At 37.1% G+C, this 72,089-nt stretch overlaps 1 pseudogene; it reads left to right on the top strand.

The window, feature by feature from the left end:
* Positions 1–29,052: 29,052 nt before the first annotated feature.
* LOC143690684 (COX assembly mitochondrial protein 2 homolog pseudogene) lies at positions 29,053–69,854 on the top strand (annotated as a pseudogene).
* Positions 69,855–72,089: the final 2,235 nt, after the last annotated feature.

The following is a 72,089-nucleotide window of genomic DNA, read 5'->3' as shown; positions in this document are numbered from 1 at the left end:
ATTATTTGCAACTTAGACTTTTTATTCTTGGAAAACATATTATTTTGTGATTGGAAGAACAAATGATATATATGCTTCATGGTGCTTGACAGAGTCTCATAATCATTGATTATAAAAAGAACAGACAATCCCAGAATCATTTGATTTTTCTTGTCCATGCTTATTCACATCAAAGTGAAGCCATGAATATCTTTCAGATATTCCAATCCCACTTTCCCTTTCAAGAATTCTCAGTGATGGGCGGGCCACGGTGGCTCAGCAGGTAAGAGTGCTTGCCTGCCATGCCTGAGGACCTGGGTTCGATTCCCGGTGCCTGCCCATGTTAATTAAAAAAAAAAAAAAAAAAGGATTCTCAGTGACATAAATCTCCAAAGTAGAAATTTTCCTTAAAAGAATTTAACTAATAAAATGATAGCATAATAATTATTAAAAATTTTAGGCTTTAACACAGGAATAATTTTCTTCACTATTCTGCTTTCTACCTTTTTAAATGGTGATGAGGATCATTAAGGCCATTTGTAAGCAAAATTTTATAGCTCATATTAACATGTTAGTGAAGAAAAATTTACCCTTTGATCTCCTGCACTCTTTTCTGTTTCTCTGGCCCAGTAAGTTTCATTTTAGCAAAGGAAAAGTGAGAGGAGAGATGTCGGCTGACAGAACTTTTGAAACATCAGGGAATGATGAAAGGACTTTGCCTCCAATTGCACTGACTTTTCAAATTAGACCAGAGGTAAAATTTATGTGCTTTGAGTTTGTGGTTTTATAAAGCAGTTGTACAGTTTAAGTCAAATATTTGTTGGCATTCTGTTATATGCTATTGCTTTTTATTAAAGGATGTCTGTTTAGAGAGAAAGAGAAATATGAATGAAAAGATAAATGCACTGATGCTTGTAATATTTAATTTATTGTTTATCCTACTTTCTTGTCCCAGACTCTGGGTTATCTTTACTTATGAGTTTTACTTTAAACATACTTATTTTATTTTTCTAAATCTTGATTTGTAATGTAAATATCAATCCCAAATTAACAAAGGAGATTTTTCTTCAGTTTTATTGTGAGATTTTTATGGCCTGGATTCTTAGTTTATCAAAGAAGAAAATAAGAAATTCAAAGAGCTCATTTCTTTTTTTTTTTTTTTAACTTTTTTTATTAATTAAAAAATTAACAAACAAAACATTTAGAAATCATTCCATTCTACATATATAATCAGTAATTATTAATATCATCACATAGTTGCATATTCATCATTAGTACATTTGCATCGATTTAGAAAAAGAAATAAAAAGACAACAGAAAAAGAAAGAAAATGATGATAGAGAAACAAATATATACGTACCATACTCCTTACCCCTTGCTTTCATTTACCACTATTTCAAACTGAATTTATTTTAACATTTGTTCCCCCTATTATTTATTTTTATTCCATATGTTCTACTCTTCTGTTGATATAGTAGCTAAAAGGAGCATCAGACATAAGGTTTTCACATTCACAGAGTCTTATTATGAAAGCTATATCATTGTTCAATCATCATCAAGAAACATGGCTACTGGAACACAGCACTACGTTTTCAGGCATTTCCCTCCAGCCTCTCCACTACATCTTGAACAACAAGGTGAATCTACTTAATGCGTAAGAATAACCTCCAGGATAACCTCTCGACTCTGTTTGGAATCTCTCAGCCATTGACACTGTCTCATTTTACTCTTCCCCCTTTTGGTCGAGAAGTTTCTCTCAGTCTCTTGATGTTAATTCTCAGCTCATTCTAGGGTTTTTCTCAGTCCTTTGATGCTGAATCTCAGCTCATTCCAGGATCTTTGTCCCACGTTGCCAGGAAGGTCCACACCCCTGGGAGTCATGTCCCACGCAGAGAGGGAGAGAGTGGTAAGACTGCTCATCATATTGGCTGGAGAGAGCGGCCAAGAGCTCATTTCTTAATGTTTAGCTATGTAAGAAGCTAAGTAAATCTAGTAGTGAGAGCCAGTAGTTTCAAATGGTCAAAGATTCTCAGCCTATACTTGATATTTTTATAGACATGGCTATTTCCCTCTCTTACCAAATTCAAGAATTAACCTGCTAGCATCATTCTAATCTCATGCCAAGTGATAAAGTACAGATGAAAGACTGATTTGGGTCTTGTCTGGGTCAGACCATCAAACAGCAGAAAATCTCCCATGCATCCCCATTAATCACAGCTCTTACTTAATACAATCCTAACCATATACATCTTATTTACATTCTCATGCATATAAAAATCTGAAGTTATAGATTTTGGGATGGTTTTCATCAAAATCCCCCCTACTTTGGGGAGCTCTAGACAGGTCAGCCCATTTATGATGTCATATCAACTATATCTTAGCAAAGGAGGGAATATTTCATTGTGAGACTTGTATGACATTTAATAGCTGTTTTCCCCATGTCAGCATCTAATTTCTGCATTATTATCCTTGATAGTTCTCTTTCTATTCTTTTTTTTTTTTTAAAGATTACCATCTTTGCATGGCATATCTCATCTAATACAGGAACACACGTGATTTGCCAGCACAGAGAGGCTGCGTTTCATTCAGCCACAATTTGTCGGAGGGAAGGGCAAGTCTGTGACCCATCCAGTCAGAGCTGACTTTCTGGTTGTTCCTTTCAATTCTTATTTTTCCTCTTTTATCCAATTCATTTGACTTCCCTCGTCTCCTATTCTCTACCTTCTTTGTCACCAATTTTTTCCTTTCTTTTATCTGGCTCTTTGCATCAGAAGCAGTCTCTCAGTTAAGGAATGCCTAACTCCTCTCAGAAGTAGATGTTGAAATGAAGGCTAAATTGGAGACTTCAGCCAGTTGAAATAATCTCATTGCTCATTTTCATCTGAGCTGGAGCTCTGGAATCCCGTTGGAACTGAAATTCAGCCATTTATTAAGTATTTATGGAGAAATACTATATGCCAGGCTTGCGTTCTGGCAAGGAAGCCAGATTAACTTGAGAACAAGCAAGTGTGTAAATGTTTAATGTAATTGGAGGTAGTGAAAGCTGGGAAGAACCATCAAGCAGGAGTATTTATCAGAGAGGAGAGTGTGTACAGGCAAAGTTATCTGAGGATGTGGCATTTGAGCAAAGGCTGAATGAATTGGGAGGGAGTCTTTCACTTACCCGGAGGAACAGTGTTCCAGGTGAGGGAACAGCAGGGGCAAAGCCTCTGAGTACAGGTGTGCTGAGAGTGCATGAGGAAGCACAAGGAGGCTATTGTATGTTTGGAGGGCTGTGAAGAAGAATGGGGAAGGAAATCAGGTTGCAGAAGTAGTGGGGGGCCAGATCCTATCTACAAAGAACACAGTAGTCAAGGAAAGCAAAGCAGACTTAGATAAATAAAAACAAAGAAACAGTGTTTATGAATTGCAGTACATCATCCAGGGCAAAATAATATATAGTAAACAAGAACACCGTTGGATATTTGAAAAGGAAAGGACCACATGGCTTGGTCATAAGTGAGGAAGGCTTTCTGGTCTTGAGCTGTTCTCATTCGCTCATTTACTCAACTCATATTTGTTGAGTGCTGTGTTGGTGGTGGCAGTGGAGATACAGTGACGAGCAAAGCAAACTAATGCATTTCTCCATGAACTTACAATCTAGTTAGGGAGACAGAGGTAGAACAACAAATTAAACTAATAATTGAAAATTGGATTGCATGTACAATGTAGCACAGGGTGCTGGAAGACAGTAAGATAGGGACCTCAGGTAAACTGGGGATGGGGTGGGGTGGGGAAGTGACTAATGAGGAAGTAGGTTTCATAGGAGCTGGCCAGGCAGAGGGTATGAGGATCTTTCTGGTGAGAGGAAGCAGTCTGTAGGAGGCCCCCAGTGGAATGGGCCCAGCCTCACGGATGAACTGAAATGCAGCCAGAGTGGATGGAGGGAGTCTTGTGGGGTGGTAGCATGGAGAGATGTTTCTCAAAATGGGGCTGCAGCTAGATGTACCAGGACTTTGGATTTTGAATTTTATCCAAAATACTGGGAAGCAACTAAAGTCTTAAGCAGGGGAATAACATGATCAGATTAATGGTTTCAGATATCTATGTTCCAAATGAGAGGAGAAAGTTTTAGGAGAGGACAAAAGAGGGAGGCAGCGGAGCAGTTAAAGCACTATTGCAGGAATCTAGGCAAGAATGATGCTGGTTTAGGCAAGGATGATGTCAGAGGAGATCAAGAGGGAAGGTATATTTTGAAGTATATTTATTAGATAGACCTTAGGTGTATGCATAATTTTGATTTATCGATGTTGTGAAAAAATCAAAGTACAAAGAAGACAAAATCCCCAGCTTTGCAAATTCTAAAATTCTAACAATGCTTCATCCAAAACCCAGGCAGTCTCCCCATAAATCTTGCATGTGGGCAATAATTGTCTTTTACTTTTGAAATATCCTTGGGAGTCTGATTTTCTGCATTCATTCAAATGGTAACAAAATAATGAATTTATTTATACAGCAAATAGAGCATTGATTGTATGCTAGGCAAAGTTATAGGTGCTGGGGACAAGGCAGGGAGTAAAGAAGTGGTCAGGTTTCTTTTCTCATGGAGCTGGTACTCTGGTAAACATTCATTCCTGTGTATACTTTTGAGAATTACATATTTTTGGCCAAAAGAGATTAAATGAGAGTGATATGTTTCTGATAGATCTCAGTTTGATATAAGAAAGTGCAGGATAATAATTTCTGAATTTTTATGACAAGATCGTGAAAGTTTCTGTTAAAAATGTTTAAAGTAGGGGGATGCGAGAGTAGTTCAGTGGTAGAATTTTCACCTGCCATGCGGCAGGCCTGGGTTTGATTCCCAGACCATGCACTTTCCAAAAACAAGAAAACAAACAAACAAAAGCCAACCAAACAAAAATTCAACAAATAGTTCTGCAATAATGGGATGGTCACATAGAAAAAGAATGAAATGTGACCCCCGCCATACAGCATACAAAAAAAAAATATTTTTTAAATGCTTAAATAAATTAATAGGCAAACAACTAACCAGGAAATTGTTTTCCACCAAACCAAATGATTTTATTAGAATGAATAAGTTATTACTACATAAAGATCTTGCATAAGCAAAGCAGAATTCCTCCAATAGAAAAAAATATACTAAAGACATAACAAATATTGTTAAATAGTACAAATGGCTTCCAGATACAAAAATTGACCTCTAGTAATAATAAAAGCAACTTAGACAAACTCAACCAGATATTATTTGTTCCTCCAAAATTAGCAAAGAGTCCTTCTTTTTGAATCTTTAAGTTCAGTGGTGGGTGGGTCTGCTGAGACAGGCAATCTCTGTGGATGAATGAGTGTGAACTAACGCAAGTTTTCTGGAAAGCAGTTTGCAGCATGCACGATAAAGCTTAAAATGTTAAATCATTTTACTTAATTCTATTTTAGGAATTGTAATTAGGTTTTTCAGAGCTTCTGGAGATCTCATTTTGACTTCATTGTGAATGGATGAGTAGCTTCAGCAAAAACCCATATCTGAGTTGGAATTTCCGTCTATTTCCTGGTTAGGAGAGAACATTGTACTGATTTAGCTCAAAGCAGGAGCGCTTTCTCACTCTCCTGCCCCAGAAAGCTGCATGAAGGCTTCTTTTAGCCAGCAGATTGAATCAGAGGCTTAACATACTTGCTAGAAGCTCTCTGCTGCCATCTCCAGTCCTCTGTTTTCTCTCGGCCCTGTTTTTCCATCTACATCCTAGATTTTAGAGCTCCAACACAAGCACACGCACAGAAAAATGAAAACATCAGTGGATTAGGACTCAATATTAATGGGTACTACTTAGGTAGTCTATAGCATATGTCAGGTAGTGTGGTTTATGTGTATTAATGAATTTAATCCTCACAATAACTCTATGAGGTGGATATTATTATGATCCCCATTTTACAGGTAAGGAAACTGAGGCACAGTGACTTGACAGATCAAATAGCCAATGTGTGGCAGAGCTGGGATTTGAATGCAAGCAGTCTGGATTAAAGGAGTCCTGCCTCTTTAATCAAATGATTCTGGCTTTATGTCCTGACTTCCCAATTAGCAGCTGTGTGACTTTAGAATAAACATCAAATGTCTCAGAGCTGAAATGCCTCAGTGAGAAATAGATACAGTAATACCAACCACATGGAAGAGTTATGACAACGGAAAGAGATGATGTATATGAAGTTTCTGACACATAATAAGCATTCACATTCTAGCAACATTATTATTCATAAGTACATTACAATTACATGCTAGATTTGTATATTGGCCTTGTCATAATGTTTAGGTGCCATTTTTTTAAACGAATAGCAAAGTCAAAGCTGCACCCGCCTGAAACATTTTGGGGCCCATTTCTTGTGACACATTGTGGTGGTTATGCGGTTCACTAAAGAGTTATGCTCCCCATCTCAAAGTTAAGTTGTTCAGGCCGCAGACTGGAATGCTTGATGACTCTAGATGAGGTTTCTGTCATTTGTGGGATTCAGGGTCCCCAGCAGTGAGTAACAAAAAACTTCAGAAGTTCCCTGCCACTAGGACTGGATATGAACTAACTCACCAGCTTGCTCCAAAAATGATCATCTTGGGACTCTGGATACAGAGTCCAAAAGAAGAATTTTTATGTTTGTCTCACAATCTGGCTTCTAAGGAATGTCTGCGGGACAGAATTTTATACCAAAACTACAGAGATGTGGTTAAAAGAGCATCTTGATCCACCTGCCTCCTTACTTAAATGGTTTCCATGTGCTCATTTTGATTCTGCAGAGTAAGAAGTTCTAAGAAAAAAAGAAAAATGAAGTCCTCATATAACCCAGAGTGGAAGTAGAAAAGGAAACATTTATCTTGAGTAACACTGTCTATACAAGGTTTAATGAGTTTCTGTGTTTATTTATGTAAAATATACATCTGGTTATCTTCAATTTGCCCTTTTTTTAAAAGATGTGATTTAACTTTATACTTCATTCTTTCCCCCCCTCCTTGTGTTTTACAGCTGTACAGAGCTAGGTTTAACATCTGGCTTTATTGTTAGCTGTCAAGAGACTTTGAACAAGTTACTTATCTTTATAAGCCTAGATTTTTTTACTTGTAGATTGAAAATAACAGTACCTATCCAATGGGATTGGTAAAAGGATTATAAGACAATGCATGTAACACATTTTACAAAGTACACCATTTATAGTAGGTAAAATATAAGGGTAGGGAGCATAGCAGCATATAAAATAAAAATGTATATAGGCATGAAAACAAGAGACCTGAGAAAGGGAAATAAAGTATCTAGGAAATGACTAAATGGAACATAGATATTAGAAAACAGATTTTCTTGGTATAAAAAGACACATGTTTAGAGTTTAAAATAAAACTTTGTCATTTACTAAGAACTTCATAGCAGGAATGCAGAAACTGGGATACTATCTCACCTAAGGGTCTTACATAAAAATCGAAGGTTTTTTTTTTTATCATGAGTACACTTTTAGATGCCTACTGCATCCAAAGTCTTGCCTGGAGGTCATCCTTGGAGGAAGTCCCTCAGGACTCTGAGGTAGCTGAGTAGAGATCTTGTGACACTTGTCAGGAAAGGATAAGTTGCTGATAAACTTTTGGTGTTTGACATAGTGTTTGTCCAGTAAGGCTCTATCATTGTTAGAAACTAATTTTATTTCTGTAACTATTGAAACGCATTGTCTTCCTATCATGAAGGGGCTGATTACTTCATCTGAATGGAGAAGATGTGTCAGGTACTTCTTGCTTCAAGAAAAGCACTGAAAGAAAGGAGACATCATCTATTCCCTGGGCCTATGCCTTAGTATTGGGAGAACGTGGATGAATTCACAGTTTCTCGGGTCTATGAGACCTGAGAGAAACTGGCTATGTGAATTATTGCCTAAAAAATTACCCCCAAATTTAGATTAAAACAGCAACAGTTTATCAAGTCTCGGGATTCTGTGGGTTTTCCTGGTGGCTCTTCTGCTGGTTGTGGTTGACGCCTTCATGGGACTGCAGTCAAATGGTGATTGTGGCTGAAGTCAGCTGGAAGCTTGTCTGGGATGCTGGGATGACTGAACGCTTCTCCTTTTGCTTCCCTCAAGGCTTCCCTCTCCACGTGGCCTGTCCATATGTCTTCTCCAGCATCCATCCATCAGGTAACTGATCTTATAAGCTGACAAAAGTGAGCCTTCAAAGAAGGAGGAAGTGCAAGGTCCCAGGCCTTTCGGGAATTGACATAGCGTCATTTCCACTCTATCGTATAGGTTACTATGAATCATAAGCAGAGATGTGATGGTAAACCAGCCATCCAAAAAACAAACAAAAAAACCTCGTTGATTGATTTCCCTAATGTAAATATCCCCACCTTGATTAACTTCAAGCTACCAATGTGATATCACTGAACTCAGAATTGGCAAGAAACATGCACAGTTGGCTCTCATGAGCTGATGCAAGCCCACTCATGAACACTACCGGCATTTGCCACTCAAGATTCAAAGTGGGAAGGGACTGCACCTGGGTGAGAACACCACATGTGGCTCATTGGGTGCTATCGTTGGGGACTAGCTACCACACAAGCAAGCTATCTAATGGGAAAGAAAAATAAATGTTATTATTTTGTTAGCATTCAGCAAGATATGGTAAACATCATGTTAAATGTATGTTCAGAGAGCTATGGGGACACAGAGAAAGTAACTAATCTTGCCAGGAGAAATCATTGACAATTTCTAGAAGAGATAATGATTAAGCTGGGTCTGGAAGATTAAGTTGGGAGGAGTTTGTAGTCAGGAAAGGAGAGGAAGACATCGAGGCAGAGGTGACAACGTATACAAAGCCAGGGATTATTACAATGAAACGATTCAGAGAAGGCAAAATATTTCCTTTTCTATGTGACTGTAGAGGAAATACATCCTGGCTATTCAAGTTTTCTGTCCCATTGTTCACATGAACGATACCTTAATGTTTTGTTTCTAACCTGTGTCTACCCCCAAATTCTCGTACATAGAAATGGCACAAAATTCTTTGACAGACGATGTGGTAAAACATTTGGAAGGAAATCTGGTTCTTATAATTAGAGGGCCCCTAGAGGACACAAACAGACGGGAAGGAAAAACATCAGAGCTATTAGATTTATAAAGGTCTTGAATGCAAGTTAAGAAGTTTGGAATTTATTCTGCAAGTAATAAAAATCCATCAGACAAGTTGAAAAAAAAAGGTGGCACAAATGTATTAGTTTCCCGTGGCTACTGTAACAAATTACCACAAGTTTAGTGGCTTAGGACAACACTGTTTTGTTATCTTACAGACCTGGAGACCAGAAGTCCAAAATCGGTCTCACGGGGCTAAAGTCAAGGCATCAACAGAGCTCTGTTCCCCCTGGAGGCTCTGGGGAGAATGTGTTTCTTTACCTGTTTTAGCTTCCAGAGGCCAACTGCATTCCTTGGTCATGGCCCTTTTTTTTTTTTTTCCAACTTTTTTTATTAATTAAAAAAAATTAACAAACAAAACATTTAGATATTTCATTCTACATATACAATCAGTAATTCTTAATATCATCACATAGTTGCATATTCATCATTTCTTAGTACATTTGCATTGATTTAGAAAAAGAAATAAAAGGACAACAGAAAAAGAAATAAAATGATAATAGGGAAAAAAAAACTATACGTACCATACTCCTTACCCCTCGCTCTCATTTACCACTATTTCAAACTGAATTTATTTTAACATTTGTTCCCCCTATTATTTATTTTTATTCCATATGTTCTACTCTTCTGTTGATATGGTAGATAGAAGGAGCATCAGACACAAGGTTTTCACATTCACAGAGTCACATTGTGAAAGCTATATCATTGTTCAATCGTCATCAAGAAACATGGCTACTGGAACACAGCTCTACATTTTCAGGCAGTTCCTTCCAGCCTCTCCACTACATCTTGAACAACAAGGTGATATCTACTTAATGCGTAAGAATAACCTCCAGGATAACCTCTGGACTCTGTTTGGAATCTCTCAGCCATTGACACTTAGTCTCATTTCACTCTTCCCCCTTTTGGTCGAGAAGGTTCTCTCAGTCTCTTGATGTTAATTCTCAGCTCATTCTAGGTTTTTTCTCGGTCCTTTGATGCTGAATCTCAGCTCATTCCAGGATCTTTGTCCCACGTTGCCAGGAAGGTCCACACCCCTGGGAGTCATGTCCCACGCAGAGAGGGGGAAGGTGGTGAGACTGCTCGTCATGTTGGCTGGAGAGAGAGGCCACATCTGAGCAACAAAAGAGGCTCTCTTGGGGGTGACTCTTAGGCCTAAATTTTAAGTAGACTTGACCTATGGTCATGGCCCTTTTTTTTAACATCACTCTAACTTCTTGCTTCCATTTTCACAGTTCCTAATACTTATCTGACCCTTTTACCTTCCTAATTATAAAGGCCCAGTAACATAGTCACAGGTAGGATATGAACATTTTAAGGAGACCATTATTCACTAATACACGTGATCAGATTTGTGTTTTGGAAGTATCACTGTGGAGATCACATGCAGAGTTGATTTAAAAAGCATGACAGATATGTTCAGGAAAATTGATTAGTCTGTTGCCGTAGTCCAGGTATGGCCTTGAAGTAAGATGAGACAATGAGGAAAGAAAAAGGAATAGGGATTCCAAAGACATCTCAGAGATGGAATTAACAAAGATTCCATAACCAGTAAGAGCTAGGGAGTGAAGGAGGAGGAAAAAAAAAATCAAGGTTGAATCACAATTTTGGCCTTAATTGGGTGATTGTGATATAATTAGCCCACAGGAAATGCATGAGAAAAATTCAGGGTAGGAAGACAATTATTTCAGTTTGTGTCATGTTGTTTGTGTTACTCTTTGAACATTGCAGTGGGGATGCCAAAGGCCATTGGAAAAGCAGATCTGGAACTACTATAAGAGAGAAAGAGATCATCCATGGAGAACACATTGAGTAGAAAGAGAAGTTCAAGAATAGAATCCCAGAGGTTTCAACATTTGAGAAGAAGGGCCAGCTAAGGGCACAGAGAAGGGAAGAAAAAGAGTGTCATTGGAGTGATGAAAGGATTTCAAGAAGAAGGAGCTAGAAATGATGAAAAACCTGTTCGAGTCATGTGAAATAAGGCCAAAGGATCATTAGCCTATGCAAGTGGTTAGACGGTACCATTAGCTATCTTAGTAAGAGCAATTTTAGAGTGTGAGTAAGGGTTAGAGCAGATAAAAAGGTTGAGGGTAGGTAGGCAAGGAGAGAACAGAGAAAACCATTGTAGACTATTATATCAGGAAGTTTGGCTGTGAGTAGAAGACATGTATAGTCACTAGAGAGAGAGAGAAAGACATGTTTCCTGTGATAATGACAGTGACTTTCACATTCTATAACCCAAGGGAAAGAGCTCCTGGATAAAGGTACAGAAACAGGAGGTTGATTGGTGGAGAGAAAGCAAGTAAATAGAGGAGGAGATGGATCAAGAACACAAGGTTCGGGGTTAGCTCTATAGTCAGAAGTGGAAAAGAAGGAGAAAGAAATGAGCACATAAATAGATATTTTGAAGGGAAATATGGAAAATTTGAGGGACTGTAAACTTGACAAACTTCACTTTTTCTTCTAGGTGGCAAGAACACTCCTCTAAGCCAGGAATTCAAATCTGAGCTCACAAATTCTGTCTAGGATAAGTGTGCACAGGTTTGGATCCAAGATAGATAACCTCGGGAGAGCTGCTTAACTTTCTTCAGTCTCAGTTTCCTTATCTATAAATTGTGGACGCCAATATTATCTACCCCATCACAGACTTTATTAGGAGGATAAAATTAGATGATTTACATAATGTGAGTAATAAATGCTAGGTATTTTAATTGGCATAAATTAGCGTCCCTTCAATCCTTCCTTCCACCCTCCATAAACATTTTAAAAATGCTATTTAATTCATTTCTTTAGCTATTCAAGACTTCTTCCACTAAATGCATGTTAAAGTTTATTAGTTGCCAGTGTGCTCTTCAACTATATTTGATCTTCAACCACGACATGTTATTTATTTAATTCACAAATATTATTTCAGCTTGACCCACGAGAATATTAGACCAATAAGAATGCCATAATATTTTAGGATTAACAAAATCCTGTCTCAAACCCACATCAGGGAGGACATTTGATAGAATATTCTTACCTGGAGTTCTATGGGGAAATTTTTACAAATATCCTTATATGAGATTATCATCCTATCATTTTCAAATTTGTGCAGCCCCAAGGCTATCTGTGACCTCTTGGTCTTATCTAACCTCAGGGTCTTAACCGAAATAGCTCTATTATTTTCTATTAACTATAAATCACAGTAGCAGGTTGGCTGTCTACGGCTACTTGCTGCGCTTGTACCAATAGATTCCGTGAAGTCTAGGCCTCGAATATGACTTAATTCATCACAGAAATAATTCTGTTCTAGAAAGGCATCTTGCATAATGACATATATGTCTCCCTTAGGATAGTGTGTGTATGTTTGTGGGGAGGTGGGAGCAAAGGAGGAAAGGAAGGAGGGATGAGAGAGAGAGAGAGAAAGAGATAGAGGAGAAACAAAATGAAATGAGGATGGAGAAAAGAGAGGGAGTTAGAAGAAGAGGGAGAGAATTAGTGAATTGTTTTCTCTTATTCTGCTAAAAATGCCTGTACTCTTCCTTTTCTCAGTCCAGATAATAAAGTCCTAAACTAACACGGCAGCTCTTATATTTCGATCATCAATTTACTGTGATTAACTGGATGAGCAAAAGTTGCCCAGAGTTATCAAAAATATAATTCTCACAGAAGGGAGAATGGACCCGCACCAGGAGATTAAGTAGAAAGTTTTCAATGGACGTATCAACTACTCAACTGACTCAGTTTCACATTCAAGTTTGCAAGAGCCATTTGGACATCAGGCTAAGACTGTGAAAACACTGCCTGAAACCTGCTTTCTTAGAAACGGGGTATTGATTTTGTTATGGTGCTACTGAACCAGTTCAAAGCCACCATCTGAGAAATTGAACCAACTTTCACCAGGTGCTTTAAAATTCCTGGAATAAAAGTGTGTTTTATTAATTGTATTTATACTTTATTAACCCTTAACACTTTCCAGTAGCATTAGACCTAGCAGAGCTGAACTATGATTTAGCAGGGAACAAACCTGTCAAACACCCTGTCCTTATGAAGTCTACCTTCTAAGTTGTGGAGAAGCAGAAAGTAAAGAAAATGAGTATTTTATAGAGTATGCTGTTAAATAAAGCAGGAAAGATGAATTGTATTTCTTCTTTGTTTCAAATACTTCAGTGATTTCCAGTGGCTTTTAGTTTAGAAGTCTATCTTCCATTACCGATCCCAGTCCTCTCTATTTCTTCATCTTCTTTTGTTGCTGCCACTCTCACTTTAGGCTGCAAATGTAAAGGAATTCTCTCCGTTCTCTGAGCTTGCCGTAGGACTTTTCAAATATGCCTCTCAAAACTCCTTTTCCTCTCCTCTCTCACCATCCTTCTTTACCTGGCCAGCTCCTACTGGACCATTAGAGTCTGGAAGAGGAATTCTTCAAGTCCTCGGCAGTCGTCTGAATTATGCACTTCTCACATGTGGTCCCATCACACCCTGTCCTTCTCTTGCCCTGGCCTTTAACACCCTTTATTATGGCACTTGGATGTGAATGTATGTGTGTGTTTGTGTGTATGTGAGTGTGGTTGTTGTTTTGTTTTGTTTTAGTTTGCCTGGTACACAGTAAGCGCTTGATGCATGGATGGATGAAGAAATGAGTGAATAATGGGGAGGATTTTAATGATATTGGATCTCCCAAAGCTACAGAAACTTTAATCCTTTGGGTTCACATCTAATTGTCCTCCTGTCACTTCAACCTCCCTTTAAAGGTGAGTATGAGCCTCTTCAATTTTTTTTTACTACTGACTCACTGACTTTTCCCTGAAAAAGTGAGCAAAACCTCCTTAGTGTCTCTTCTAAGCTAATCAAAAAAAAAAGATTTATCTATATTTTGAGAAATGTAAGATGCTGATCAAATTTTAATAGCATGGTACAGAGGTCAGAAACTTTTGTCTGTCTGAAGCATAGCTGTATATTGAAAACTCCAGAGAACACTGTGGATGGACTTTTATGAATCCAAACTTCATCCCAGGGATGTAATTTGGGGCATGTTTCCTTTGGGAGAGAAAAGCTGATTCGATTGATTTGGTGTTTTGTGTTCTTCCATTTAGTTGCCACATAATGGCCTATTAGAGATTAGATCTTACTGTTTCCCTGCTTCCCATCCTGAAGATACCCAAGTGTGCTTTAAAGGTTGCCTTTGAATGGGGGGTGCATATGTAGGAATCTGGGGTAGCCCTTTCCTCTCCCCCAAAGGCTGCAGGACTGTACGATTTAGCCACTTTTAGAAGCAGGATTGTAGTTTGATGCCTGGTGAGGCGAGGCATTTGGTAACTCAGAACAGGGACAAAAATTGTAAGTCCTGCAAAGACACAAGCCTACTGGAAACAGTGCCCTGAGGCTGCTGAGAGGTCCTTGGGGAGAATGGCTTGAAGAGAAGGGGGCTTGGAGATAATTGAAAGAACTGTATTTCATGACATTCCCTTTATTTTCCTGAAGTGAAAGTTATGTATAAATAAAACCCTGCTACACATATAATTTTTAAAAGGTCAACATAATGTTATAACTGTAAGATTTGTTTTAGTTCACAAATACCAGAACATAACTACATTAGACATAACGAAACAGAAAAATCCTTCCATCTTACTTATAATAAATATGCTTGGTTTTAAGAGAGTAAGATCATGTTCAAGTGAGAATTGGTCACACTTTCTCCTTATATTTGACATTTTTAAATAGTGACCTAAAAATTACTCATACAGATACAGGGAGTTGCCATGACTGAGGCATTTACAAATGCAGGCTAATAGAGCTGTGCAGTGTCAGTGAGTCAAACCCCTAAAAGAGCATTGCTGTTGGTGATTTGTTGGTGAAGTTTCCTTGTAAAGTTCTGAACAAAACAAAATACCTTTTTTTTTCAATTTACACAGTATTTCATTCATGAAAATTTCACCATATATATATATGATGATATATATATATATATATATCTGTAGGTATAAAATGGAATTAGCTTCTGCTGAGCTTAATTACAGATGAGTAGATCATCAACATATGGCTCAAGGAACAAGCAAAGGTAATGTGGGACCCAGTGCAATACTGTTCCATGCATCAGCCTTTCTTGGATTCCTGGCCACCATGTGTCAAATGCTCCCCCTGTCATTGCTATGATGACCATACAGATTTCTAAACGTCTCTTGATAAAAATTTAGTTACGGACAAACCAGTTAGAAGGCTGTTCCCATAGATGGGAGGTAGGAAGAGCCAGCACAAAAGGATTAGTAGAGTTATGAAGAGAAAAGACAAAATTTTGGAGACACTCTCTGTAGCAAATTTTGCCGGTTTAGGGACTAACTGGCGGGTGGTGTATTGGGGTCAGCATGGAAAGAAGAGGAATGTAGGTTGCTTCTGACTTGGGAGGTCAGGTTGAAAATGATACTATTAACTGAGTCAGAGATGGAGGTGGGAAGCAGGTTTGGGAAAGGAACAAGAATCTAGAAGATTTTAAGTTTCTACTAGAATTTTGCAAGTCTTTATATGTCTTTAAGAATATGGACACCACTGGCTTGAGGTTATGTAGGTAGACTTTCTGGATGAAGGTAATTCTAACATGAGGGAAATCTGGGAGATAACAGTGTGTATGAACAAATGCCTCAGACCCAGTCAGCCAAATCTTACCTCTGCCCCATCCTAGCAGAAAGAATTTGTGCAAATCAGTTACTCTCTATAAAAACCTGTTTCCTTGTTTCGAAAACGAACATAATATTAACATCGTAAGTTGTGCGAATTTGAGAAGGTATGTAGAACACTTAGCACACTGCTGATATGCCCCAAACTCTCAATAGATGGAAACTGCTACTGGCTGCACATGCCCAGGAAGTACTGAACTGCAGAGGCTAATTAATAACAATGAAGAGAACCAGGAGTTACTGAGTAGTTAATAGGTGCTAGTATTTACTGAGCATTTATTATGTACCAGGTACTGTGCAAAATGTTAGACATGCAGTATCTCTTTAATTCTCCACCCAGTAAAGAATTTATGGGGCAGATAATATTGTTGTCATCCCAATTTTGTAAATATATTATAGGAAGATTCTGTAATATGCCTGAGGTTGCACAGATACTGGTGCTGGAATCAGGCTTTGAATCCAGGCAGGCAGTCTCTGATCCCTGAGCAATGTTCTTACTCATTCCACAGTAGGACCTCCCACCCAATATTAGATGGAGAACAGATTCAATAACAATGTGGCAACTTCCTCTCTCATGGGACTGTACTGCAATGGAGCGATCATCATTTGATTTCATTGTCAGTGTGCGCTCACAATCAGTGTGGTGCTTTGGAGTTGTGGAGTGTGCCATTCTTTCCTAGAACCAAAGAGATTTAGAATTTGTATGAGTATTATTACAATAATGATAATCACTTTTTTGGTATATCACTCTTATTATGCTGCTGAATATTTTTCAACATTCACTTTTTTTTGATTTTTTGCAAAATACCTTTTCATATTTTGAAAAACTTTTTTTTATTTTGCAAAGCAAAATTTTCTTTTTTAATTTTGCAGAATAAGTGACACTGCCTCTAGTTTCCGTTTTCTGGACATTTTTGGAGGCTTGGTTTCATGCTTTTGCTGATTTATAGAAATAACTTGTAAGTTCTTCTCTTTCTAGGTTCTGGAACAATGTAAATAGTACTGAAGTCAACGGTTCCTTAAAAATATTATAGAATATATCCATAAACTGTTTAAGCCTCATGACTTTTATTTTATTTACATTATTTTTTAAAATATTATTTTTAAGCCCCATGACTTTTAAAGGGTACACTTTGGCAGCTTTATCAATACTTGCCACAGTAATTGGTTTATTTAGATTATATATTTCTTCTAGGATCAATTTTGGAACTTTTAGTTTCATAGAAAGTCTCCAATTCTTTGTTATTGAATTTATATACACAAAGTTGACCAAATTATCTTATAATTCAATTCTGAGACTGTGGTAATTTCTCATTTTTTTAAATCCCACTATACTTGATTAGTGAATGGTTTATCTATTTTAACATTTGTTCACTTTTTGAATAACCTTATTGTGAATTTATTAGTGCCATTATTTTTGTTTTCTGATTCATCAATTTTGGATTTTATCTTAAGTATTTGTTTTTTTCTATTTTATTTAGAATTATTTTGAGGTTCGTTTCTACATTTCTATTTTCCTTTCTTCTTGTCTAGCAATTTTGTAGGTAAGGCTATGAATTTCCCTTTGATGGATACTCAAAGATGAGTACATTAAAACTTTAATGTATTTATGACTTAGAAAAGATACTCTAAAATTTTCATGTGGCAAAGATTTTGTACTATTTTTGTTATTAATATCTATTTTTACTGAATTATCAAAGAATAAGACCTACATTATTCCTATGTTTGTAATTTACTGAAGTTTTTTATGTGGCCTAGTAATGTATAGCAAAATTTTGTAAATGATTAAAGGTGTTCAAAAGAAAGATGTATTCTTTCATGTCAGGATCTACCTTCATAATTGTGTATTTAAGTCCTCTGTTTCTTTACTATTTTTGGTTCATTTGAGCTGTCAAGGGCTGAGAGAGGTCAATTAAACTCATCTATACCTATTGTGTTTCTGTTTATTTCTCCTTATACTTTTGTAATTTTTGCTTTAAGAATATTGATGCCATGCTATTTGATGCGTAAATATTAGGCCCAGATTTTCATTGTGGATTGCATTTACCTATTATTACTATAAGATGTCCATTCCTTGAATTCAACCTTGCCTTAGATTAATATCTTGACAACTGCTTTACTTTTATTTTCATTTATTTACCATGTTTTCCTATCTTAAAAGGTAAGAAGTGACACTTTCCAATTTTTGAGTCACTTGTAAAACATATATTATTGTGTTTGTTTTTTGACCAGAGTCCTTTTTAACAACTGAGATTTTTGTTTATCTATATCACATATATGGTTAGTTTCTGTTATAGCACCTTCAATTGTTTCATTATATGCTCTTTTCTTAATGATTTAAAAAATATTTTACCACATTGTTTTCTCTCTATATTTTTTGTGTTTTGTGAAAGATTTATTGCCTGTTTTAAGTTCTTCTTTTAGTTATTTATTACTATATACATTGACATACTATGTAATATTGTATACATCTGTACATCACATATACATATACAATCATATAGTATATATCATATATATGTATTTATATATATACATTCTCCATTTTTTGTTTATTTTCTTTGAAGAATGATCTATTATCTCCTATTTTAAAAATGAGGAAATAAACATATAAACCTACTTTCATTTGCCTTACCCCTCACCTTCACCCTATCGTTTCTATGTGCCAAAGTTTATAATGTTTGTGTTCTATTCTTTATATTCTTATAAAATTAAGACCATTCATGCCAAAAATGCTTTTCTGGTGGATCCTCCTTTTTTATTGGCTCCACATCTCCTGAATTTTTGTATGTTTGAATATGTTTGTTGCCTTACACTTGAATGACAGCTTGGTGTGGGCTCATGTTACAATTCCCCTCTCTTGAGATTTTTGTGATATTGCTTCTTGATTTTCTGTCATTGACTATAGCTGAGACATGCCAGATGCTTTCTTTTTGGAAAGTCTATATTTTTAAAAATATTTTTTCTCCTTTCTTTGTATTTATTGATATCTTTAGGATTCTTTGGTTATTCTTGAAGTCAGAAATTTTGTCTCAGTATTAATAATTTTTGTAAGACTGCACATTCAGGTATATTTATATTATAGCAAATTATTATACCTTTAATGATGTTTTCCATTCCGTGTGTCCTTTTGCCTCAGTACCTTGACTAGGCACATACAGCTCTCCGTTGTCTGACTTCCATGTCTACTATTTTCTTTATAATCATTCTAAATCACATGACATTTACTATTTCATTTTATTGTGACTGTCTCAAGACTCTCCTCCTGACTCTGTTTTTGATAGTGCAGCTGCCATTATTATTTCTTTCTTATACATGATTGTTCTATTATCCTTTCCCTTTTCTTCCTGGGCTCCAGCAGCAGTCTTGTCTTCACCATTTGTTATCTTACTCTTTCTTTCTGAACACTCTTATCTTTCTTAAGCTCTAGTTTTGAAAAAGCCATATTTCTTAGATATTATGGAAAAGAATTTTCTCACTATAATCTTCTGCTTTTGATATAATGAGTTTGGTGAACATGCCTTGGCTGACTTTTGTTTGCTATAGTTTTCTTTCTTCTTTCTCTCTTGTCTTCTTGAATAGTTGTCATCATACTAATTTTTGTTAACTGCTCATCTTTGAATGGGGCAGCTCTTTTCCCAGCAGCTGTAGAAGATGAGTATGGGGGCAGTAGTGGGATAGTGAGCCAGAGTAGCAAATATCTTGAATTTTAGTCTGCCAATTCAGAAGACTCTTCAACCAACACTCTTTCCTGGTGGTGATAATTTGGTTCTGGGTTTGCAGGACTGGACATGCAATAAAGAACTGTCCATGACATATAATTTGCACAGGGATTAGTGCTCACTTTCCTTGAGGTGACCAAAAGCAGCTTCTAGAAACCAGACTGCTGCCCACTCGTTCCCCTCTACTCGGCCTTGCCACGGCCTTCTTCCTGTGATAATGGTAAACCTATGCAGTTCCTCATTTGTCCATCCCCAATTCTCTATAGCATTATACAAACCACAGAATGCTACTATAGTCACCTGCTGAATTTACCATTTTACAGAAAGAATTATGTGTTGGCCTCTTGAGGTAAGCACAAGATCTACCTGACCTCTGTGCAACCAGAGGTCTGCTTTTGTCATCTTCCTTTGATTGGTCCAAATTTCACCTTAATTGCTTGTTTTTATACATAAATTGTGGTTTGAGATTCTAATTCACTCCTGGTTCCCCTGGAGATGAAGGTTTTTGGGTTATTATTTTTACACATTGAAAAATTCTCTATTTCAGGTTTCAAGGAGGAGAGTGAAGTCAAAATGTCTTTACTCAGCCATTTTTAGCTATATTTGAGTTTCTTATTTCTAACTACATTTATTCCTATATTTATCAATAAAATTGTTCAATTAATTATTTTAATTGAATTCTTAGTATGAGTTGGACATCATAGTAGTGAATGCTATAGATAGATGAAAGGCAGAGGACCTATCCAAGACACACTCAGTGGTAGAAAGCCAAGCAAACCAACCATCACAACACAAAGTGAACATTAGAACTGTGAGAGAGTAGGCACAGATGGATGTCACGGAAGCAGTGAAAACGAACTTCCTCCTCCCCGGAGGGTTCACAAAAGCCTACTCAAAGTAGGTTATGTCCAAATGAAGTCTTAAAAGCTGCATGGGAGTTCTCTGTGTTTGTGTGTCAGTCTTGGTGTGTGTATATAGGAAGATGAAAGAGTATGTGGGAAAGGATGAAGGTGCAAAGGAACTTGGTACTTCGGGGAATTGAAATAGATCGGGATAATAGGACCTCAAGAGTGTAATGGGAGATCTAGCAGGGATCAAGCCATGGTGAGATTCTTTAAATCTCTGAGGACCCACTGCAAGATTTTGAGTTGGTGAGAGACAGTGTTTAAACAATCTGGCAGCCAGGTAGAAAATGTTTAGAGACAGAGTGAGTGGTGTGAAAGAAAGCAGGTCAACAAATTAGCCATCCATCATATAAACTCAGTTTTAGGAGTAAGCCTACGAGAGTACAGATTGAGGGAAAAGGATAGTTAAGAGGTATGAATGATTGGAAGTTGATTATATATGGGGATTGGGTGGAAAAAGGGTTTATCTATGATAATTCCAGGTTCATGACTAAGATACTTCTGTGACCTGTCTTGTTATTCATTGGGGTACAGCGCCTAGGAGGAGAAGCAAGTTGGGAGGAAAACCTAATGAATGCTTTGAATTTCAAGCCCCTATGAGATACCCAATTATGGCTATCAAGCAGGTGGAAGTCAAGGATGGAATTTAGAGCTGAAAATCCATTCAGGAATGGGTGGTGGTTAAGTCATAGGTTGAGATGGCTACCAAGGGAAAGTGTACGGTTGTGCTGGCAATACATATTAGCTACTGACCACATGTGCCTATTTAAATTTAAATTTGAATTGATTAAAAAAGTAAAATAAAAAATTCCAATATAAATAAATAAATAAATAAAAACAAACAAAAACATTCCATTATCAGTTGCACTTGTCACATTTCAAGTGTTCAAAAGCACTTGTGGAGTATGACTATCATTTTGGACAGTGTGTATTATAGAACATTTCCATCATCACAGAAAGTTTTTATAGATAGCAGTTGGTATTACAGGGTAAAAAGCAGAGGTCTGAAATATACCAGAACTCTGATGTTATGAATATTTATGTGGTCACTGAAAAACCAGAGCCTAAAGCAAAGGCTGAGAAGGAGCCATCCATTGAGTGCCCTTTATTGGGCTAGGCAATTGTTGCTTTTCATATGTTATCTGATCCCTCAAACTGCCTTCATAAATTGGCAATTTTAATCATTTTAGATTAGTTTTTAGGTAATTTTGCCCAAATCTCCAAGCTAGTGTCAGAGCTTGATTTGTAACCCAAGTGTATATAGTATTCTGAATCCGATGAATTTTCAATTAACCCAGGTTGCATATATTTGAAAAAGAAAGGGACAGTGTACCACTGAAGCCAAGGAGGACGAGAATTTCATGAATGATGGAATGGCAAATGGCCTTAAGAGTTCAAGTAAGGTGAAGTCAGAAAAACCTCCCTTGGATGGACCACAAGAAAGGTGTTCAGTTTTAAAGGAGTATAGGGGTGGAAGCCCCATTAGAGTGTGTTCTAGTTTGCTAGCTGCTGGAATGCAATATACCAGAAATGGAATGGCTTTTAAAAGGGAGAATTTAATGAGTTGCAAGTTTACAGTTCTAAGGCCAAGAAACTGTTCCAATTAAAACATGTCTAAAGAAATGTCCAATCAAAGGCATCTAGGGAAAGATACCTTGGTTCAAGAAGGCCGATGAAGTTCAGGGTTTCTCTTTCAAGTGAGAAGGCACATGGCGAACACAGTCAGGGCTTCTCTCTCAGCTGGAAGGGCACATGGCGAACACGGCGTCATCTGCTAGCTTTCTTTCCTGGCTTCCTATTTCATGAAGCTCCCCGGGAGGCATCTTCCTTCTTCATCTCCAAAGGTCGCTGGTTGGTGGACTCTCTGCTTTGTAGTGTTGCAGCATTCTCTGCTCTCTCTGAATCTCTCTGAATCTCTCTGAATCTCCAAAATGTTCCTCTTTTATAGGACTTCAGAAACTAATCAAGACCCACTCAAATGGGTGGAGACATGTCATCCCCTAATCCAGTTTAACAACCATTCTTAACTAAATCACATCAACCAGGGAGATGATCTCATTACAGTTTCAAACATACAATATTGAATAGAGATTATTCTACCTTTAAGAAATGGGATTTATATCAAAACATGGCTTTTCTTAGGGGGCATATATCCTTTCAAACCAGCACAGAGTGGGCTGAGTCTAGCTATGCAGCCATTTAGGGTACAGGCAGGTATAACTGCTCTTTTAAGAGATTAATGTAGGCAATTCTTTCTTCACACAAAAGATAGCTCACTGAAAAGATGTGTTCTCAGTTCCTAAAAATTATGCATATTGAGTTCCCCAAAGCCACATCTCTGTCTTTGGTATAGTCAGAAAGATCGAATCCTAAGATCTACTTTTTATTCATTAGTGAAATTTATTCCTTCGTAAAACCACTTGTCTGACATTGCGTTGGCCACTTAACTCTCTAAAAATATTTTACTGTTTGTGCAGTGGGTTGGAAATATGTGCCTTTCTTATCTAAGATAGATGTTTTTGCATCCAACAAAACACTGGATTTGATAGCAAACTGCGAAGTGACACATAATCTAACATGCTATTCCTAACTGATGAGGCAAAAATGATACTAAGACTCCACAAGTGTTTATGCATCTATTGAACTTTTTCAGTTAAATGTATTGGCTCTATATACCTGGAGAAGAATAGCAAAATTTACCAACTTTGCTGGCTTCTTCAATCTAAATCTTACAGGTTGACACATTTTGAAACCAAGATTCATGACTTCCTGTGGGCACTGCTAATTTAATCTTTATGTCCTGGCTGACTCCTCCAAAATTGGTGGAAGGAGAAGAGACAACTCCCCCCACCCCATCCCAAGATATTTGAAAGGGGAGAAAAATTATTCAGACTCCCTAACCAAAAAAAAAATCTGAGTTTATGTACTATTTCTAATTATTTGATTAACTAGATGAGTTCCTACCCTTAGAATTTTATATGTTTGAAAAAAATTTAATATTTTTTCCCGAAGAAGCAAGTCACATGAGTATACTAACTGGAGAACTCCAAGAATTCTCTTTCCTTTGTTGACTGGAGGGAAGACTATTGCTAGGAATCATGGTTTGGTTAAAATGAGGAAAAACATGAGAAGATGCACATTTGTTACCAGATCAAGGAAAGTCTGTAAAAGCATCTCAGATGCTTCTCTGGATCTGAACTCAGTAGCTGAAAATATTTCCCCTTAGAAATGTTGCTACCCCATCCCCCCACCCCACTGCCCAATTCCCGGACTCTAAAACACTAAAATCTTAAACCTATCCTAGCTATGTCTGAAGCAGCTCCAAGAAGAACCCTTACTATTTCAGAATAGAACAGAATAAATCTGAGGAGGAGTATAAACTGTTTGTCAATAAAACGCTTCTCAGTCTCCCCTGAAAGTTTTGTAATTAGCCTCAAAGCATATTGAACTCACAACAAGTTTACTGGAAATGTCAGTTATTAAATACTCATTTTACCGTAATTGAATGTTAGTGACACACAGTTCAGACCACAGGCCCTGGCAGCCCAGAGAAATGTTTGCTTGTAGCAAACTGTGCACTGACAGGAAGCAAACATCTCAGCTGGGTCCTACCACAGTGCTTTGGCCTTAAGCTGCAAGAAGAAAAATTTACCACCCACCACCCCAGCTATTGCCACTGAGCTGCTATCATAGAAATGACATTATGGGGCCCAAGGAAGAATAGAAATGAAGAAACCGATGTCCTAATGGACTTTCAAAACCCATTTTAAAAAATTGTTTTGGTTGAAGTTTATCATGTTACAGACAAATGGTCAAAGACAAAGGTGCAGAGGGAAATTCTCAAATCCAGTTTTGAGGATTTAGGCCATTGGCTTGGACTCTACTGTTATTTTAGCAGAAATGATATGATATTCCTCTACTCTTCACATGTAGTTATAAATTGCCATCTAAGTACCCAAAATCCTTATGCGGTTGAGCTTTAGCACCTGGATCCTAAACCAACAGAAAGAATTGTCTTCATCTGTGCCCAGGGTAGAATGTCACCATTGGGCAAAACTGGTTGCATTCCTTCACCAACTGCTATGTATCCCTAATCCTAGTGGCTAGATTGGCTTATTAAGTAATGTTAAATTATCCCTGTAATAACTAGGTTTTCTTTCTTCTGTTTGGGATTTTTCAATTCCATATACTTGGCTCTATCTCTGGCTTTCTCTGGATCCTTAGCTGTTCAGTCCTTCATTCTCCAAATGGGCTCCAGTCTCCTCCATCCTAAAAGAAACAAACAAAAAAAAATAAAAATAAAATGAACGATTTCTCATTCACCTTTACTTTTATATAAAGACTTTTTTTTTCTCTTCACAGTATAAATATTTGGTTAATAATAGCATCTTTAATGCCAAATCCAATGATGTCAGCCTCATTTTCTCAGGAGTGGGCAGATGTTCTCCAGCCAGACCCTGTATCTGCTGTGTCACCAATGATCCTTGGATGCTGCGGTCATCTTTGAGTCACAGGTTTGCCTGGTCCCGTCTTAAGTGGCCCAGAATGCAGACTTAGTGGGCTTTTTTCTTGATCCTAATCAGCCTTGTGTTTCTGCCTCAGTGTTCCCTCCATGACTTGTGGTCCACCATAAATCCCAAATAGGGACCTGCACTCCAGAGCCCTCAGCAGCTCAGCCCATCACTCTTTTCCTAAGCTTGAATTCGAATTTTGCCTCTGGTGGGAATTCCTGTTACATATGGACAGATCTCCTGGGATAGCCAGGAGTTATAAATTGTGGCATCGCGTATCATGTGCCACATCATATATGTGTCATCAAAATGTAGAGTCACTGCTATGTGCCTAAGGTAAATAAAACTAAAAGGAAAATAGTGTTCAAACTTTAAACCATTTTTGTTTTCCTTAGCCAAATGCTCAGTAAGGGAATGACCAAACTTAGGCAAAGAAAGAAAATGTATTTAAAATAAGAGAGGATACTATGGGATTTTATTTCTTTTTAAAGAGAAAGTATCAATGTTGATAACATAGCAGTAGTTTGGGCAAGAGATTAGAAGTACAAGAAGGAGGTTTGGGTTGTAGGATTGACACAACTTGGAGACTGATTTTACATAAGAAGGGTGAGAGAGGGAAGTTTCAAATACAGCCAATTGGCTTGTAATGCTGCTATCTGAGCTTTGTCTTACAGGAGTTAGATCTGTGGTTTGATGGGGTGCAGATAAATATAGTGAATGGCATTAGAAAGACCAGTGGATCTGGAATCAGAAGGCTTGGGTTTGAATCCCAGCCTGTCTCTGACCAGCTGTGAGATGTTACATAAGCTCATCCATTGGCTGGAGACGTAGTGCTTTTATCTGCAAAATAGGAACGGATAATAGCAGCTGTACTTTGCCTGCCTCATAAGGTTGTTTTGACAGTTACATGAGAAGATTGAGGTATAAGTATTTAGTAAACTGTAAAGAGGAATAAACTCATGCTATTTGTTATAATGAACAATTCTGTTTTGGATCCAGAACAAGCCTATTCCAATCAATTTCTTCTTTTTGCACTCCTACCAGCTCCAGGTCCAGTCCCACCCAACTCATGATCTGGGATGAATGAAGCAGGGAGTTAATTTTTAATCTCACATGCAACTGCTAGAAGTGTTACTGTCCTAAGTACAACAAATGAAGCAACTAGGTGGTGGGGAGGATACTTGGCTGCAGCATTTTATCCTCCCCTACTGGGATTGCTAGATCTGAATGACTGAGCTATTGCCTTTTTAAAAAATCTCTACTCCTGTTTCCTTTATGTAAGCCTTACTGTTAACTCAGTCCTACTTGGAAACCCATCTGGCCAAGATCAACCACTCAACACTGGATGGAGCATTCTTTCTAAGTTAGGCAGACCCCACAACAGCAGAGTTGCCACTCTCCTGGCTCTGAGCTTTCTGCTGTCAAGGGACCTTCACTTTCTGGTGACTAGTGGGTTACTCTTCGAGTCTTTTGCATTATAAAGACAGCTTGGGGTCAATCCATAAATTAACTTAGTCTGCACATCTGAGACCTAAACCTTCCCAGTTCTTTCTCTTCACCACTAACTAAGGATAGGGGAGAAGCCCATCTAAATTATAACCATTTCTTTCCTCTTCCAGATTCAGCTCGGCATTCAAAAATTTACAGACAAGCATTTTTAATAATAGCAAAATAATTAAATGTAGGCATGGTGATGGTTATTCACCCAGAGAAGATGAGCCACTATGTGTCTAATGTGTCAATAATGACATTAATCTGATGATAACAAATAACACTAGAAAATCACTAATGCTAAGTGACTTACATGCATGCTCTTTTATTCTTCATAATAGTCCTGTGCTGCAAGCACCCGTAATTTCCTTGTTTTATAGAGAAGTTCAGAGAGCTGAGTCAGTTACTCTAAACCATATACAGTAACTTGGTGGAGTCAGAGCTTGACTCTACTTGTACTTAGATTCTATTACCTAAGTGAACGCTTCAGCTCTATATTATAATGTGACCCCAAGTAAACGAACTGGATGGAGGCCTAGCCAGACATGAAGTTGGCTGGGTAAACAAAGCCATTTAAATCCCTGCTTGAGAAGTTTGCATTTGATCACATAAGCAATAGGGAGTTACCTTAGATTGTTGAGCCTGGGATAACATTCAATTAGAAGGACTGATGGGCTATTCATCAGGCACAAATACAAGCAGACAAAAGCCGGGGGTATGAAGGCCATCTGAAAGGTTGTTATAAAAGACACATAGGGTGGTGTGATGGTGGCTCAGTGGCAGAGTTCTCGCCTACTGTGCTGGAGACCTGGGTTCAATTCCCAGTGCCTGCCCATGCAAAAAAACATATATAAATAATAAAAGAGACACATAAGGCCTATGTGGAGAAAATTACTAAAATTTATATTGAAAGACATTAAAAAAGGCCTAAATTTACCTCTAAATAAATAATCTCTTGAATGGATAACCTCTAAATAAATTGAGATAATACTGTATTCTTAAGAAGACTCAGCATTTTTAAAATGTCAAAACTTCCTAAATTAATGTATTCAATCAATGAAATTCCAATCAATATCATAAAAGAGTTTTTTTTAAATGTCAGTCTTGACAAGCAGATTCTAAAATGAATACAGGCAAACTGAAGCCAAGATAAATCAAAACGTTGCTGATGAATAATATGGGGGAACTTGTTCTACAAGATATCACAACTTCTATGAATATGTAACAGTTAAGAGAGTGTGGTATTTGTGCATGAAAGAAATGACAGCAACAACAAAACCCAATGACAGAAGATCGAGTCTAGTAACTAATCAAAGAATAAATGGGAAGTGCATATATTGTAGAACTGGCATTTCAGATCACTGATCAGAAGAGGGACTACTAATTGTTTAAATAAATAATTGCAATTGTAGCCCATACTACACACTAAATTCCGTTCAAGATGAATTAAACACTAAACATGAAACACAAGTTTTTAGAAAAAATAAAGGAGATATTTTATGACCTTGTGGTATGGAAGAATTTCTTGATGAAACCGATAAACATGACAACCTTGAAGTTAGGAGCTTCAGTTCATTAAAGAGAACATGTAGAAAGCTGAAGGAGATAGACTGTAGCAGAAGAAAAGCTGCTAGCCATAATATTACCAATAAAGGACTACTATCCCATAGATTTGAAGTACCACGAATTGATACAAAAAAAAAATAACTCAGTAAATGGGTAGAAAACAAAACCAGATATCTACAGAAGAAGATATATGTGTAGTGAATAAACTTACAGAAAAGTGGGTGTTTAACCTCAATAGCCTTCTGAAAATGCAAATGAGAACTACATTGAGGTATCATTTTACACCCATTAATTTGGTAAATATTAAGAAGGTTTAAGGAAATAAATGTTAGAATGTGTATTAACACATTTATAGTGCATGGTTCAATTGCTTTGAAAATCTTATTTTGTAAAGCTATGCATATTCCTTAGCAATTATACTCCTAGGTATATATCTTAGAGAAGTGCTTTTCAAATTTTAATGTGCACACAAATCATCTGATGATTTTGATAAAATGCAGATTCTCATCTAGGCAGTCTGGGGTGGGGGCTGAGATTCTGTATTTCTAACAAGTTCCTGACTGCTGCAGCTACTGCTGGTTCATGGATGACACTTTGAGTGGCAAGCTTCTAGAGGACTCCTGCATGTGTGCACAAGGAGTCTTGTATAAGAATGCTTAGAGCAGAATTGTTCATAATAGCAAAATCTGGTAACATTCCCATATAGTCTCAAAAAGGATAATGGGTAAGCGAATTGTGGTATATTAAAAATATATATACAGCAGTGAAAATAAACTGCAACTATACAGAACAATATAGATGACTCAAAAACAAAATGTTGGATAAGAAAAGGCAGATTTTAGGGAATGAGAAGTTCAAGTGACCATAGGAAAAAGAGATACATTACTGATATTCTATAATTTAAGATGAGTGGTGGGTTAATAAATGTTTATTTTATAATTATGTTTTTTGTCTCATATTTGCTGCAGAAATTTCTATGTTCATATTAGAAATTACATTTAAGATTTAATAGAGGGGAGAAAGTTTGTCAAGGTTCAATCAGGAAAATTGATAACCATTCTGGGTATAATGAAATGTTTACATGATTGTCGGAAGCCTGGGGAAATTGAAGATCAGGAAGGTTAGAGAGATTCAGATGTCTCATAAGGATTTCCAGGACACTGTGGCCAATGGTCTCAGGTGAGTGCTTGAAGCCTGAGTGGTGATTCTCTGGATAATGGCAAAAACTTGAGGCAAGGGCTAGTGTCTATCACCTTCAACTTCCCATCCAACAATCCTTTCCTAATTCTCTCTCCCTCTACTTCTGTTGTCACATCATCTCTCTGCCTCTTCTTCCATCATCACATCACTTTCTCTGATGCTCCTGCATTCTTTTTTAAGAAAGCCCCTTGTGATTACATTGAACCCACTCAAATAACCTAATATTATCTCTCATTTCAAGATCTTTAATGTAATCACATCTCCACATTTCCTTTTGCCATGTAAGGTAACATAGTCACAGGTTACAGGGAATAGGATATGGACATCTTTGGGGTTCTTATTTAGTAGTTAGCCTACTGCTGTCACTAAAAGAGTTTTAAGACTATTCAGTCCATCAAATTGTCAAAAGTATGAGACATTTCATTTATGGATAGTTTGAGTCAAACCATCCTTGCATTCTGTAGAAAAAACATTCTTGGTCATTTATATATTACTTATTTCAATCTACTGATATTTTATTTACAGCTTTTGCATCAATCTCCATAGTTAAAGACACTGGGAAACTTAATTGAATGTCTCATTGAAAAAAATAATAAATCATTGAAGAAATCATTGAATATACAGCCTTCAAATTTAAAGTAGGTTTTAACTTTCACTAAAGTAGGATTTTATTGAGGGTGAATACCATCAAAAAGCTACATTGCTAAGATAAAAGAAAACAAATGATATCTAGCTTTAAAGGCATAATGAATCAATGATTATTCACTTTAAATTCAAAGAGTAACTAAAAATTGAAAGAGAATATAAACATTTAGAAATAAAAATATAATCACTGAAATTAGAAATTCAATATATGGAATTAAAACACAAATTATATGTGAGAATTAGTAAAGCAGGAGATAAATCTGAAGAAATAACTTAAAATTTGTCAGACCGAGAAAAATAAGGAATAAAATAGAGGTGTCAAGATCACAATGCTAGTAGAAGAGATTTTAGGTAATGTGGGAAGGCAATAGTGACAGAGATAATGTCTGAAAATTTTTCTAGATTTGATGAGAGATTTGAAGCTTAGATTCAGTAATCTGAAAAAGAATTAATTTTTAGAATATTTTTATGAAGAAATATCCACACATACAGTCCAAACATGTCATACAGTTACAGCTCACAATATTATCACATAGTTGTGCATTCTTCACCATGATTATTTTTAGAACATTTGCATCACTCCAGAAAAATAAATGAAAAGAAAAAAAAAAGAACTCATACACCCCATACCCCTTACCTCTCCCTCTCATTGACCCACAGTATTTCAGTGGGTCAATTTTTACACTTTATCTCCCTTATTATTTATTTGTTCATTAAAAGGAGTTACTTTTTAAAACTTCACAATTAGATACTTTAAAGAGAAATTTCAAAACATCATTCACCATTCACTCTTTCATTCATCATTCACTGTACTCAACACATAAGCTTCTACCGTGTTATAGAAATAAGTTTACAGAATGAACAAACAGAAAAAAAAAGCTATCTCCATGGAGTTTTTGCATTCCGGTGTGTGTGTGGACACTAAATAAATGAATAAGTAAAACGTATAAAATGTCTGATAGTGATAAATGCTCTGCAAAATATTTAGCTGAGAAAGGATGCAATAAGGTATATTGGAGGGGGCTAGTTATGATTTAAAGTATGGCTGTCAGGAAAGGCACCCTGAGAACCTGAGAATTGAGCAAAGCCCTGGAAGAAGTGAGGGAGTAAGCAAAATGATTATCTGAGGGCTGAACATCTGTGCAAAGGTCCTGGGACAGAAATATTACTTGTGTGTTGGATAAATAACAATAGCATAAGTGTGGCTAAAGCAAGTGGTTAGAGATGATATCAGAGTGATAGGAGGAGGGCCAGTTCATGTAAGAGCATCATGTAGGCTAATGACAGGAGTTTGGCTTTTACTCAGAGCCAAATGGAAAGCCACTAGAAGCTTCTAAGCAGAGGAATGATGTTATCTGATTCACAGATAACAGCATCATTCTGGTTACTATGTTGAGACTAGACTAATCATAGAGAGGCAAAGTATGAAAGCAGGGAGAATAACTAGGAAGCTATTGTAATAAATCTAGCAAAAGTGGGTAGTAACTTGTAACAGTGCAGTTGGTGAGCGGTGATTGGATTCTCTATGTTTTTAATGTAGAGCTGATGGAATTTTTGAAGGACTGAATGTGGGGTGTAAGGAATATGATTACTTTTGTCCCATGTGAATGAAATAATAACATTGCCTATTTACTAAGTTGGGTAAGATTGCTAGAGGGACACATTTGGGGAAGGGATGAAAATAATGAGACAGGATTTGGATATGTCATGTATGCAATGTTTTGAGAGGAGCTGTTCGGCAGGTACTTAGGTATGCCAGTCTGGAGCTAGAGAAAGTGGTCTGGATTGGAGATATAATTTTGAAAGTGATGATAATATAAATGGTATGAATACCCATGAGACATGCTAAGATAATCTAAGAGTGGGAGTAATAAAAGAAGAGCATCCCAATGTTTAAAGTGAGTAACTTAAAGACAAATATGCAGAAACAAGCACATTATCTACAAATGATCAACAATTTATTTACAGTTGATACTTCAAGGGCTACAACTGAAGTCAGAAGAAATGGAATAATATCTTTCAAGTGCTGCAAAAAGCACAAAAAAGCACTTTGAGAAGACAGAAGTGCTTCTCAAAAGAAGATCTGAAATGAGAGAACAATAGGCTGACTGAGGAATAAAGGAATACTCCAAGTTGTCTGGCAGATGACACAAATACTGATCTTTCAGATAACAACCCACTTGGATAAACCTGGAACTCCTCTACCATGTTCAGGAGTTACTAATTTCTAGAAGCTGAACTACTGAAAATATAAATTTCTAATTGGCCTTGAAATTGCAGTTACCTGCTGTCTTTAAAAATGTTGATGCTGCTTCTAAGTGTAATTACGCATTAGCTTTAATTAAATAAGCAAATATAATTTACACAGGTTTTTAAGAAATTGATGGAAAGTCTAGAAATAAAAGTTTAAGCTAAAACATTAACTAACTTGAGCTATCTCTTCTCTTTGGAACACTTACTGTGCAGGAAGAGCATTTTCTTTAATAAATTGTATGCCTTTTCCAAAGGGGTGGTGGTTTGGCAAATTACTATGAGGAAATAAAGAAGAAAAGGCACATAATGATCCATACATAAACATCTATATGGATTAGATAATTACTTATCATTTCAGGGAGACAATAGTTTGATTAAGCATTTCCATTGTGAAAAAATTTCTGATGTATTAATAAATTATATTAACTGTTTTGCCAAAAGAGAAACAAATTACCATTGTCATTCCTTACATTATCTAGATGAAAGAAGGAAAAAACATTTCAACTGATTCCCAACAAACATTTAGTAAACATCAAAATCCATTCAAAGTTTGTAAGGAATAACTTCCAAGCCAAGTAGAAATGGATGAAAATTCTTAGAGTACAATAAAGCCTACAATAAGCATTATGCTTAGTGGTGAAACATTAGAGGCATTTCTATTATAGTTAGGAACAATGGCACAATGCCTTGTATTAGAGGTTCTTTTAGAGTTTAATACTGTATTGAAGGTCCTAGACAATGTAATGCCAAAATAGAAGCATTCAAAAGATGTTACTGTTATCAAGAGAGATCCCAAACATTATTTACATAATATGTATGGTAGTCTATGTAGAAATTCAACAGAACCAATAACATAATTTATTAGAACTAATTAGAGAGTTTAGGAAGAAATCATAGGTTTTTTTTTTGTATGCTGTATGGTGGAGGTCACATTTCATTCTTTTTCCATGTGACTATCCTATTATTGCAGCACCATTTGCTGAACTTTTTTGGGGGGGTGGGAGAAATGTGCAGGCCAGGAATGGAAATGGGTCTCTCGTGAGACAGGTGAGAATTCTACCAGTGAACTACTCTTGCACCACCACCCCCAGTCATAGTTTTTTAAAATACTAATAATGACCAAATAAAATGTACTAAAAAATATTTCATTTACAATTCATAAAAAAAGGGAATTTTTTAATAATTTTCTTGAATTCCAATAAGGAATAAGCAAGATATTTATGGAAAAAATAAGAAAAATATACTGAAAGATGCAAAAGAAAATCTGATATATTAAAAAAATACACATATATCATATTTAAGCATGAGAAGATTCAGTATTTTAAAAATGTCATTTCTCCCCAAATTACATTATGAATTCAATACAAGCCCAATCCAAATCCTAAAAGAAAATTCCATGGAATTTTACAAGTTAATTCTAAAATTAATATGGAAAAGTAAATGCAAAAGAACAGTTAAAGAAATTAAACACACACACATACAAAGAAAAGAAGGGGCTCTACCTTATGGAGAAACAGTCTCAAATCAAATATGTAAATGCATTAAGAATAAGATATAAAATTTGAGATGATTGTGTAATGATACTGCTTTCACAATGGGACTGTGTGATTGTGAAAACCTTGTGTCTGATGCTCCTTTTATCTACCTTGTCAACAGATGAGTAGAACATATGGAATAAAAATAAATAATAGGGGGAACAAAAAAAGATATAAAATTTGATTTATGCAAACTAATAGATTTCTGAATTAATAAACAAAAACAGCATGAAAAAATCATAAAAAAATAACTAGGAAAATGTAATGGCAACATATCAACAGTCAGATGCAGATGAAAAATACTCACATTATATAAAAAAGTGCTGATAACAAAGAAGGAAAATTACAAATAGTCTGATTGAAAGACAGGCAAAGGACATGAAAATGATTCACTGAGTTACAAAAGGACCATAACATACAGACTCTACTTCTGGTAATCCAGGGAATGTAACCAACCAACACTGACATTTGCCCACCTCCTTTTTTTTTTTTTGCATGGTCAGGCACCGGGAATCGAACCTGGGTCTCGGGCATGGCAGGTGAGAACTCTGCCTACTGAGCCACTGTGGTCTGCCCTGCCCACCTCTTTAGAGCATTTTTTAAAGTATGATAAGTTATTTTTATGTGCAGACAATGCAATATTGTGCTGCAGTTGAAAATAGTGGAATAGAACTATGAATACTGGTATGAAAACTTTTCAAGAAAATTGTTACTTAAGAAAACTACCTGGGGTGGTGTCATGGTGGCTCAGTGGCAGAATTCCAGCCTGCCATGCTAGGTTTGATTCCCAGTGCCTACCCATGCCAAAAAAAAAAAAAAGCCAAAACAAACAAACAAACTACCCAACAATATATACATTATATTAAACTGTATGAAATTAGCCTTCATATACATACAGACTTACAGAAATAGACTGTCTTAGTTGGGTTCCAGAGGAGCAGAACCTGAGATGGCGATTCTTGTTCAAGTGAATTATTGCTGAAGCGCTGTCAGCAGAACAAAAAACAGTGTAGGACAGGGAAAGAAAGCAAGGCAAAGCTGTATTCTGAGGCAGATATCAGCAAGGTCTGATCCCACAAGAGTGCTCTGCAATACAAATTTCTCCACAGAATGGGTCCCACCTCCAGGCCAGGGCTGTCCTTTGTAATCCTGTGTCAGTCCATTATGGACCAAGTGTGCCCCGCCCCACCCCCAGGGGTCTTGGGGAGTGGTCACAGCTCCCTTTTCACCAAGGGTGATTCTCCAGAGAAAGGGGAAGCTCTGAATGATCAGCCAACACTCAGGAAAAGGTGATCTGGACAGGGCATCCATAGCATCCACTACACACCCGCACATACATGCACGCATGTGTACACACACGCATATGCATCCACACATGTACACACATGCATACAAGAAAAGGACTCAGAATTGGTAAAATGGTTACGTCTATGGATATGCATGGGAGATTGGGAGTTGTCGAAGTGGGTGTTAGTTTTAGATCTTTTTTTTTATAATAATGACAGTATGTTATATAACTTAAATAACTAGGAGATATGATTTTGAGAAAGAGGCATTTTACTTTCTCACATAGGAAGGGATTCCTTTATCCCACTTCATTAAGTCTTTCTTAACTTTAGTGTACCTACTATAATTATAATTTATTCAAGGGAGCCACATTAAAATTTTAGGATCTTTTTTTTATGTTTTATGTCAAGGCAATTACTGAACAGTAGTCTTTTTTACTTGGGTAGATGTCATTTCAATTTTGTATTTAATAGTTATGTGATTGTGCACAGTCCAATTTTTAAAATAGGTAAAATATATACATATATTTACTAATACCGAAATCCAATGAAGATATAATGCTTGTTCTTCAAGTACAGGGTGTGTGATAAACAGTTCTGATTTTGAATGACTTGGTAAAGTTATCAAATCATCGCTTATTAATCAGTGTCCTTTTCTGCTATAAGATGAGAATTGGACATTCATACTCTACCTTCTGATATGAAGAGAAAATACATTGTTTTGCCCTCTTATTTGCATAGCCTGCTGTTCTGCTAATAAGGAATATAAAAACTCCAACCTCTATACAGGCTCCTCTTAGCTTTTCTTCTTAAACATTAATTGTGATCTCTTCTAATCCCATGGTTTTAGATAACATGTATGGGCTGATAAAACCCAAATAAACAACTTTGCCTTGACCTCTTTCAGGGACTACAGACTCATATATTCAATTGCCTCTGTGACTTGTCAGCATGGATGTCTTCATGTGGCATCTCAAGCTAAAGAGAACTCTTGATTCTCTTTCCATCCTATACCACCTCCCGCATACCTGCTTCTTATCCACCTCAGTAAAAGTCACTATCATTTATATGACAGCTTAAGTCAAATATCAGAGTAATCCTTGATTTTGCTTTTATCATTACCCCACAACTGATTTGTCAGTGTTCCCCTTGACTATACCCCAAAATAGCTTCTCAATATATTTTTCTCCATCTCTGCTACCCTTATCCAAGTAACCATCATATTTTTTGTGGACCATGGCAATAACCCTATTACTTTCCCTGTATCTTTTCTTCCTTTCTATTGCACATAATTGCTAGAGCAATCTTTTTAAAAATGAAATTGGATCATGTAGTTTTCCTGGGTTAAACCCTGAGCTGCATGTAAGATAAAACCCACATGCCTATCTAGGGTTTTAAAACCTTAAGAACTCCTCCCTGCTATTCTCCTGTCTCATTTCAGATCATCTTGGGCCACACAGAACTTAGGCTGGCTCCTTATACATGCCAACCCAGATCCATTATTAGATCATTAGTCGTGCAGGTCTTTGTCTAGATGTTACCTTCTCATACAGATACTCTGACCGCCCAATCCAATGTTGCCACTCAGTTCCTCTCTATCATATTACCCTATTTTGATTTTCTGTGTCATGTTTATCACCTCTGATATTTTTCTGGTGCATTTGCTGTCTTATCTCTTTCATATGTAAGCCCCACAAGAGAGACCTTGTACAGTTCACTCTTTTATCATCAGCATATATATAGAATAGGATCTGGCATGTAATAATATCCCAATACATGTTAGTTGAATGAATGGATGAAGGAATGCCTATAAAAGATATTGTGGGGGATATATGATAAATATAACAATGGCTCCTGTCACACAAGGAGCTTCCACTCTGCTTGAGGTCCCAGACAATAGAGGATTGCATGACTAAACAGTTAGCTATGTGGTATTGACCATAAGTGAGGCAGGACTTCAAGAGAAGAGTGTGGGAAATGCATGAGACCTCAGCTATTTGCAGTATTTGCATACTGCTCCAGTATGCAAATCATTTAACTGAATGTACAGTGGTTGCAGCAAGAGTTGAATGTTGCTAAAATTGTCCCAGTGATAGTTAATATCCCAACAGTCTGCCCAGACAATTTTTTTCTAATGCCTTCTCATTAATATATGCTTTCAACAGAAATATTTCAAGTAGTTTTTTAAAATCTACTCAATTTATTTTAACCTTTGTTCCCTTAAATATTTGTTTATTTTTTATCTATATTTTTTACTCATCTGTCCATATCATAGATAAAAGAAGCATCAGACACAAGGTTTTCACAATCACACAGTCACATTATAAAAGCTATATCATTATACAGTCATCTTCAAGAAACACGGCTATTGGAACACAGCTCTACAGTTTGAGGTACTTCCCTCTAGCCACTTGAGTACATCATAAACTAAGAAGGGATATCCATATAAAGTGCAAGAATAACCTTCAGGATAATCCCTTGACTCTATTTGAAATCCCTCAGCTCCCGACACTTTATTTTGTCTCATTCTCTCTTCCCACTTTTGGTCAAGAAGGTTGTGAAGGAGGTTTACACCCCTGGGAGTCATATCCCATGTAGAGGGGGAGGGCAGTGAGTTTGCTTGCCATGTCAGCTTAGAGAGAGGCCACATCTGAGCAACAAATGAAGTTCTCTGGGGGTGACTCTTAGGTCTAATTTTAACTGGGCTTAGCCTATCCTTTGCAGGGATAAGTTTCATAGGGGTAAACCCCAAGATCTAGATCTTGGCTTATTGACTTGACTGTCCCCACTGCTTGTGAGACTATCAGGAATTGTCTAAATGGGGAAGTTGAATATTTCCCCCTTTCTCTCCATTCCCCCAAGGGGACTTTGCAAATATTTCTTTATTCACTGTTCAAATCATTCTGGGATTTATTGGAGCCTCACACTAACCTGGACAAACCAACAAAATCTCATGCCCTAGTCAAGTTTCCGTGTATTTACGGTGTTCAATTAAACTGACCTTACAAGTCAAATTAGGAAATGCACTAGTCAAAATATAAAATTTTCACCAAATAAACATTTTTTCCTTTTGTCTCACACAGAAGTTGAAGTTTTAAAATATGGATGACAATCTATTTTCAACACTCTGCAATACTGACATTCCTTTATTCTTCTTCAGGCAGAAACTTTTTTTTTAAATTTGCACATTTAATCACCATCATTGTATCTTCTAGGCATTACTAAATTATACCATCTCAGTCTTTATTGTCTACCTTTCCTTCTGGTTTCATACATGCCTGCAGCCCTTCTCCCTCTCTCATTCTGACATTCAGCTTCATTCAGTGTACTTATATTATCGTGCTACAATCATATAGTATTGTGCTTTCCCTTTCTGAATTTTTACTCAATCCTGTTGCACAATCTGTATCCCTTCAGCACCAATTACCCAATCTCTACCCTAGTTCTATCTCCTGATAACCTGTGTTCTCAACAGAAATTCTCCAACTTCACTCATCAATGTTAGTTCATATCAGTGAGACCATACAGTATTTGTCTTTTTGTTTCTGACTAATTTCATTCAGCATGATGTCTTCAAGATCCATCCATGTTGTTATGTGCTTCATGACTTTATTCTGTCTTACAGCTGCATAGTATTCCAACACATGTATATACCACAGCTTGTTTAGCCACTCATCCGTTGATGAAGATTTGTGCTCTTTCCATCTCTTGGCAATTTAGAGTAGTTTTTAATCCTTATCCAAAGTGGGTATATAATTGAGCAAACTACCCTTACTCAACAAGGTGTGTGCATCTGTGAAGGGGGTGATGACCTTAAAAGTTTTTTTTTACATCAATTTCTTAGGCAATAAGAGATACAATGAGAACTTGATGATACCAACCACCAAAGGATCCATTAGGATATTTGTGATTTTTTCACTTTATTGGCTTATTTTATGGTCTTAATTGATTTGACCACTTTGGCTTTTCAAAGCACAACCTAATCCTTTTTAGAACCTCTTATCATCCATTTATTTAGTAGACTATTAAAATTAAAGCATTAGTGGTTTGTTGAGGTAATTAATACTTTTGTCATTTGTCCACTGTGGAATTTGCACTCACTTCCCAGGGAGTTCTTCCTGTTTTCACAATTGACATAAATAGTAAATGTATAAAGTGAATGTCCTAAAAGGTTAAAAACGACTGCTTTGATTTTACAATTTCCTGTTGAAAAGTAAGGAATAAGGCTTAAAAGATCTGCCCAGGAGAAACAAGTGAGCAAAGAAGGCCTTGGAAGAGGAAGTTTAGTGTTTCTTCATCTTTTTTTTTCTTCTGGAGTAATCCTAACACAGTAAAGACTCCAAGAATTGACTGCCTTTGCTTTTCAAATAAATGACTTAGGGTGTGAAAAGCAGCACATCCGCCCTGTGGTTGAGCCCTTTCTTCTAAGTAGCTTAGCTTTGAACTTCTTTGTAATAGTGGGCTGGTGGTGCTCCTTGGCCTCTCCCTGGGGATTCCTTTCTAACTCAGTTACTTTCAGTTTACTGAAAGACCCCAGGATGACCCAAGAAACACTGTTAGTGTCTTCATTTCCTGACTTCAGGCTGCAGTGAACAAATCTTTAAAAAACATCTTTATTTAGAAAAGCATAACCGTGTCCTATATTATCAGGAAGGCAAGACCCCAGCCTATTGCATTCATAATTTAATGAAATTAAACCCTCAAATAATAGAACCCAGCCAACCCAAATTTTTGTTTAACCATTCCCACATTCAAAGTTTAGGGAAAGAGGAGAACAGCAACTCTTTCAGGAGTGTATTTTTTAATTTTAAAAGGTTCTGATGTGATATAAAATAAAATAACTGATTTTTAATAACCAGACTCCAAACTTAGTTCCTTTTGTTTCTGAGGCTCCCTCTCACTCTTCAGGGCTCTAAATAAGGGAACATCCAAAATCATACTTGAATGAAAATCAAAGTATTATTTTATTCATCTTCACAAAATTCCTATGGTGTAGGTTGAATTACGTCCTCCAGAAAGATATGTAGGAGTCCTAACACCTGGCACTTGTGAATGTGACCCTTTTGGCAACGTCTTTGACAGATGTAAACAAGTTAAATGAGGTCAAACTGGATTTAGGTGGGTTCTGGTCCAATGACCAGAGTCTTCCTAAGAAGAGGGAGATTTGGACACAGACTCACAGGGACAACACCATGTGAAGATGGAGGCAGAGGTTGGAGTGATGTATCTACAAACCAAGGTATGCCAAAGATTGCCTGCTACTACTGGAAGTAGGAGAGTCATGGAACAGATTCTCCGTTAGAGAATTCAGTAGAAACAGATGCTTCCTTACAGCGCTGATACTGTTATTTCAGACGTCTAGCCTCCAGAACTATGAGAGAATACATTTCTGTTGTCTATGGCCATCTGGTTTGTGGTTATTTGTTATAGCAGCTCTGAGAAACAAAATACCTTATAATCCCTAGAATCAATGGCTTTGAGTAAACTGTGGTGGCAAATGAGGTCTCAAAAGTGGTGTTTTATATATGCTCTTTTATACAAATTGAAGAAAACAAGCCTGCAACATGAACTACCCGATGTACTCACTGATGATTTGTTAATGCTGCCAGAATGCAATATACCAAAAACGGAATGGCTTTTAAAAAGGGAATGTATCAAGTTACAAATTTACACTTCTAAGGCCATAAAAATGTCTAGACTAAGGTAGCCAGAAAAAGATACCTTGATTCAAGGAAGGCTGATGTCTGTCACATGGGAAGGCATGTGCCTGCTGGTCCTTGTTCCCAGTTCTGCTGTTTCCAGCTTTTAATGCCACTGGTTTCCTCTCTAAGCATCTGTGGGCCTTCTGGTAGCTCCTTCAGGACACAATTCTGAGTTCTGGCTTGCTTAGCATCTCATGGAAGGCACCTGGCAATCTCTTCTGGGCTCTGCATCTCCAAATGCCTGTATCTCTGTTGGCTCTGGAGCAAAAGTTCTCTAGGTATCTGAGCTCCCTCCAAAACATCTGTTCTTTTAAAGGACTCCAGTAAACTAATCAAGACCTGCCTTGAATGGGCAGAGTCCATCTCCATGGAAATAATCTAGTCAAAGCTTCCACCCCACAATATTGAATCAGGACAAAAAGAAACATGGCTGCCACCAAAACATTGAATCAGGATTAAACCATGGCTTTTCTGGGGTGCACAGTAGTTTCAAACAGACACGTCTACCCTGTTACAAGACAAAAAAAGATAATTGGCCTCTTCCCACTTCCACTCATAGTTTGTAAAGATGTGCAGAAATCTAAAGGGAACTTATTGCTCCTGGGAAGAAAGAGAGACACTAACAAGTTGGCAGTACTCTAAATCCTCTATTAAAATATTCAGTAATGAATATTAGACTCCAACTAATGAGAGTGGGAAAGGCAGGAGTCCTGGTAGTATAGGTGGCACGTTATCTACAAAAGTTCACCAAGGGCAGAAGGAGGAGACAGGGTTGTCCATATGATCGCATGAGAGTGCACTATACCATCTTAGTGGAAAGATTCCATTTGAAATATGATGTAACAATGTCCCGAAGAGTTGTGCAGTAACAGGAGAGATTCACAAAGATTTCTTAGAACCTGTATAAAACCTGCCTACCTGTGTTACCCTGGTCAAGCAGTTTAGTTTCTATGAGCCTCAGTTTCCTTCAGCTGAGGCTACAATTTGCCTAGCCAATAATCATTCTCTCCTGCTTCCTTAGCAAGAGATCCCTGTATCAATGGAAATAGACTTGCAAACAGATTTTAAAAAAGATGAAGTCCATTTCCAGCCTTCCTAGCAGATCTGAGTGGCCAATGGGAACGACTTTAAAGGAAACTAACTCAGTTGGCAGATATACCCTTTCCCCTTCCTCCCTCCTGCCACTCAGAGTAAGATTGTGATAACTGGAACTCCTGCAACCACAAGGCTATCATGAGGTCACCACAAGGGTAGAAACCACTCACTAAAGATGATGAAGCAGAAATAGAGAAGGATTCTGGGCCCCTGATGTTCATGGAGCCACCATATCAGCCTTCTAGGCTTCTTTTATATGAGATTAAAAATAAAATACTATCTTGATTAAGCTAGGGTCAACTGACAGTTGTTTTTTCTCTTGTATGTACCTAATGCAATCACAATTGATAGATAATTCAATTGCAAGAATACTTATCTATTTGGGTGAAGAGAAACAAGAGAGCATATGTTAGGAAAATGCATTGTGAACAATAAAATGCCACAGTATTGTAGCAGATTTTGGAGAATGTGGGCTCAAACAGTGCCGCTTTGAGGCTCAGGTGATAAAGTTTAACACAGAGCTGTGGAGTGGATCATTCTACTCCTGCCCCAGATCGCAATGAAATTTCCTGAGGCCTCACTGTGGTCAAATCCTGAGGACAGATTTCCCAGACTGGCAGTACTCTCTGCACCTGCAGCTGAGTTGGCCAGGAGATCCTTGGCAAGAGCTGGAGTTGGTCAAGTGTATGAGCTGGCTTATCTTGAGAACTGAGAGATTTCTTCTCCTAGGAATCCTTAGAGTAAGTGTCAGAGCTATGATAGGTGGCAAGGTCAGGCAGAGGGGAGTTATAGAAAGGTCCTGAAGCTTTGCTGGTGAGGCTTGAAGATTAGAGAATATTATGCATGACCTAGAGAATCCTTGGACATTTGGAAGAAATGAACTCAGTCATCTGATAAATGAAATGCAGAAATGAGCTAAAGTAAGTAAAGGAGAAAGGCTTTTCTCTGTCTGGATGTGTCAGGGAAGCTGTACTCATCTTTGGTCCTGGAGGCTGGTCAATATGTCTACTTGTATTGCTTTAAATCATTTAAATTAAATTAGACTTTGCTTAGCATCTCTTCAAATTCTATGTATCTAAAACCAAACCTATAATTTTCCCCAAATTTTCTCCTGGCTTTCCTATTTCTCTTAATGACACATTGTTGCAATAATACTAAGAGTTGGCTTTCACTGGATACTTGCTGTGCTAAAAGAGAAAATGCATATTTGAATGTTTATTCTAAGCAGCCCTGTGTCATCCAAATATTAGTTTAACTTTTACATTTTTGTATTCCCTTTGCATAGTAAATATTGCAAAAGTATTTATTGAATAAATTCATGTTTAAAAAGTAAAAAAAAAAAAGAAAGAAGTCCACCTGTCCTTGAAACAGACTAAAGAGAATATGATTGGTGTGGAAGAAGTCCTGTCCCAAAGGTATTACTGAGAACAGGAGGTCAGGGCACCCTAGCAGCTGTTACAGAAATCTCTTTTGCATCCTCAACAGGACACCATCTAACCTCTGCTTGCTCAGCAGCAGTGATGTGGGGTTACAATCTGCTTTTGAGCTTCTGTCCTTTTAGTAAAATGTTTTTCCTTATAATAAATCCAAAATTGCTTCTCTGGAGTTCCCCCTCATGGAATCTGGATCTGAATCCAAGGACAACAAAGTGGCTTGTCCTACCCATCTGTGAGCCTATCCTTAAAACTTCTGTAAAGAACTCTAATATTTTTATATCTTTCTGCAAGTCTTTTTTAAGAAAGAAGTTGCAGTTAAAGAAAAGAAAAATATATAAAGCACAAACATCCAGATTTTAGAATCAAATACATTTGGGATGATAGGATGCTAACTTTATTTTTCTAGTGGCTATATGACTTTTTTAGTTTATTTAACTTTTCTGGGCCTCTTCCATAAATCGAAATAACAGTTACCGACTCCTGAATTGTTGTAGGATCGATGATAGTGAAAAGAATAGCTAACCCTTACTAGCAATATATTATGTGTCATGTACATCCATTGTCTCACTTACTCCTAATTACTTCCTAATATGAAGTGGGAACCACTGTTACCCCACTTTTCAGATGAAGAAACTGAGGCAGAGAGGTTTAGTATCTTGCTTATGATATACAGCCACATTTAACACACTACCCCACACTATATTCCCGCAAGTGTGAGTGCCCATCAAGTGTGAGGCAGGCCTAGCCCTGCTTAATCAGATAAGATCAGGAATTTTAAGCAGTTAAGGTGATAGAAAACAGAGGAGCTAATGAATATCAGTGCCTACTACAGGGCTCCACAAATTAATATATTTGAATTCATTTTCCCCTCCCTTCTTTCCAAGGTAAATAAGCCACAGTTCCTCTAACAATTTCCAGTAAGTATAATTTAAAATTCTCTTTTCATTCTGATTCTTTCCTCCACCTGTGTTATTTGTTTACATTCACATGGCAACCCACTGAACTTAATGTCCATGGTGTCATCTGCCAGCACAGACAGTGGTGTGACTTCATCATCCCCCTTTCTTTGGACATGAGTACTTTATCAGTGTAGTTAGTCCAGGATCATTAGCTTTCTTGATTCATGTACTTTGCCTCTTGTTTGCCACTGTCACACCTTTGGTTCATATGCTTTGTCTCTTGTTTGCTGGCTGACACTACCTTTGTAAAGCTTCAACTAAAATCTGCTTTCTGGAGTACACTGGTCAAGCCTTTCTAGAAAGCAATTTGACTATATATCAAGAAACTTTAAAATTAATACTCTTTGACAGAGTCTGTAACATTATCAAGTTGGAAGCTATCCTAAATGCTAAAAAAAAATTTATAGTAAAAAATGTCCACCACTGCACTGTTTTTACAGTGAAAATTTCAAAATAGCTGAAAGCCCAAGTTCTAGAGTTAGGATCCCCGGATTTGCTTCTAGTTCTGCCACTCATTAGCTGTGTGATTTCATAGAAGTTATGCAATGTCTCTATGGCTTACTTTGTTCAGTTAGAAATAGGGGATAATAAAAGGGCTTGTACGGAAATTAAATCCTGCATGTAAGTTATTTAGGCTAGTGCCTGGTATACAGTAAGTGGCAAAAACTAATAAAAGCTAATGTACATAATGTTATTTCACTTGGCATTTTATTTTATATTTAGTACGAAATAAATTTACTACAGTTTATATACAGCATCACTGTAACTTGAAAATTAGCATCAAGTTACTGACAAGCACTCCAGATGAAAATATTACAAATTATTAACAGCGGTGCCATCTCTGGCAGTCTGCCAGACTTACTAAGTTCTCTAAATATGAATGACCACCCAGGGCAGCCATCTTAGCTTACTGCACTAGTGATTATAGCACTTTCACTTCCCACTGCCTCTCCTCTTTCCTCTTGGATGTGAACTTCCTGAGATGGCATTCTGTATGCCCAGCCAATCTTACTCAGAATCAGAGGTGTCCTGCCTGGCAAAGATAAAGTGTAAAGAGAGGGTAGAGCAGAAGTTGAATCCCAGCATTAGCTCCTGCCTCTGCCCAGTCTGCTCAGATGGTGTTAACACAGAAGAATTCATTGCTTAATTTTGTGAGTGAAGAAATTGAATGTGTCAGTACCTAGAATTTATCACATGTGGAAAGAACCAACCCACCAGAGACTGATGGAAAAGACTGGAGTCAAGTTATTAATTTAATATATAACTTTGAAGTGGGATAAAATACTCTGGCCAACTGGGCTTCATAGGCCCTCCCCAGTAGGAAAGTCTCACTGGAAGGCAAATTGCTGTTTGGAATTACTTGTCCTGGACTCCACGAAAAACACATCTTGTTCACATTATTTATTCTGTTCTCCAGTATTAATGTTTAGGTTATCATTTTGGGATATCCTTTACTGTAAGACAATTTCAGCAACTAGCTAATTCCAGTTTTGGCAACTGATTTTGCTAGTTTAATTTTTAGGGATTAACCTTACCCCAAATATCTGGTTAGCCCTAAGTGCACTAAGAGATGGGGGAGGAGAGTTTCTGTTGGGGATTGGGGGATTATTAAGTCAAAGTTGTAGAGGTAACTTAAAAATTTAACACGGGCAAGAAGGACAGGCAGATGTGTTACTATAAACATGATTAAAGATGATTACTTTTACCTTTTAAGATATAGAACATTATTAAAAGCCCTGTTTGTATATAACTGATGCACTAATAACAAATTTCATAGCAAACATGTTCAATAAGGCTTTATATAGATGTTTTGAGCAATGACCTGTTAATATTTTTCCAGTAAGTTTCTTTTAAAAAAATGAATCCCACCACTAGCGAATTTCTCAATAAGCTTGAGGTTCCTTTGGAACTAACATTCTGCTTATATAATTATTTTCTTACTTGGAAGACAATAAAGAACTTAGACAGGTGAAATTCACTGAAATCACTGGAAAACAAAGAACCCAAAAGAAAACATTTCGCTTACATGTTATATTGGAATTTTGACCCCATTTGTTACTTCTTGTATTTTGGAAACATTGAAATGAGTATGAGGATGATATTTGTAGATAAATATTTTAATATATATATATATATATTTGTGCTTCCACCTAGAGGGAAGGAAAAGGACTCTGTTTTTTCTGCCTGAGTTTGTAATATATTCGTCTTGTTCCACCACAGTTTACTCTTCCAGTTTTACTTCTGTAGGTAGTGAGCATGAAGTGGGGATGGTGAGGACAGTCTGGGAAGCAAGGTTAGGACTGAGGGTAAGTTCATATGGGGAGGGTATGAGGTAATAAATCATGCAGCCAACGACAGCTGTAGCAGTGTCAGGGAGAAATATTCTGTATATTTCCTTGTTTCATTTTTACCATGCCTAGCAAGACACGTTTTAACAGAAAAACACCAAAATCATTGACTTCTCATGCTAATACTTATCTTCCTCTGGAAAGTTTCGTGGCATTTGAAATTACTTGGCTCTGTTTTTGTTTTTGTTTTTTTTTAAAGAATTACAATGAAGAGTTTTACAGGAAGAAGAAGAAGTGTGAATCTATATTAAACAGACTCAAGGATTTTCTGACCAGGTTTTCTTGAGATAGATAGGATCCTGATAAAGCATTGACAGGCAATGGAGAAATAGGGAGAAATAATTAGAAGTTACATGAAACAAATGTAAATGGAGCAGCTTAAAGGTTGGGTATAAATTAATTTAAGTTACTTTATGGGGGGAAACCAAGAAGGTATTTCTGCCCTTGAAGGCCTCATGATCACTCTTAGTAACTCCAACAGATTTAATAGTTTTTTGTGTGGCAGGCTCTGTCCTAAGGGATTTTTACGTCTGTTGAAGAGGTGAACCATCACCAAAGCCTTGGAGGTAGGTGGTATGGCTATTGTGCATAATCCTGCTAAGAAATGCATTTGTTTGAGTCTCGTTCTCAGTGCTTTCGAGTAGGCACCTAGGAGTGGAAGTGCTGAGTCATATGGTAATTTTTATGTTTAATTTTTGAGGAACCGCCAAACTCTTTTCCACAATGGCTGAACCATTTTACATTCACACCAGCAATGGAAGAAGGTTCCAATTTCTCCACATCCTCACCAACACTTGTTATTTTCTGAGTGTGTATGTATGGGTTTTAATTATAGCATCCGAGTGGGTGTGAGGTGGCACCTCATTATGCTTTATGATTTAATTTTTTTTAAATTGGAAAAATTGTAGGTTTACAGAAAAATCATGTAGAAGATACTGAGTTCCCATAAACTGCCCCCCCCCCACGTAGATCAGTCCTATATCAATGCTTTACATTAGCATGGTAGCTTTTTTACAATTGATGGGACAATATTATTATAATATTCTATTAACTATAGTCCATAGTTTACATTAGGATTCACTGTGTTGTACAATTCTATTGAAAAAATATTCTAATAACATATATACAATGTAAAATTTCCCCCTTTTAACCACATTCAAATATATAATTCAGCAGTTATTATCACCACCATCCATTACCAAAACTGTTCTGTAACCCCAAGCAAAAACTCTGTACCACTACAAAATGGGGAAAAGACTTGAACAGACACTTCTCAGAAGAGGAAATACAAATGACCAAAAGGCACATGAAGAGATGCTCAACTTCCCTGGCCATTAGAGAAATGCAAATCAAAACCACAATGAGCTATCATCTCACACCCACCAGAATGGTCATTATCAACAAAACAGAAAATGACAAGTGCTGGAGAGGATGTGGAGAAAGAGGCACACTTATTCACTGTTGGTGGGAATGTCAACTTGTACAACCACTGTGGAAGGCAGTTTGGCGGTTCCTCAAAAAGCTGAATATAGAATTGCCATATTACCCAGCAATACCATTGCTAGGTATCTACTTGGAGGACTTAAGGGCAAAGACACAAACGGACATTTGCACACCAATGTTTATAGCAGCATTATTTACAATTGCAAGGAGATGGAAACAGCCAAAATGTCCATCAACAGTCGAGTGGCTAAACAAACTGCAGTATATACATACGATGGAATATTATGCAGCTTTAAGACAGAATAAACTTATGAAGCATGTACCAACATGGATGGACCTAGAGAACATTATGCTGAGTGAGACTAGCCAAAAACTAAAGGACAAATAATGTATGGTCTCACTGATATGAACTGACATTAGTGAATAAACTTGGAATATGTCATTGGTAACAGAGACCATCAGGAGGTAGAAATAGGGTAAGATATTGGGTAATTGAAGCTGAAGGAATACAGACTGTGCAACAGGACTGGATACAAAAACTCAGAAATGGACAACACAATACTACCTAATTGTAATGTAGTTATGTTAAAACACTGAATGAAGCTGCATGTGGGAATGATAGAGGGAGGAGGGCTGGGGACATAAATGAAATCAGAAAGAAAGATAGATGGTAAAGATCGAGATAGTATAATCTAGGAATGCCTAGAGTGTATAATAATAGTGAAATGTACAATGTACAAACTTCAAAAATGTTTTTGCATGAGGAAGAACAAAGGAGTGTCATTATTGCAGGGTGCTGAAAATAGATGATAATTAACACTTTAAAATGTCACCTTATGTGTGAGACTAAAGCAAAAAATGTTTATTTGTTACAAAATTTATATTTTGACTAGAGCATTTCCTAATATAACTCATGTAGATAGTTTGATTGAATGTCATAAGAACTTGGAATCTCAGGTAGGACATGAGATTTTGTTGGTTTGTCCAGAGTGATGCCCCGATGAATCCCAGAGTGATTTGATCAGTGACTGGAAAAGTATTTGCAAGCCCCCTTTGGGGAATGGTGAGAACGGGGGAAAACTCAACTTCCCCAAATTGAATTCTTGATATTCTCACAAGCAGTGTGGACAACCAAAGCTATAGGCTGAGCCCCCAGTCTTGGGGTTTGTTCATATGAAACTTAACCCCACAAAGGATAGGTCAAGTCTACTTAAAATTTAGGCCTAAGAGTCACCCCCAAAAGAGCCTCTTTTGTTCCTCAGATGTGGCCTCTCTCTCCAGCCAACATGACGGGCAGTCTCACCACCCTCCCCCGTCTACGTGGGGCATGACTCCCAGGGGTGTGGACCCTCCTGGCAACGTGGGACAGAGATCCTGGAATGAGCTGAGACTCAGCATCAAGGGACTAAGAAAAACCCTACAATGAGCTGAGAATTAACATCAAGGGATTGAGAGAACCTTCTTGACCAAAGGGGGAAGAGTGAAATGAGACTAAGTGTCAATGGCTGAGAGATTCCAAACAGAGTTGAGAGGTTATCCCGGAGGTTATTCTTATGCATTAAGTAGATATCACCTTGTTGTTCAAGATGTAGCGGAGAGACTGGAGGGAACCGCCTGAAAATGTAGAGCTGTGTTCTAGTAGCCATGTTTCTTGATGATGATTGAACAATGATATAGCTTTCACAATGAGACTCTGTGAATGTGAAAACCTTGTGTCTGATGCTCCTTTTAGCTACTATATCAACAGAAGAGTAGAACATATGGAATAAAAATAAATAATAGGGGGAACAAATGTTAAAATAAATTTAGTTTGAAATGCTAGTGGTAAATGAAAGCGAGGGGTAAGGGGTATGGTACGTATAATCTTTTTTTTCCTCTATTATCGTTTTATTTCTTTTTTCTAAATCAATGCAAATGTTCTAAGAAATGATGAATATGTAACTATGTGATGATATTAAGAATTACTGATTGTGTATGTAGAATGGAATGATATCTTAATGTTTTGTTTGTCAATTTTTAAAAATTAATACAAAAAGTTTAAAAAAAACCTCTGTACCAATTAAGCATTAACTTCCCTTTCCTGTCCCCCTCACTCTGGCCCTTTGTAATCTGTATTCTTTTTTCTGACTACGAATTTGCTTATTCTAATTATCTCTTATCAGTGATATCGTGCTACTGATATTTTTGTGTCTGGCTTATTTCACTCAACATGATGTGTTTTAGGCTTATCTATGTTGTCACATATGTATCAGAGCTGCATTCCTTTTTTTTTTTCTTCAAAGAGAGAAAGAGTTTTTTACTAGATGCATAGTAGGAGACCAGATGGCCTTCTGGCCCAAAATCTGTCTCCCCGAACTATAGTAATTTGGATAGTTTTATTAGAGAAAAGATGGGCAGGGCATAGAATAATGAGCACAGTGGCCCCAGATGACGTAATTAGAGGTGATCTGATTATTGTGCATGTACAGACTGATTACATGCTTAGTCACAGAATGTATGAAAGAAAATGGCAGAATGAGATATGGGTGACTTGTAGGTTAGAGTCTAAGCTACTGCACATGCTTGGTGGGCCCACTTTGGTTAGACCCAGTCTTGATCATCAAGATAACTTTGGACTGGGGGCAGGGTTAATTCCAGGCAGACCCAAGACCCTTCATTAATAAACATTAGGAGCTATCTTAGTGATTAAAAGGCTCTAAATTTGAAAAACTGGATAACTGGATACAAATGAAGAGTAGTCAAAAGGTTTTTATAATCACAGGAGCAGAAGGTAAGGGTTGTAAAATCATTATCAGACATCAAGGCAGCCAGATTACAATCTAGAGATTTCAGGGATTTCCCTCTGTTTACTCCAACATATGAGAAAGCAAAAAGGAATATTTATAAAATGATTCAGCAGTCAAAACTATCACTTAAATCCTGACTTCTTGGTTACAACAACTCCTCCCCTCATTTGATAATTATCTCTCAATTTTGAGGGATATCTGGGTGATGAATCAATAACTGCTTCAAAGCTGAAAAGGGGCATTGCTATTTAGGAGCAGATGAAATGATGAAACCTGTGGTTATTCTTGGAGAGTCCAGTATCTCTGGGTTTTAGAGCTTCTCTGGTATTGAAACAATCTGGAGGTTTCAAGTCTCTGGAAAACAAACTTAATAAATAAAATTTTATAGAGCGTAGGATACCTTTCAGGGTTTCCAGAAACACTGTTGGTTGGGGTTTGCCGAATTGTGGTAGTTTGTAATATCTTGTTGAAACTTGCAGAAGAGTAACCTTCAGAATGACCTCTTGACTCTTAGCCATTGAAACTTTATTTCTTTACCCTCTTTTGATCAACTAATCTATGATGCTAGGGCTAGGCTCATCCTTGGAACTTAAACCTCAAAATATCCGGACCAGTTCTGCCCCCCAATGCCAGGGCCAATTATGTTTCAACCTGCCAGGGCCAGGCTAGCATCCCTTGAAATTATGTCCCACACTTGGGGGAAGCTCAGAGTTTGGCTTAGAGAGAGACCACATTGGAGCATCAGCAGAGATTTTCTGGAGATAATTCTTAGGCACTAATTATAAGTAGGTTCAGTTTTCTATTACAGAAATAAGTTTCATAAGGGCAAGCCTCAAAACAGAGGCTGTGGCTTATTAAATTGGGAGCCCTTCTTGCTTAAGAAAATGTCAAGAATTACCCAGGTGGAGAAGCTTAATAGTTCTATTTTTACCAGTCCCTCAAAGGATTCTGCAAATACTTTTTCATTCTCTGCCCAAAATATTCTCAAATGCATCGTTGCATAACGATAACTTGTACAAAACATTAAGATTATTTTCCTCATTCCAGGTTCTATATCAGGTAAAGCTGAATTAGATTGTTTAACTGACTAGACAGATTAAATTTGTGTGACTTTTGGATAAAATAAATATTTTTCTTTTTATCTCACACAAAAGTTAAAGCTTTAAAACACAGACAATGTTATTCTTTACCTTGTATATTGATTTACCTTAGTTTTAATCAGTCAATTTAATCACATCTTTAATCAGAGTTTGATCATTTTCAGTTTTTTTTTTTTTCTTAAACAGTTGCTGGATGGATTTATGTTGACTTTCAGAGCCGGAGAACAAAATCTGAGTCTTAGATGTCACACGGATACTTAAAGTTCCAGGGAAGAGCAAAGTGTTTCAGAATTTGAAGGTACAAAGTGTTTCAGAATTTGAAGGTAACACTTAAAGCTTATAATCTGAGCTTTAATTTTTATAAACATTTTTAAATGAAGCTACTTTTAGAAATAAAAATATTAGGCAGTTGTTTTATATTAAGAAACTGTAGCAGAGGTTTTGTTCTGTTTCACTTTTGCACAATTATCTGAGTTATGTTAATTAACAGATAAAATATAATATATGGTTGTCCTGCCTTTCTTTTAAAGTTTTTCCTTATTACAGATGGAGGTCTGAGCTATAACTGACAATATATACTTTTAGAAAAGTTTTACAGCAAAGCAGCACAACTGACAATTTGGCTGTTTCTATGATCTGTAGCTTTCTAAGAATAACTAAACTATGACTAACAACATCATATCATTGCTTAACACCATACAGATTAGTATCAGGCTATACATGGATAGTGAAACATTGCCAGTTTTGTAGGAATTTTATATAACCTCTTAATATGTGAATAATATTATTTTACCTATACCAATTTAATCAGCAATAGGGTAAAAAATCTCTTTTAACCATGGTAATACCTCCTATGCAATAGGTTAAACTATTTTAGCACCTTACTTATAGAAGATGAAAGGACAAATTATTTGTGACAATTTTTCCCTGAGAAAACTTGTCATCTGAAATATAGGATGAGAAAGCCAAGGATATTAAAAAGGATATTCTTCTTATGTAAACATCTTTGTTTTCTAGACAGAATACTTGGATTATTAAGAAAAACTTAAACCTTTTAATCTATATGATTTTAACAGGGAGAAAACTAAAGTTTAGTTTTGTTTTCATACCTGGTTTGACAAAAAAAAGCTTTATTTTTTTAAATATATAATAAACAGATAAATTAAATTTTGGTTAGCACTGACTATGACAGAATTCACTTTCATAAACTCCTTTTTTACAACTCTCTACATTCATTCAGAGCTTATAGTCAACAGCAACTATTATTTTTCTCAACATTATTTCCAGCTGGTAAATAACACCAGGAATACATTAGTTTACAAGATTAAATTATGATTTCTAAAAACTTGTTCAGAGCTCTATTTATTTAAATGCTTCTTTTTAATTTAAAGATCTTAATATTGTCACCTCTTCTATAAGATCTTCTTAGGCCATTCTTTACCTGCTTTTAAAATTCTTCCAGCACTTTTATTCTTTATTACTACTGTATTACACTATACCCTTGTACAAGTATATTCTAACTAGAATTACACTCTTTGAAGCTCAGAATTAGGTGTTCTCTATTTATGATAGCATTTACTAGCAGAAATATTCTGATTGACATTAACAAAGCAACTACAAATTCAAATGCTTTCACACACTGAGGAAACAAATGGGTAAGTAACCAAAAACCAGATTCTTTGAAATCCAGGTAACCAAGGTTATAAAACAAATCCATTTATATTCTTACTAAATGCAACTGATTTCATTTAGAATATTTTGAAACATTAGCATATTTTTAATTTTATTATACTTTATATAAGTATTATTATATGTACATTACTCAGTTCATGTAAGCTAATCTATCTAGTTAGGCTATCTTAAGAGGAATTTTGAGAATGTATTTATAATACTAGTTTATTTTATCAGTAAGCTTATATAGATTTAGGGAGAACACACTCAAGCAGAATAAAATTGCATTTGTTCAATTCAAAATTTATCATAAAATTCCTTTTATAGGAGGTTGAAAAAAGTCTTTGTTTTCATAATATCTTAAAATTACAAACAATTTTGAAGTACACTGACTATAAAGTTCTTGAAAATATACTAAAATTTTTAACTTCTTCTAAGCCTAAATCCAGGAAAACTTTTCTATGTCTCTCAAAGATCTTTCATTTTACTTACTGAAATTTGGTAATTAGATTTTATTCAGTTACTCCTATCCCAAGGTTATTTCTATTTTGAAAATGATCTGATTATTACAGTTACCATTGCAAGGGTATTACTGGAAAAAATGATATTAACAAACATAACCTATTCTGTAGCTTTTTTTATGCTTACCATTTCTAACCTTCAGGCCCAGTTAAAAAAAAAAAAAGATTTCTAAACCACACCTTGCCATATCTTTCTGAGTCTAGCCCTCCCACCATAATTGTTTTAGGTAGTTAGGACTTGGGGCAGACTGAAGCCTGGCTTAATGAAACTTTTAGGTGAGGGTCCTGGAATTTTGGGAGTTCCTATGCCCTTCTTTAACTATTTCCAATTAGATTTATTTTACTAAAGGCTGTGACCAGGACCATTGGAAAAGGTCTTTGCTTTTTCCAGAGGCAGCCCTTTGGAAGTTTTCTGCTGCCTTAGGGAAATTTCAGGGGTGATTTCTTTCTAATGTCCAGGTTTGTTTACAATAATTACAAGTTAAGGTTTGAGTCTTGCCATTCAGGGAGGTTCTTCTCTTTTTACTTCAGAAGTACCAATTTATACAAAATTGTGATTTCTAAATTGCTAAAAAAGCAATTCCAATAGAGCTTTTCAAAAGAATTTTTGTTACTTTGTTATTAACATCCAGAGGTATGAGAATATACATTGAACAGGCACAGAGGCAGCTAGAAAGTTAGTTATGCAAGAACCAGAAATGTAGAAATACCTTTGAGAGGGACAAATAAAGGATTGAATATATTATCCCATCCTATTTTCACCTTTTGGAGAACAATTTTGACTATATTATCTTTAATTTTAATTTTAACTGTAATGGTATTATTTTCATAACTTTAATTATAATGGTAGTATTTTCATTTTAAATCATTTTGAGGCCTAATTATGTTATAGAAATAAACCCTTTTTGAATAATCTCAACCAAACTCTTTTCAATTTTCAAGACTGCCCAAAGGTTCCTGTTTTAAAGAATGTCTGTAATCAGTAACCGGTTAGGAACATTTGGCCAATATACATGCAGGAACATAGATTTAAACAGAAGCTTAACACATATTATATTTAAGTAACACACCAATTAATATCTAGACCAAATGCACCAACTAGCTAACAAGCATTAAAGGCTTAACACACTGATTAATAATTAAACAAACATTAACTCTTACTACCCAGGCAACACACAGGCTAGCACTTAAACAGGCCTACTTAATTTCATTAAACACCAATTAATTGTTGGATTAGCTCAGGGCTTCTAACCCTGTATAGTACAATAGGCAAAAACAGAAGGTGTAGAGGCCAAAGGGGATTGTTCTGGAAGCATAACCCACCTAGGTCAAGGGAACTTGAACTGCCTATTCACTTCCCAGTCCACTTTTACCCTGATGACCTGCTCACCCAGTCAGATATCTGGACATGGAACTGGAAATGTTTTTTCTTTTTGAAACTTTTCAAGGTGCCAAAAGTCTCTGGAGTGGCAGCAGAAACCCTGGTTGCTGAGCCGCTAGACTAAATTCAGTCCAGTGGCTGCAAACGGCTTGGTTACCTGGCTTAGCTGCTCTGCTGGGGCTCCAGAGTCTCAGGCATTCATCCCACAGGGTCGCCAAAGAATCCAAAGGCCGTGGATTCTTTTGCCCAACACACTCAGTAACCAATTCCTGAGAAACCGGGATTTCAAAGAGAGAAAGAATTTATTGCTAGGTGTATAATAGGAGAGAAGATGGCTTAGCAGTCCAAAATCTGTCTCCTTCATTCCTTTTTATGGCCAAATAGTATTCCATTGTATGTATATACCATATTTTGTTTAACTCATCTGTTGGTTTGCTTCCATCTTTAGATGACTGTGAATATTGTCTATGAACATTGGTGTGCAAATATCTATTCGAGTCCCTATTTGTTTCAGTTCTTTGGAGTATATATCTAGAGTGGGATTTTGGGTTATATAATTCTGTACTTAACTCTCTGAGGAACTGCCAAACTATTTTCCATTAAGGCCGCACTATTATAAATCCCCACCAGCTATGGATGAATGTTCATATTTTCCACATCTTCTCCAACACTTATTATTTTCTATTTATCTAATAGTAGCCATTCTACTGGGTTTGAAATGATTTGCATTTCCCTAATTGCTAAAGATGCTGAGCATCTTTTCACGTGTCATTTGTATACCTTCTTTTGAGAAATATCTATTCAAGTTCCATTGCCCATTTTAATAATTGGTTGCTTGTCATTTTGTTTTTGAGTTATAGGATTTCTTTATATAGAATATTACACTCTTATAGGATATGTGATTTCCAAATATTTTCTCCCATTACTTAAGTTGCATTTTTACTTTCATGATAAAGTCCTTTGATACAAAAAAAGTTTCTAATTTATAAAGTCACATACCTCTAATTTTCTTTCATTGTTCATGTTTTTGGTGTAAAGTCTAAGAAACCATTGCCTAACACAAGGTCTTGACATTGCTTTCCTATGTTTTCTTCTAGAAGTTCTATAGCTTTTGCTCTTATATTCAGATGTTTGATCCATTTTGTGTTAATTTTTGTACATGGTGTGAGGTATGGGTCCACTTTCATTCCTTTGAGGTATGGGTCCACTTTCATTCCTTTGCAAATGGAAATCCATTTTTTTCCAGTACCAATTGTTAAAGACACTGTTCTGTATCCATTGAGTGCACTTGGCCCTTGTTCAAAAATCAATTGGCCTTAGATATGAAAGCTTGTTTCTGAACTCCCAATTTATTCCATTAATCTCTCTGTCCTTGTGCCAGTACTATACTATTTTGCTTATGTAGCTTTGTAAAAAGTTTTAAAATTGAAAAGTGTAATTCCTCCAACTTCATCCTTCTTTTTTAAGATGGTTTGGCTATTTGGGGCTCCTTAGCATTCCATATAAATTTTATTATTGGCTATTCTATTTGTGAAAAGAAGGTTGTTGGATTTTTATTTAGATTGCAATTGAAACTGAAAATCACTTTGAGCAGCATTGACTTCTTAATACTTAGTCTTTCAATCCATAAGTACACAATGTCTTTCCATTTATTTAGGACTTCTTTAATTTCTTTCAGCAATGTTTTATTGTTATGTATATACAAGTCTTTTACATCTTTAGTGAAATTTATTCCAGATACTTGATTCTTTTGGTTGTTATTGTAAATGGATTTTCCCCTTTACCTCCTGTTCAGATTGTTCATTACTAAAAATCACTAATTTTTGCGTATTGATCTTCTACTTGCCACCTGATGAATTCCAGTGGAATTTTATTTCCCTACAGTGGGGAATATTTCTCTAAATCACACAAAGTTCAGAAACCACTCTAAATAGTTGACAGATTTGGTTATATAGTAATAAAAATTTTCTATACAGTTAAAAAAAACTAAAAAGAAAGGTGGAAGATGGATAATGAGCTGGAAAAAAATAGTTATAGCATATATGATAGGAAAAGAGGTAACAACTCTTAGGTCTTAAAAATATACAACCAAAAGAGACCTTTAAATTTTGTGCAAAGGACACACATTTTCTTCACAAAAGAAGAAAAAAACGCCTATAGGAAAGATACTCAGGACCATTAATAATGAAATCAATGCAAATAGAGAGCATATATGACATCCTTGCCCACTGTCTGGTTGGAAATTTTAACAACAATGCTTAGAATTGCAAAATAGTAGCAAAGAGGCCCTTTCATTCTGTTTCAGAAGGGGTGTGGTGCTTCTACAGAACATTTGGCATTATGCATTGTGGTAGGCAGAAAATGGGCCCCCAAAGGTGCCCACCTCCTAATCCCTGGAATTTATGAATATGCTTTATATAGCAAAAGTAAATTAAAGTTGCATATGAAATGAAAGCTGCTAATTAGCTGACCTTAGGATAAGGATTCTGGATTATCAAAGTGGGCCCAATATAATTACAAGCGTCCTTAAAGGTGGAAGAGGGAAGCAGAAGAGGTGGTCAGAGTGATGTAATGTGAAAATGATTTGACATGTCATTGTTGATTTTTAAGACGGAGGAAGGAAGCCATGAGCCAAAGAATACGGATAATGTATAGAGGGTAGAGAAGTCAAGGAAATGGATTCTTGCCTAGAACCTCCAGAAAGAAATGTGGCCCAGTAAGATCTTTGTCAGACTTCTGACCTTCAGAACTCTAAATTGATAAATTTGTATTGTTATAAGCCACAATGTCTGTGGTAATTTGTTACAGCAGCAATATGAAATGAATACATTTATCAAAAGTCTTTAAAAAGTACAGAATATTTGAGATCACAGTCCATTAGTCAACATTAAAATCTTTTTTCCAGCATCCACATTCAATTATCTTGGTTCTCTCTTTGTCACTTCACCTTGGAAAACTAAAGCCCTGCGAAAATCCTACTGTCCTTTACTGCCCTCCTTCACTAGTCCAGCTGAATATTGTTGAAGAAAAACTCAAAACCTCACTGGCTGTGTTCATGTTAAGTCTGTGGTCATCAATCTCTAAAGAGATCTTATTCTTGTCTGGTAATCAAACTATGCTTGTCTAGTCCATTAATTGCCCCATGCTTTTAGATAACAAATTTACACTTTCTCCTATTCTAACATCTACTCAAGCCCCACTCTCAATGATGAACTTGTTTGCTATTTCACTGAGAAAGCTGAAGCATCAACAAATTCCACCCACTCTCAGGTCGCTTCTCTCACACATCTATCTCTGTGTCCATATACCCAGACTTCTTTCCTTTTACTCTACTTCTAAGGCCAGCTAAGTGCTCTAATACCTTTCCAAATTGCCTCTTCAAGAATATGCTCCAGCGATAGTCTCATTATTGTCCTGCATCAACAATTTCCCCCTCAGAAATGGATTATTCTCATCTACATAAAAATATGTTGCAATTTCTGCTGTCTTAAAAAGTGTTCAACCCCACTTCTCCATCTATCTCTAGCACTAATTCTGTGCTAATCTTAAAAGGATAATCTAGTGATCTAGTGAAGGAGTTGTCCATGATCATTATCTCTAGTTCTTTTATTTCCATTCTCTCTTGAATTCATGATAATTGGACTTTTGTCTCCAATATTTTACAAAAGTATACTTGTCAAAGTCACCAATAACCTCAAGTTTTTCTACTTCCGAAGGTCATCTCTCCAGCCTCATCCTATTTATCTATCAGCATCATTTAACACAATTAATCAATCCTTGCTCTTGCATTTTCTTTCATTGCTCACAAGACATCACTGTTCTAGGTTTCCTCCAGCTTCAGTGACCATTCGTAGACTTCTTTGCTGGATCTTCCTTATTTCCCCAATCCCTAAATCTCTATGTATTTGAATTTTCCTCTGATGTTCAGCCCCATTTGGAATTCTTATATATCTATCAAATATAGCATGCTCACATTGGAATTACTCTAACTTGTTTTTCTCCTGTTTAACTTATTTGCTCATGCCAAAACTCTGGAATCACCCTGGACTGTACTTTTGGCCCAAAATACCATGTCCAACTCTTGAACAAATCCTGAAAGAACTACCTTCAAAATATACCAGAATCTGTCCACTTTTTTTCTAAGAACATACCTCTTATCATCATAGCCTAAGCCACCAAAATTCTCTCCTGAATTATTACAAAATCTCCTTTACTTTTCTTGCTCCCATAGGGTGATCCTTTTAAAATGCAAGTTAAGGCAGTACTTAAGATTTCTGTGATAAAGAACAGTTTTTAAAAATTTCCATTCCATCATGCATTGGCATTTTTGAAAAGTATAATATAAACAAATTACTAGAAAAATGAAAATTTAAAAAGACATTAGAAATTACCAACCCAATTTTTATTATCAGATTCAACAGGCATAAAATGATCTTTCAGGAATGAGAACCAATATAAAAACATGTCTTTAACAAATTCCAAATGCCTGCTCTCAGCTTATCTAATTCTTTTGTCACAAGCATGTGACAGACTGCTCAGGACCGATCCAGGCCCATAGGCCACCCCTTGGGTAGCATGAGGTGAGACATGTCAATTAAATGATTTCCACAGTACTACAATAGCAGCCAAAGGCCTTGCAGGGGCCTGAAAAGCCCTCCAGTTCCGGGTCCCTCATCAGCTCTCTGACCTCTTCTTTGGCAGCTTGTCTTCTAGATTAGTCTGTGTCAGCCACACTGACCTCCTGCTCTTCCTCAAATACACCAATCATCTTTCTACCCCAGGGCTCTGTGCTTGGAGTTTCCTCTGTTTAGAATGCATTACCCTCAGAAAGTCACTTGACTTCCCTCACCTTCTTCAGGTCACTGGTTAAATGTCGCTTTTGAGGGCTGCCCTCCCTACCGCTCTACTTAAAATAGCAATCCTCACCCATCCTCAAAATGTTTTATTTAATTTATTAGCTATCTTCCCACACTAGAATGTAAATTCCCTAAAAATAGGGGTGTCCTTGGTTTTATTCACTGCCCTGTTCCTAGTGCTTTGTATAAGCCTGGCACATGATAGATGCTAAAAATGACTTATTGAAAAAAAATGTTGAAAGAGTATAACTCTTAAGAATATGTCATCATTATGTTGATATTTATTTTAGTTTGCAGTACCTTAGAGCAGCTAGAAGTGAAAACCTAAAATTGTGGAATTTTAACCCCTACCAAACTCTGAAATCCGTTCTACAACTAATTGTTACATGTGCTTTGAAATGTATTGCTTTTTTGTGTATATGTTATTTTTCACACACACAAAAAAGGAGAAGTATAACAGAGAAGGTAGGATTTAACAAATGAGTATGGCTGCTGAATTATTATATTGATATTTCTCTTGGTCTCCATCATCTTGGAGCAATTAGTAGAAAAAATGAAAAATCAGGGAACTGTAACTCATACCATACTTTAAACTCTGTTCTATAACTACTTGTTAAAATACACTTGGAAATTTATTGCTTTTTTTTTGTATATATGTTATGTTTCATAATAAAGAAAATTCTGAAAAAAAAGAAAAAAATTTTTACCTTCTGTATGCCTGTATTAGTTAGGGTTCTCTAGAGACATAGAATCAACAGGGAACACTTGCAAATATAAAATTTATAAAAGTGTCTCACGTGACCACAGAAATGCAGAGTCCGAAATCCGCAGAGTAGGCTGTGAAGCTGACGATTCCGATGGAGGGTCTGGACAAACTCCACAGGAGAGGCTTGCCAGCTGAAGCAGGAAGCACCAGTCTCTTCTGAATCCTCCTTATAAGGCTTTCAGTGATTAGATTAAGCATCACTCATTGCAGAAGACATGCCCCTTTGGCTGACTGCAAATGGAATCTGCTGTGGATGCAGCTGACATGATCATGATTTAATTCTATGAAATGTCCTCATTGCAACAGACAAGCCAGCACTTGCCCAACCACCATTTGGCCAAGTGGACACATGAACCAGACCATGCCAATGCCTATCAATAGTTATTGGTTAATTGAATTATGGTGAACATCTACAATTTTTGTTTGCCTAATAGTTCTATTATCTTAGAAATTGCCTTTGTCCATTCACATGGCCTCTATGGAGCTGATATATGGAAAGAGTTAATTGTACCGAAGGGGGTATTAATTAATGATACCCTTTCCTGAGATTTTGAACATCAAACTCTGAAAATTATAGTCAGTACAGTCAGAAATAATATTTCCTGTTGTGCAGAGAAAGCTATGTGGCAGTAAAGGACCATGAAATGGATCCAAGGAGGAAAGCAGATCAGGAGGAAGAAAGTTTAATGTTGCTTGAGTCCTTGGTTTTAGCTGTTTCTGACCTTCTATGGCATCTCGGCCGTTTCTTCAATTGTTCAAAATTTCTCAGATTCCACAATCGGATGAACCACTTCTTTTATTAAAGTCCGTTCAAATTGAGTTTCTGTAGCTTGAAAACAGATGCACATACAGCAGAGAGTGATGAGGGCATTACAAAGGATGATGTATAACAATTTCCTTGGCATAGGAAAATCTCCATAATAGATTCCTGGTTAGGAAAGTAAGTTGCAAATAAGCATTGCCCTATTATGTAAATTAGTGCATATTACATATACACATATGCATAGAGAGAGGAATGAAAGGACATATGCCAAACTACAGTTGTGCTTGGGTGGTGTGATTTCTGAGTACTACTGCTTTTTCTCCCTTTCTTATCTTGTTTGTATTTTTAAGATTAAATAGTTGTTAATGCAAAAGAATACGAATAACTTCCCCTTACTTAATTTTCCTGATATTTTCATTCAAAATACTTATGAATAGAGGGAAAATTATGTAAGAATTTTCTGGTTCTTGACCCCTTTACCCTCCTCCTTACTTCTTCCTACTCTAATAAATTTGGCATCAACTACATCCCCCTTCACACACCACCACCAATTTACTAATGAAAACGTCAATAAAAATAAAATTAGAACATATATCTTCTCAAATGTCCTAATATAATCACTCTGTTCTTTCATCTCTTTTAGGATCAGAAGACTAAAAGGGACTCTTAAAATTCAAGAGATTAATTTTTTTTTTAGGGAAAAAAAATCAGTGACCAGATTTCATTGAGCATATGCAATTTGAAAAGCCATGTTAGTTTTATAGGGACCCCAAAGAAGTGTAATCCTACCCTCAAGAAACTTAAAACCAAATGGATTATAATACAGAAACAAATAAAAGTTTTCCAGACAATGAATCCTAAATGGCATGTTAACTATCACGCCTTCAGAAGAGGTAAACAGCAATTTGACAGAGATGGTCAGGGAAGCTTTGTGGGAAACACTGGAGTTAGCGTGACAGAGAAGAAAGACACCACATTGGTGTGTGGACTGTCTCACTTGAAGGAGATAGGTGTCGAGCTAGAAATAGTATAGAACATTTGCAGGGACAGTGAGTAGGTGCCTTAAATAAATCAGTGGGTACTGGCTAGTTGGTGACCAGGTTGTAGGGGACTTTTTCATACCAGGACAAATAATTTTTCTTTTAGTTCTTCGTCTAGGATTACGAATAATAGCTTCAGTTCTTGTGACATCTCTGATCAATTAAGAGTAACTCTCTGGAGTCCTACTGTGAGAAAGAACATAAGGCACTATAATCAATTAATGATAGTCTAGCCTAGGCATGGAAGCAGAGAGTACATCAAGTGTATCATGGTGTTATTTGATTTTATTGAAGATAATGGGGGGGGGGGCTTCGATTTTTGTTTTGTTTAAATTTTGATTCATGCTCCTTAAACAAACTTTTGATCCCCATGTAGGTCTCCCTAACAGGTAGGATGTGCAACTTGCTTTTTGAATTCATTATGTTTCTTAAATATACAGTCCGTCCGCATTGTTCATGAATTTCATACTTGCAAAGTTGTCTGCTCACTAAAAATTTATTTGTAACCACCAAACAAATATTTGTAACACTTTCACAGTCATTTGTGGACATGCTCAGGGTGACAAAAATTTTGACAGGCCCATTACCAGCTGAGGAGGCTGAACAAAGTGACATTTTGCTTTCTTGTTTCAGTAATCATACTGTAAACAAATATCCCACTTGCAACATAGTTAGTGCCATGGTTTTTTTTTTGCATTTTTGTGCTTCTTCTTCGTGCTTTCACTGTGTAAAATGGCCCCAAAAATAGTCCTGACATGCTATCTAGTGTTCCTAAGTGCAAGAGGGCTGTGATGCGCCTTAAGGAGAAAATTTGTGTTAGATAAACTTTGTCGAGGCCTGATCTACATGTTGTTGCCTGTGAGTTCAATGTTAAGGAATCAACAATATATATCAAATAAGATGCCTTTAAACAGAAACACACATAAAATAAGGTTATATATTGATCAGTTGATGAAAATTTCAAAAGTTTTCAGGAACCTAACCCTACTTAGGTTCTAATCTAAACCTGTAACCCTATAACCTGTATTTCCCCTAACAGCAGTGGTTCAGAAGCCGCTCATTCAGTATTTGTGGTCATTCAGAGAACATAAATGCTGTGAATAATGAGAATTGATGGCACTCATATTGCTCTGTGTAGCTATAGTTTATTTTTACTGTTGTATGATATGTTGCTTTACAAGTAAAGTCAATCCTCTGACTAAGAATTGTTATGGAAAATCAGTATGAGTCTTCTGATTATAATTTAAGTTCCCATACAGTTTTTCTACTGGAAAAAGAATGTGCTTATCATGGTGGAGGAGCATCTTCAGGATGTGAGAATTGTGCTTCTTATTATAAATGTATAAAGTGCTATGCTGTGTCTTGCTCTGGCTCATGCATGTTTTAGCAAGGATGAATAGATCTCTCATGGCTAGTCATGGACAGGTCTCCAGTATCTGAAGGTGAACAGCCAGTTCAGGCAAACTTCCTTTAGATAATGTCAAATCTGTGTCATTTCCAGAGGGTTGTATGTTCCCTAATAATTTTAATTAACTCACTCTGACTCCAAAGATCATCCTTTAAATGTTTTTGAGTGTGTAATGTTTGATAAATGTAAAAGATTATGGTAACATAATAAAATATATGCCCATGATCCCGCATCTGAACTTAAATAAATAGCAAATTACCAATAACTTGCTTGTATCCAATGCTTTTCTTCTCCTGCTCTCTTTAAGAGGCAAATATTATGTTGCAAGTTGTGATTATCATTCCCTTACTTCCTTTAATTGATAATTTTAGCACACATATATATCACCATATATTTACTTACTTTTTCTTGTTTTTAGCTTTAAAATGGTTTTAGCATAAAAATGATGCCATACTCTTTGTAGGTTTTTGCAACTTGCTTTTTCCACCATTACCTTCCTAAGACATATTCATATTACCGTGTGTAGTTGCAGTTTATTTTCATTGCTCGCTCCTATGATATGCTCTTTTTGTGATTATACCAGCCTTTTATTGTTTTATTCTGTCAATTCACAATTGACTTATTTGTGGGTTTTTTTTCACATTGCAAAAGTGCCCCTACGAGAATTTTTCTTCTCTCCTTTTGCTCTGTATAAAAGTTTTTCTTGGGTATATATATATATCCTGGAATGGCACTGCAGGATCATAGGATGTGTGAATATTCACCTTTGTGAGAATGAGCAAAATTGTTTTCTAAAGTGATGTTACCATTTTATAGTTCCATCACTGTTTACAAGACTTTGTGTCTTCCTTAACATTTTTGAGTGGGGAATGACCTAGGAAAGTGATGTTTTGGGAAGAGAAATCTCATTTACATGCAGGATGGATATGAAGGAGTAGAAGCTTAAATTGGGAAACCCACCAAGAGGGTTATTAGAGTGGTCCAAGTTTATGTAGCATCCTAAACAGGATAAGCAATGGGCTTGGCTGACCAATTATTCTTGCCACTGTATTTGGTTAGTAAGGGGGAGAGAAATTTAAATATAACTTCACCATCTTTAGTGTACACCAGAATTCAGTTATTCAAACCATAAAAATGTATTGAGAAGTTGTTATTTGTTAAACACTGACTTAAGTGAGAATGTAAAGATGAACTACAATTTGACAGTTAAGGGAGGAATAAGCAAGTTAACTGATAGCTGCAGTACACTGTCATCAGCATGAGGAGGGGGCCTAGCACAAGGGTGTCCAGTCCAGTCTAGCAGGGACCACCCAGAGGAGGGTTTGCTGGAACATCTCAATTTTGAGAAATAGGCATTATATAGGAGAATGAACAGTAGACTATCTCTTCTAAGACCAATGATTCAGAACATGGAAAGGCAAGGAAAAGTGATGAGCCTGGTGCATTTGGAAAACTGTCATTGTTTCTGCCTGGCCAATGCCTGGCTAGAGTGTGGGGAAGGGCTATAGCAGCAGGTGGGAACCAGACCCGGTCATGCTGAGTTGGAACTTTTTGATGACAGTAGCTGGGAGCCTGCAGGGTTCTAGCTCTGTCTCCACACTCACCTCTCTAGGTGTCTGTCATAGTCAGGTTCATAAGTCAACTTGCCGTGGTAGTGCCCATTTGTCTGGTTGTGCAAGTGCTGGCCTATCTGTTGAAAGGACATTTCATGGACTTAAATCACGATCACGTTGGCTGCATCCACAGCTGATTGCATTTGTAATCAGCTAAGGGGAGTGTCTTCTGCAATTAGACACTTAATCTAATCACTGGAAGGCTTTTAAGGAGAATTCAGAAGAGACAGTCTCTCTTCCTGCTTCAGCCTGTGAGCCTCTCCTTTGGAGTTTGTTGAGGACCTTCATCAGAGTTACCAGCTTGCAGCCTGCCCTTTAGACCCTGGACTCTACGTTCCCACAGTTACATGAGACACTTTTATAAATTTTATATTTATGGATATTTCCTGCTGATTCTGTTTCTCTAGAGAACCCTAGATAATACAGTGTCCCACTCACTTTTAATTCTTGAAGGGTGACTTTTCATTTCCATTTTTTAAAATGTGAAACCCATAAGATTTATTTGTAAAATGCATCTTACAACTGAAGAATAGGTCCAGTCAAGTAATTTAGTTCCTACTACCAAAGGAATCATTTAAAAGCCTTTCTGGCTAAGGTGGAAAATGCACCATTTTCAAGATCATTTTACCTATAGTAGCTTACTATCCCAGGCCTTTCCTCACTTCCTTGACTTTTTCCATCCCACTGTACTAGCTAGGCTTCTGCTTTCTGAGTGTTCTTTGAGCTTTATTGTATTATGATTAGGATGATCATACAATTCATCATCCTACAGGGTGCACTTTAGAGACTGAAAAGAGGTGCTATTTATAGCAAGAAGGATAAACCAGATTGTCCCTATATGTTTGCTTCCTACCAGTGACTTTCCAAGCTTCAGATCCCCTAGCTCCATATTAATACCTGGATTCCATACATTTCCTCACTTGGACAAAGCTCCTTGCTTGCCTTTTTCAATTCTTTTTTAATTTGCTTTAGCAATTCTTGCTTTAATGTCTACCAGGCCTCTAGAATCTGCTATCACCTACCCTTGGCTATCAGAGTGGGAGGACAGAGGAAGTGAGAGCAGTCAGGCCAGGATGTCGAGGGTGTTCTTGAGAAAATAAACACCCTCACAAAGCTGGGCAATGATTTTGTGTAAGTTCTCCATCCCAGGCTCCCTGCTTGACATTCTAAGTAACTTATTCCTAATCTTGTGAGCTTAGTATTATTATATCCATTTTGAAATCCAGAAAGGTTAAACAACTCTCCTAAAATACCACTGCAAGTAAGGATTTAAACTCAACACTGTCTTTTCTCTAAGTTCAAGCCCTTTCCATGATAACACCCAAAGGGGTTAACAAATGAAACTAAGGTAATGTGAGACAAAATTCGAACAGGAGATCATTATGCTAAGAGATGCCAGAATTCTTTGGGCAGTGTTCAGAGGTCTATCCAGAAGGATGGATGGATACCCCAGCTGTGGAGCAATATCTGGCATGGGCAATCCTTGGAGATCCAGGCAGAGAGGCAACTGATTTCACCTTAGGTTATTCTCTCACAAGGGCTGAGGTTGCAACAGAAATTGGTGAACAAATTCACTAAGGTTTAAGGCAACGGAAATTGAATATGCATAATATACTACCGATAAGACATAGCTGAGTAAACAGGTATACAACCAACATTCCCCCGGCTTAATTAGCTTGTGTTAGAAAAGGCATTAATTTGTAATATTCAAATCCCTCTGGTCCATTTTCCCTACTTGCTGAAGTGAGGCCTGCAGGCCCTGCAAAGTGTCCTCCCCACCAGCATTTTGGGAGCCTTTAGAGAAGTGTGCTCAAAGATAAATCTGCTCGAAGGACCATTCTGGAATCCAGCTGCTAGATGTTGCCTCATGGGATTCTTTGTCTTCTTCCAATGTCACAGGCTCAGTGACATTGTACCTGCCAGTATCCTGCCAGGTACTGCCAGAGTCCTGGGGATTGAATTCCAGGTATGCATAGTGGTCTATGAAGCACCCCAGTTACCACAGTAGGGCCTTCAGGTGGGGCTCAAGGCGTCTGACTCCTTTGTCAACCGAAGCAGTCCACTTGTATCTGGAACATAAGGAGTTTCCTTGTTGGATTTCTTTGAAGAAAATGTCAAAGTTCTAAAAGTTGTTCGAAAATGACTTTACCAGAGCCTTTATGGTGCCAGGACTGTGTGTGCTTGGGAAAAGTGCACCGGTGCTCATATTCTTGCTTGATATGGAATTTTGTCACCTGGGGAAGAAAGCACTGCTGTTTGAGCCTGAGTCTCACAGAGCTACTTATTAAAATAATTCTCTCCCTATTCTGGTTTCCAGCTGCTTTCTCCAGCAGTATCAAGCCTGATCTGGGGGATAGGAATGAACACTGTATATTTTTCCACCACTTCACCTGTCTCTTTCAGAGTTGCTGGTCGCAACTAACCAAAACTTAGCAAGAGCAGAAAAGAAATTTATTAAAGTATATCACAGATTCTCCAGGTGACCAGAAAACAGGCTCACAGATTCCACACTCAGGATCAATGCCAGAATCACATAAGATGGGCTCTGGTAGAAACTGCTCCGCAGACTCCACCCAGCATAGACTCCGGCTGGTGCTGCCAATACTGCTGGGGCCGCGTTGTGGATATGACCTCGGCCATTGTGCCTCTGGGAGTTGGAATTTCCTGCTGCCACTCTCACCAGAATGGATTCTAGCTGGGACTTGTTTCTTTGAACCACCTGCTTTTAATTCAAAATATTGCTCGAAAGTTTGTGATTGTTCGGGTTTAAGGTCACAGGCTCATGTCCTAGCTGCAAAAGAGGGGGAAAATTCTCCAAATAAGGAATGTTCTGATTGTGCTGGGAAGTCAAAAAGAATGACAGATGTTCACTTGACCATCACTACCCCCAGATTCTCTTCCTCTCCCCACCTCCCCTGATCCACACTTTCTCCTTTTTCCAAATTCACTCAAAACCAAAAAGCTTCATTAAAATTGAATTTTCTGAGGCCTTTCACCACCAACTCATTAAACACACCCAGAGAGTAGAAATACCTGGGATCAAGCCAAATCCCCTGAAGTGCTCCGCAAGAAAGAATCAAACAGCCCAACAACCAGAGTCTATATAACTACAAGGCACGAGAAAGGATGGCCCCATACTGAGAGAGAAGAAAGGCATTTTTTCATTATGGTGAAAGTAGATTTTAGTTTATGCCTCCAGGAATATGAAAGGCCATAAAGAGTCTTTTTTTTTTCTTTTTCATTTTCTTCTTTCCTTTATTCTTCACTCAATATTCAACTTAAATATTTATTGAGTGGATCTAAACGCTGTTAATAATGCAGTAAATGAAAACCAAAGCCCTGCCCACATAGTGCTTGTATTCTAGAGGAGAAGCAGATCATGGACAGAGAGTCAAATATATGAATAATATAATTTCAGGTAGTGAGAAGTATGGTAAGGAAAATAAAGCAGGGTTAAGGAACAGAAAGTGCCTGCACCAGAGCTCATTTTTATCATGAGGCCAGGGAAGTGGTACTTGAACAGAGAGTTGAATAATGGGATAGGAATAGTCAAGATAATTTGGAACAGGGGACCCTGACACAAAAATACATTCAAGTGGGTCACGGCTGGCTATGGAGGGCACAGGAGCCTTAGCTCCCTGCTGAGCTGCCAGTCCTGGGCTGGGGGGTAAGAAATCTCTGAGAGTGAACAGGCCTCAGTCCTCCCATTGGGGATGCAGGTCGGGTTGTTCTGCTGTGGCTTGTCACTTTCTTCTCAGGATACATGCCGACTTATCTCTATACTTGCACCCTGAGGAATGCAACATCTTGATTAACTTGCTAAAGGAATGTCACAAAAATCATTCTGAAATTTTTTGGGCATTGCGATAAACTTGATCGGGAGATGAGAAATGCTTAAAGAATGAATCCATGGCAAAGAGAACCAAGAGCAGGGAGCAGGCAATGTGATGTGAAAGAGATTTTTTAATCCTCCCAAGGAATCTGAAACATATATTGTATTTTCACTGGATGCCTTGGCTGAGAGAAAACCTAGACTCTTGGTTGATAGTCAAAAGGTTCCTACTGGCTCTCTGTGATCATATGACCAGAAAACGTGACCCATTCTTGAACCATGGAATAAAAGGGAACCCTGGAATCTAAATATTTGTTGGGTGGAGCCTTCAGAAGCAGTAGTATCTCTCTTGCCTATCAATAGACCCGACTTCTTACGTGTTCCTTTCCTTTGTAGCCTCTTCACCTCTGAGTAACTTATCTCCCTCAATAAAATAATGTATTTTAATCAGAAAAAAATATATCCAGGTGCTGAAGTTAGAGGAGAAAGGCCAGTGTGAGGCAGGTAGAGAGAAGCCCAAAGATGAGATGGGAAGAATAAGCAGGGGCCAAAACACAGAAGATCTCCTAGTCCACAGTTAGAGGCATGGGTTTTATTTTAAACATAACTGAAAACTGGTGGATGGTTTTAAGATCAGATTTATATTTTGCAGTAACATGATCAGATTTATACTTTGCAAAACTTCTCACTGGCTGTTGATTAATACTGCATTATGCAGGGCTAAGTTAGAATGGGGAAACCTGTTAGGAAGCTTTGCTATAGTTCAGGTAGGGATCTGTGTTGGCTTCCAGGTTTCCACCATCGGTGGTGGTGGTTGAGAATAGCTCAGGTTTGCCATGTGTTTTGAAGCCAGACCTGTTATGGCTTGTTGAGTAGAGAAAGAAGGAATCCAGTATGAATTTCCAGAAAACCACCTTGTTGTTGATTTTATTTGATAAAAATGGACCCAACAATATTTCCTATTCCATATGCTCTCACAGAACCTTGCCACTCCTCGATGAAGAGGTAGATCTATGTCTCCTTGCTTTGAAGGTGGAAGGGTCTTTGTGACAGCCTCAGCTGTTAGAATTTGGTAGAAGCTGATGCTTTGGTAGAAGCTGATGAATTCTGAGGTTCGGTCACAAAAAGTGATGCTGCTTCTGCCTGTCCTTCTTGCTGTGCTCACCCTTGTAGTTCAGTCACCATACTATGAGGAAGCCCAGATCATGTGGAGAGGCCAGCATGAAAAGGAAGCAAAGCCCCTGGCATTCAGCGTCAGCTGAGTTTCTAGCCAACAGCTGACATCACCTCGCTAGCTTTGTGAGTGAGCCTTCTTGGAAGTGTGTTCCTAGATGAATGCTTGATTCATCTTATGAAAAGACTTGCTCAAGCCCTTGATTTTATCTACACTGGTGTCTAGGACTATACGCCATTTTTTTCTCTTTTTAGCAACTGGGTCCACACACTGGGTATAAATGGCCCCAAGCTCAGCCTCTATTTTATGTGGTTCATAAAGCCCTTCTCCCCATTTATGTTCATCAGAACATAAATTTAATTTGATAACTAATCGAATCCCTCATTGCACAGTGCACTCAGTTTTCATTCCTCTGCCGCCCTCTAAAGGTCACTAGCCACAGTGTCCCATTTAGGTCGTCCGTCTTCAGCAGGAACTGAACACATCTGAGCATTCTGTAGCACTCAGCTAGAAAAGTCTCCTCTAAAGCTTAATGTGGATCTCTAAAAAGAGTTTTTACTATCAGTAAAGATGGGGAGTAGAGAAGATGCCAATCTCAAACCCATAATCAGTATTTATAGATGTTTCCAACATCCTCCAGTTACTTTCTTTATATTTGGACTTTCTAGTTTTTCTGTATGGAAGATCAAAGAAACTAAAAAGAAAAAATAGTCAGAATTCATGCAAAACTAGCCACCTTGCCTAGCCACAATCTCACCTAGACACCACCTCCAGCTTTGCTCCTCTGGGTTTTCCACTTCATGTTGAGCATTAAGACACTCCTACTTTCATGTTCTGAGGCTTGAGCTCCCTGCTGGTGGGTGGGAAGGGGCAGAGGGGATGAAAAGCTTACTGAGTGTGTGCTCACCTGCTATTGGAGCTGGGCTCCTGCTGACTCGTTGGCTAATATGCAAAAAAGAGTCAAAAAGAGGCAACAAGAAAGTCAACCAGGTTTCTTAGATCAAAATATCCTTACCAAGTTCTCATCTCTCCAGTCCTTGTTGCTGAGAGAGGAGAGTCATCATTACTCAATTTTAGTTCATATCTAAATAAAGTGGGTGATCATTTTAGATGAAGGTCACATTAGGATTAAGCAGATTTTTGTGCTTGTTTTTTTTGCGGGGGGAGGGTTTAAGAAGCCTCCAGGATCATTCTGATGTATGCAGATCTGACACAAGAAATGTTGGCATATAGGTTTGCCAGAAAAATCGAAAGTTATCAAATATTATTAACATTATTTCTTGCATTATTTTAACAATGTTGGTC

The sequence above is a fragment of the Tamandua tetradactyla genome, chromosome 7 (assembly GCF_023851605.1).
Source record: "Tamandua tetradactyla isolate mTamTet1 chromosome 7, mTamTet1.pri, whole genome shotgun sequence".
NCBI lineage: Eukaryota > Metazoa > Chordata > Mammalia > Pilosa > Myrmecophagidae > Tamandua > Tamandua tetradactyla.
The sequence above is the reverse complement of the archived record's forward strand: the minus strand, read 5'-3'. Positions and strand labels throughout refer to the sequence as shown.